Source organism: Balaenoptera acutorostrata, chromosome 5 (assembly GCF_949987535.1).
Source record: "Balaenoptera acutorostrata chromosome 5, mBalAcu1.1, whole genome shotgun sequence".
Lineage (NCBI taxonomy): Eukaryota > Metazoa > Chordata > Mammalia > Artiodactyla > Balaenopteridae > Balaenoptera > Balaenoptera acutorostrata.
This window is the reverse complement of record NC_080068.1, coordinates 59,891,790-59,963,878: the sequence shown is the minus strand read 5'-3', so window position 1 is coordinate 59,963,878 and position 72,089 is coordinate 59,891,790.

Here is a 72,089-nt window from a genome sequence, read left to right as displayed (position 1 = left end):
TTCACCATGATTTTGCACAAACTGCTTCATGAAAATGCTACTGCGATATTACAATATCCTGTGGTGTTTTGATTTTTTTCACATTTCATATGATGGAAAATAATAATTATAAAGTCATTATCTTTTTCCAGAACAGTAGTTTGGAGGAACAGGTGCATGTCATCTCAGTCTCAGTCTGGAGCTCATTTCAATAAACTCAGACTGGCTGCATTTTTAAGATGGCACTATTAGTTGTCTCATTTGTTACAACCATTCTTTGCAGTTCTCACATCTGTCAAAGTCCATACAGATAGCCCCCTAGAGGAAGCAGATGTTACAAAGTTATAATTTAGATGTTTGTTTTGACTTTTAGACAAAATCTGGACAACAAATATCCTGCTCTGTTAAGCAGCATTATCAAATGAAAATTGTTGATGAATTTTTTTATTAGTTTGTCACTGCTTTTGAAACGATTATCTCAGTAATTAGTACTGGGGAAAACAATATTCTCAGAATGCTTAGCCCTTAAATAGGTAAGGAAAAAGGGAGGGAAGGAGGGATGGAGAAAGGGAGGGAGTAGGGGAGGGAGAGATGGAGGGAAATGATGGATAAATAGATATTAATAGATACGATAAATTTAGATACATATTGATATATCTGAAAGCCAAGTGTGATTTTGTAATTATACTTGAAATTTTATGACAAATGCTAAATTTTACGATAAATGCTAACTGAATATCCAAAAATGTTTGATTTATCCAGAAAACATTACTCCAGGCATAACACTGTATTCAAAATAAATATATTACTGATTAGTGAAAAAAGAAGCTATGGATAGACTTTTGTGGAATGTAAAATTAGGTTTTTGGTATTGATTTTAGTTTGAATTTTATTTTGTTTATACATCTTGTGTAAGCATACATATATTGTTTCTGAAGAATTAATGGCAGATTAATTTAAGAGAGCCTATTAATTTTCATACTGTAACATTTTCATTTCAACGCTTATATATTAATTTACAAAGCACCCACACAAAATAAATGAACCAAATGTAATTTTCAGTTTGGTATCTTAGTAGATGCATTTTCTGCTTAATCCTTGGTAAATATCCTATCATGATGATGACGATGATGACAAAACCAAGAGAATATGAAACACGATAAATAAACATAGATCAGGACATACTCTTCAGTACACAGAGCTTTTTTCTAAAGCAATTTTGATGTATCAATTTTCAAAGGCAAATTTTTCCCTGTTTTAAAATTCCAAAATATAAATTTATTCTGCTTACATAATATTAGCCTATTATGAATTTAATGAAACTATTAGAGCTATGCCAAATTGTTTGTATATTCTCCTCTCTTTCCTGAGTATAAAAAATTCTTAATTTTTTCCACTAAATTTGTAGACACTAGCATGATTTCTTTCTATAGTGACTGAAATCTTCATTTGATATTACTTAATTATTTCAAACTAGGTTAAAAGCTTTTTTACCAGATAAAAATGAGAAAATTTCATCCACCTTATATTCACTTATGAAGTGAATATAAAACTTTATAGAATTATTTGCAATTGCATAAATTACCCAAAAGAATAAATATTTAAAAGTATTTCATATTTCTATGATACAAACTTAAACTAGATATTAATTCCCATGTATGTTATGCCCAACAACACCAAATTACTTTGGAAACTTGCTTTAAAGCAAGAATGATGCTCTAATAACAAAATTGCAGGATGCTGTCAATGTTTGTTCATGCTTTTCTTTGAGTGTCCCAAATAATTAATATGATTATGATACAATTATGATACATAAAATAGTGGCTTATATTAAGGTAATTCAAAATAAGATTCGAAAAATCTTTTATGTGAGAAAAGATCTAAAGCATTGTATTGAACCCACAATAAGAATACAAGAATGTAGTAAGAAAACAGTCTTCTTCTATTTGCCTAAATATATCGTGCCCAATATTTACAAGTCCCCAGACTGGATTAGTGCCTTTATAAGGAGATGAAGAAAACAAAGCTCTCTCTCTCTTCCAAATGAGGATACAATAAGAAGGCTCCCATCTGTACACCAGTAAGAGCCCTCACCAGGAACCCAACCATGTTGGCACACTCATCTCGGACTTCCCAGCCTCCAGAATTGTGAGAAACAAATTTCTGTTGTTTAAGCCACCCAGTCTACGGTGTTTTGTTAATGCAGGCTGAACTAAGACATATTCCATATCCTATATCATGAAAGTAAAGAAAATTGGGGCAAATAGTGCACATAAATTTAAATACATTGGAATATGCTCTTATCTATACCACAGATCTTACATATGTGGGAGTCAAAATAAATCATTTCTTAACGTTGATTATTAATATAAATTTATTTTATTTCATCATAATCTATGTAATATCAGAAATTGATCGTAAAAGTATTAAATTACTAGAGAGAAAAAATATATAGGAATAAAATATAATTTATATAGAAATGGTGAAAATTAAATATTAAGCCAAAATACAAAGAAAAAGCCAGTAATGGATAGAAATTATATATATATATATAAAATCACCTCTATGGATGAACTGGATTTATATAAAAAGGTAAAATGCAAAGTAAAATTTTAAAATCCTAAGTATATATTCTATTTTATCTTTCAAGAGGCATAAACCTATGGCTAATGAAGACATTTGAAAATGTTAAAAATATATAAGAAAAACTCCTCAAAAACCAGGTTTAGCTGTAGCACAGCTGTAGCAGTAGTATTTTATAAAGAGAGCACATGATTGATGTAATAGACTAAAGGGCCATTTTATATTGGTAATGTATACATGTCACATCAGACATCTATTTTTATGAGACAAAAAATATAACACTGAAATACATTACAACAAATATATTGCCAAATATTTCTGGGTTTTTTCTGTTTTCTTAAGTGAAATTTATTATACATAGGTCACTGAGGCTTGCCATATGTACTGTTACATTTGTCACAGTTTGTTGGATGAAGCATGAGTACCTGACCTAAAAGTTAGACTATGAGTATTTTGATGAAAATGATCTCCTTATGTTCCATGACAAATGACTAAACCAATCACTTTCTTTCTAGAGACATGTGGACGTGCCAGCTAAAGGTAAATATTTCAGTTCTGCATTTGTACGCAGTGAGGGAAGAGCAATGACTACGGTAGTCTGTTTTTCAAGAAGAATAACATAATAGGGTAGCCTGCATTTGTTCCTGTGTCTGAATAAGTCACTAGGCTCCAGGCAACTTGGTGTCACATATCGCAAGTGGTGATAAGAAAGGTAAATAAATAATGAATAACCATGTAGCAATTATAAAGGATAGATCACAGAGCTTACATAAAATTGGGTATAAAATGTCTTCATATTTTTCCTCATTATATTCCATAATACAATATTTGGTAAAGATATGCCTTAGGTAATTGTTTGTATTCTAACCTGAAATACATTTATACCAATAAGCCTAGGGGAAAAAAGCATATCAAATAAAAAATTTCAAAGAAATACAAGTGACTATTTGTTTATACAAACAAGTACACAGACTGAATATTACTACATTGTAGTCAGTTAAACATATGACTGTTATAATAAATACATGTGACTTATGTATTATATTTTCATGTATTCATTAACAGTGTATATGTCAGCAATCTGGAGGAGAAACATACAACAAAAGAGAAATATTTTAGGTAATAATTTGAAAATATAAAAACTGCATCCAATTTTTTACATTATTTTTAAGTAAGAAAATAGGAAAATGAAAGAAAATGTTGTAGGTATAAAATATGACAATGTCAACCCTACCCAGAATTTCTGAGTAAAGTATATGACAGAATAACCACCTAAGTACCTCAGCAGGATGTCTGACTCATAATAGACACACATTACGTATTGCATCCCTCCCTTCGGATTTCAAGTTTTCATTTTCCTTATGTTCTTAGACATTCTAGGGGTAACAAACTGAAATTCCTTCAGAGAGCAGGCAAGCTATGTACGTGAGAAAAGTCAGATGGTTGCAAGAAGATACGGAGTGGTGAGGATTGTGATAAGTGGAATGCTTACGTCACTGCTGCTTTACACTTACCATTGTATATGTATAACCTCATGAAAATTAGCAAATCTGTATTTTTACTTAAGCTCCCCCAATTTTTAATCTTGTTTCAACAAATTAATCTTACTTTCAACACTGTGAAGGACAAATAAATCTCATTTGTGGAAGAAAATCAGTTTGCAGCATCTGATTTTGGTAATGTAATAGGTTGATCATGGTTATCGTCATGTTCTATGATCTGCTTATATTACAAATATAGAAGGGAAGTTTTCGTGGTTATTATGCTAACTTAGGGCTGGCTGATTAAAGAATAATGCTTATTGACAATGAAGGACACAAGAATAGTCAATATTACATAATGGAAATTCAGGATAATATGATTCTATTATAAATACCTGTTACAATAGTGATAATATAATTGATTTTTTTGGTGTTTATTTTCCATACCTGCAAGTGAAGGAGTTTGACTAGAAGATATATAAGACCCATTTCAATATTCAAGTTCTATGGTGAAAAATAAAGCATTGAAATTGCTTCTCAAACTCAAACCTTTATATTAGCAAAACAATTAGAACCAATTGATAGGGTTTCTAGCAGGGATAACTAAGAAACAAACTCCCTTAAGATCACAATTTATTACTTATTTTTGTATTTTTGCAATCAAATATTGGCCTCTTGAAAAGCTGATGTGTTCTATGCCTTTAAAAATATTTAACTTGATAAGCTTTAAAGTGAAATTTTGCATTGCGATGAAAAAATCTATATACAAATTTGTGGAGATTATATCTGTGTGCATCATTCTGAGTAAAGATAAGAGTGAAGTATGTAGGAAGAAAAAAATATTCTGTAGAGGACATTAATTTTTCTACTGAAATATTATCCATGTTCATCCCAGCTGACAGCATTGTACCATGCAAGGTAATTAATACATGAGAGAAAAAATAGAACTAAAAAAATTCTGCCTAATTTTTCCAAGTATTTTTTAAATAACAACACCCAAAACAAATAAAAATATAAAAAAATTTCTTGCTCTTTGGCAAGTATCTTATAGTAAAGAAAAAAGTTGTATCTTTAAATTAAAATGGTATTGCATGTCAATGGGAAACCGTCTATCCCTGAGCATGTATCTACCAAAGACGGCATAATGATTAATGATAGAAAATACTAGATGAATGGGCATCATAAAAGATGCCAAAACTTTGATTCTTTTACCACTTACATATTTTATCTTACACAGTCTCTTGATGTAGTTATACATTATTAATGCAGAAAACTGTTATTTCATTCATGAATAATTTAGGAAGCACCAAATGTAAGATGAAAAGTTGAGAAAGAAAAGACGCCACTTTCTCTGATCTAAGTTGTTCAGAACACAAAAACAAATGTTACTCTCAACAATGTATTCAACAGTTAGCTTTATAGGTTTTGATGCTAGTCTGTGATTTAAAAAACTGAGAAAAGCTCTGGATTTACTGCTTAGGAGGGTTTACATCTTGTTTTTCCCCTTTGAATTTTCTTGTCATGTAAATTAACATCTATGACACAGTGAATAACATGCCACTCTGTATTAGGAATGGTTCCTATGGACAAGGTTATTTACATAAATCAGTATCATAATAGCTTAGTATATATTACCAAAGAGCTCTCTTAATTTTCCAGTTGTATTTTGGTAATGTGTGTTGCATGAAGATGCTATATGTGAGAATTCTCTGTTGACACACTTTTTTTAGTGTATGATTAAATCCTTATTTTTTTTTTTTTTTGCTTTCAATTGTTTTTATTTTTTTAACATCTTTATTGGAGTATAATTGCTTTACAATGGTGGGTTGGTTAGTTTCTGCTGTATAACAAAGTGAATCAGCTATATGTATACATATATCCCCATATACCCTCCCTGTTGTGTCTCCCTCCCACCCTCCCTATCCCACCCCTCTAGGTGGTCACAAAGCACCGAGCTGATCTCCCTGTGCTATGAGGCTGCTTCCCACTATTTTACATTTGGTAGTGTATATATGTCCATGCCACTCTCTCACTTTGTCCCAGCTTACCCTTCCCCCTCCCTCTGTCCTCAAGTCCATTCTCTACGTCTGCGTCTTTATTCCTGTCCTGCCCCTAGATTCTTCAAAATCATTGTTTTTCTTTTTTTAGATTCCATATATATGTGTTAGTATACGGTATTTGTTTTTCTCTTTCTGACTTACTTCACTCTGTATGACAGACTCTAGGTCCATCCACCTCACAACAAATAACTCAGTTTCGTTCCTCTTTATAGCTGAGTAATATTCCATTGTATTTCTTGGTGGCTGCAGCAGGAGCCTTAGCATTTCATGCCCGTTTCTGGTGTCTGTAATGATAGCCATGGCTCTCGCCTGTCTCTGAAGCTCATTTAGGCAGTGCTCTGAATCTCCTCTCCTCGTGCACCCTGAAACAATGGTCTCTTGCCTCTTAGGCAGGTCCAGACTCTTCCCGAACTGCCTCTCAGGTAGCTCTGAGGCACTAGCCCCCTTCAGGCTGTGTTCACGCAGCCAACCCCAGTCCTCTCCCTGGGATCTAACCTCCGAAGCCCGAGCCTCAGCTCCCAGCCCCCGCCTGCCCTGGCGGGTGAGCAGACAAGCCTCTCAGCTGGTGAGTGCTGGTCGGCACCAATCCTCTCTGCGGGAATCTCTCCGCTTTGCCCTCTGCACCCCTGTTACCGCGCTTTCTTCTGTGGCTCCCACGCTTCCCCCCCCCCTCCGCAACCTTACCCCCGTCTCCGCCAGTGAAGGGGCTTCATAGTGTTTGGAAAGTTTTCCTCCTTCACAGCTCCCTCCCCGAGGTGTAGGACCCATCCCTATGCTTTTGTCTCTGTTTTTTTCTTTTTTCTTTTAACCTGCCCAGGTACGTGGGGAGTTTCTTGCCTTTCGGGAAGTCTGAGGTCTTCTGCCAGCGGTGCTGTAGGTGTTCTGTAGGAGCTGTTCCAAATGTAGATGAATTTTTGATGTACTTGTGTTGAGGAAGGTGATCTCCATGTCTTACTCCTCCACCATCTTGAAGGTCCTCCAACTATGATTATGTCTTAATGCATTTAACGTAGGGCTAATTAGTTAAGATTAATGTGTGGCTCAAAACAAAGAAGGGCACAAAAAATTATGCCTTCTTTTTTCATGTATCCCATTGAAAAGATGATCTGACTGATATGACTAAAAAAGGGTTTTATATTAAATTATTAATTATTTAATTAGCGTAACTTTAATGATATACTTCTTAAAAGCATCAAAATATCATGAAACTTAAACTTCCAACTCTTGTAATAGTGGGCTAGTGCTTAAGACCAACCTCTCTGCTAAGGACATCAAAAATATGAATAAAATTAAATAAAATATTCATTAGAATATATTACGTGAAATGTTAACAACATAGTAAGGGGTTGCAGGGCTAAAGTCTAGGAAAAGGAGAGACACCATAGATATATGTCTATTATGAAGCAGTTTTTTTATTGAGGGTATTTTTCAATTCTGAAAAAATCCATCTAGAAAATCGAGCTTCAGATTGTGTAGTAGTGAGAAGCAGGGAACAACATTAGAGTGCAGGGCCTTCTAAAGAGGAGAGTCTAATGTATTCCCATTTTAATCTGGGATCCCACATGGCTACACCTTCAGACTGAGGATGAAACAGAAGTAAAACTGTACTCTTGGGGACATTCCACCTGGTTCAATGCCACCTGGGCAATACAGGCTACCTCAGGCCTAAAATATGGACTAAGATTGTCCTTGTCTCTAGTGTTCCCTGACATTGGGGTGTCTGGTGCAAAAGTAAATAAAGTATATTTGCAGGAAATTAACATCATGCTATGTCTAAAATTGTTCATACAAATGAAGTTTTAAATTCTATATCTACATTCTCAATGAAAACCAGTCACACAAGATTTAAACTGTCATGCCTGAGAAGCACAGAAACAATATATAATAGAAAACAATTCAGAAAGATGTGAGATTTTGGAATGATCAGATACTGATCCATTATATATTTTTTTAAAAAGATAAGTTTGAAAATATCTCTGGGAAAAAGAGATTATTAAGTCACATATTGAATTTGAAAAAGAAGCAGAGAACTTCTAGTACTAAAAAAATCCAGTAACAAAAATCAAATACTGTACTCAACTCCTGAGTTTGATAAAAGACTAGACACAACTGAGTAGAGAAAGTGAACTACTCTGAGGTCAGAATAAATTTTCCAGAGTCTTACCTGGAGTAATAATAAAGAGAGAAAATACAGAGGAGGGGGTAAAATACATGAAGTAAGAACATCTAAATATTTGTTTAATCTGAGACCCACTAGGGAAAGAGAGAAAACAGAATAGCAGTATTTGAAGAGTTAATGGATAAGATTTTTTTTCAAAACAATGAAAAATACCAATCAGAAAATTCTACAATCCCAAAGAATTTTGAGGGAAATAAATGAAAAGAAATCCCTACTAGATACTTCATCATGAAACTGCAGAAACCAAAAATTCAGGAAATTTTAAGGACTGCCAGATAAAATGCAAAACCTCCTTTAAAGGAATGAAAGACTAATTTCCTCAAAACCAAATTTTCTGCCTAAGATAAAGGAATCATCAATGCAGCAGAAAATTGACTGTATTCCATTATTCTACAATTTACATTCAGAAAATTAAAGACATAGAGTAAACCATGGTCACTCTGTCCAATAAATTTCATAACTGTGATGAACTTGGGAAATTTCTAGGAAAAAATATAAATTACTAAACCTAAACCTAAACCAAAACAATTACCAACCTATTTACCCTTTCCTTTTCTTTTCAGGTCTTCCTGTACTTCTATTCTTTTATCTAGGATCATTTTTCCCTCTGAAGAATGTGCTGTAATACTCTTTTTAGTAGCCCTTTTAATGCAAGAATTTCCAAGGATCAATTATTTCATGTTTGTTGTAAAAATTTCTACATTTAGCTTATATTTTTGAAGGATAATTTCATTGAATATAGCATTCCAGGTTGGCAATTGTTACTGTTGCTGTTTCTTCATTTAAAGATATACTAGTAATATCTCCTCATCCCATTTTTTGTTGTTGTTGAAAATATCGTCAGTTTTATTGTTGCTCCTTTGGAATAAATGTATGATTTACATTCACCCTTTAGCAAAATCAAATATTCATGACCTGTAGCCATTTTAGGCTTTTCAGTGTCTCCCATTAGGATTAGAATGAACTTTTCCACCCAGAGCTTTTTGTAAGCTACCAAAGATACCCTCTGACTCATAATTAGCCTTTGTGTGTTCCCAAATGGCCCTCATTATCCCTCTGCAGTGTATCAATTTCAACTTAGCAATAACCAGCAAACTTTGCTGTTACTCTAAGAACTGCTTCCTCAACCCCATCTTTTTTGAATCATCACCCCTCCAAGGGTGTTCCTCCTTATCAGTATCTTTTCTACTGAGATCAGCAACAAGGCTGTGCTCAACATACCATTCACCATGATATCATTTTCATGGCAGTGAGTGAGCCAGTCCCAAGGCCCCATCATATCACCTGACTTCTCAGATCAAACATGGTACCATATTTTTAGGTCCTCTGAGAAACAGACAACCAGACGGATTTAGTTGTACACAAGATTTACTTGTCAAATTCCTATAAAAGAAAAATGGAGAGTGGGGTGGAGCAAAGGTATGTATTGGGAACATTCAGAACACATTATAGGTCTGACATTAGTAAAAGTAAATGTGGAAGAAAGGAAAATTGTGTGCTGAGTCTCAGACTGAGGTGCAGACCTCAGTTTGTTTTGGCTAGATTGATGAGGAGTCCTTAAGGAAAGATACCCCTTGCAAGAGTTCCACCTTTCACAGATCAGGGCCTCCATCAGTATCCCCACCATGCTCAAACACTGGCTGGGAGCAGCCCAGAGTGAAAACGGTAGCTGTGTAGTGTATGTAGTAGTAAGTATATCTTGTGGAATGGTAACAGAGGCTATCGGTCAAATATTTTCTTCACAGCAGTAGACTTGAAAGGTACATTTTCATGGCCACCACAACTAGACAATGCAGTAAATGCTAAAATAATGTAGTGACTCTGTATTCTTTTATGTCCTTCTCTCTATTGTTAATTTTACGTCTACTAGGTAATTAATATTCCTTAGACTCATATTGCAAACTCTTTCATACAGTGCACATTAGTTGATGTATCTCTTCGTTCTTTCAGTTTCTGGAGGTTGATATTTTGGCCTGGGCTCCCTCAGGGTTCTTGTCAGTGCCTGTTTAGTTTAGTAGTCAGCCAAGGATCTGGGCTGAGTTTATTTTCATATTTTATAACTCAGTACTTCCTTGCTTCTGATGGTCACCTCTCCCCTAAATCTTCACCTGACCTGTCAGCCCAGAGCTCTGTGCTTTGACATCTTAAGCTACAAAAGTCTCAATTTGATGCTGCCTAAGATTAGTTCAGGTTGAGAAACTGAATTCATTATAAAAACAGTAAATTCACAAAACTCATCTGGTGCACTTTTGTCGTTCAGATGTAGACTCCTGGCTTTCTGGTTGCTTGTTTGCAAAACTCCCAAGTGTTTCTGCCATGCATTCATACTTTGGTAGTCAGCAGAGATTTGGGCAAAGTTAATACTCAGAATTGGGGTTTTACCCTTTCTACAGTTCTCTTACTATCAATATCACACTCTCCACCCCAACTCCTGCTAATTTTCCAGCTTTTTTGACAGCATTGAAAACTTTCTGCAAATTTGAGCCAGTAAAGTTGTGGGCTTTGGCACTATTACTAAGGGAGTAGGAAAGTACCATCAGCCAATAAAGGAAAAAAAACAACAACAAAACCCCAACAATTCTCACTTCATGCTTATATTGCAGCTGTACCTTAGCAAGGGTAAATTTTCTTCTACTACTGCTTGTTTGTGGTTTTCCAATGCTTTTTACATTTTCAGTTTTTCAATAATTTTTCAAGATTTTATATCTGCAACATGTGAGAAGTTTCAACTGATTATGTCCTAGACCACAACTGGTAGCCCAATTGGGAGAAAACATGAATAGCTGACAGTATAAAAAGCTCAAATACATAACAGTAACGAAAAGATAACCAAGCAAATAGAGAGCTGAGTATAATAAGTAAGCAAATACTTAGCAGACTAGGAAAACTCAATGAGCACTGGTCTATAAAATAATTGATTAGTATCACAAATGATGAAAAAATACAAATCAAAATAATTTTAAGCTTTATCACACTCATTACTTTTAAGGGAAAAACCCTAAAACATCTGCCAGTTTTAGAGTTTGCAATGATATAGAGAAAAACTGCTGTCAGGGTCTAATGGAGAAGAATGACAGGATCTGTTTCTGGACAGTAGTTATCTCTAGTGAAAATTGAAGGTAAGGGAGATGTAAATAGAGGTCCTCTACAATTCCTAAAGTTTCTAGTATTAAATTTTGAAAAAAAATATGAGAAGCCAATAGAGAAAAATATTTTTTGGATCTTTTTTGTAGTTTTATTTACTGTGTTTTTGTTGTAAAATAGGTTTCATGGTTGATCTAAAAGTTTATTACCATAATTCCTGGGAAGAACTGGGAAGCTGACTCCAGCTGTGATTCCACAGAAAAGAGTTAAATAATATAATCAGACCAGACTGTACTACAGAGTGATAGGTAAGTTCATGTTTATGTCAGAATATAATACCAAATGGCCACATTGGTCATGGTGCAGTTTCAAAATTTTTAGTACTCCTTCTTTAGATGAGCTAATTTCTGTCATAGGTAAGTGGATTCCATTCAGGAATCCTCTATTCCTTTTGTAGACCTTTAAGGAAGCACTCATGCTTAAGAGGATCATCATCACTCACTCAGATGTTGATATCAGCATTAATTAAGGGATAGTTTGTATTTGCCTTATAGTATGCAAATTTAGCCATAAGTCAGCCTTGTAATGAAACTGAAAATCTGAATATATGCCATCTAAAATAACTATTATACTAGTGTGTCAAGTTGAGAACAGAGCACTAATAAAAACCAACTCTAGTTACCCACACTAAACTCCATCTAACATTTTTTTGGCTGCTTCCACTTCCTGACTTTCTGATTATCATCTTTATGAGGACTTGACCTACTAAGTAAACTACCTGACTCAATTCCCTGTCTCTGAGTTTATTTTGGGGAGTACCCAAATTAAAACACCACTTTATGGTTTAGTTAATGGTTTCTGGACTCCCTTCTTCCAAGAATTAATTCTGGCCTAGTTCCTTTTAGACCCTAACTTCAAGCCAGAGAAAATGATCAGTGTTCTTATACAAGAAAGTTCCAGTACTCATAGCTTCAGTGTAAATTTCCAACTTTTAATCTTGATGATTTGATTTACTGATCTCATTTCAGTCTTTTTTTTTTTTCTAACTTCACAGTGTTTTAATTACATTTTGACTTATTTCTTCATGTTTCTCAATGTTTCTCTCTCTTTTTCATTATATCTCTATGAAAAAATCTGTCCAAATGACCCTGCCTTTTAAGTAAATCTTACAATTTATTTCAACTCAATAGTTCAACTGAACCAATTAACCCCATCGAGTTAAAAAGCAACAAAAAAACATGGTGGAATATCACCCTCTAGGAGAAGTTCCTTCTTCTCTCAGCTTGGTATAGATTCTTTTTTTTTTTTTTTTTTTTTGGCCATGACACACAGCATGTGGGATCTTAGTTTCCCAACCAGGGACCAAACCCATGCCCCCTGCATTGGAAACACAGAGTCTTAACCACTGGACCGCCAGGGAAGTCCCTAGATTCTTAAATCTTATGGTAAGTCAGTAGAAATTTAGTTTTAGTTTTTAATATTTAAGTGGCTACCTCTTGTCAAAATAATTGTTAATAATTTTGAGATAAACCTTGAACCACTTCCACAATATGAAAATTAACTGCAAAACTGTTACACGTTTAACAACATGCTTTTACTTTTATGTATTCCAAATTATGTTTGTTTCTCCTAATATTTTAATGATGAAATATTAAGATCCCATATCACTACTAATTTCTACAGGAGTGCTCCCAATACAATAGCATTTAAAACCAAAAATGTCATAGTGATGAGAAGGAAAAAGAAGTCATATGTAATGTATTTGATAATTCCCAAGTCAAACTTAAACATTAAAAGAGATTAAGTTGATTATAATAAATTGGCAATATTAAAAGTGTGTGCTCCATAAAAGTGAGATGAATAATTATCTTATAAAAAAGGAAGAGAATGTAGAGATGTAGAGAAGTAGAAGTATTATTACATCTTTATTTAGTCGTGTACAGTCTGATCATTGTGGAAGAAATTGACATTTTATGTGTTATATAATTCTCAAATTTTCTAGAAAGTATTTTTGTAACCTTTTATTTTTATATAAATTCAAACTTATAAGATTATGAGAATTGCCTGTATGCCCTTTAACTATATTCACCAATAAATTCCATTTCCCCAGCTTTTTGTCTTATCAATCCTCTCTCTGTCTCTATATATCTCACTGTGTTCACAATTTGAATTTTCCTAATGAATATTAAGTCTAGCATCTTTTCATGTGTTTACCAGCAATACACACATCTTCTCTGTAAAGCATTTGCTCAAATGTTTTACCCATTATTTATTGTGTTGTTCGCTTTCTTATTATTGAGTTTTGATATATCTTGATATATTCTTGATACAAGTCCTTTATCAGATATGTGATTTGCCAATATTTTCTCCCAGTCTGTTTCTTGTCTTTTCATTCTTCTATCACTGTCTTTGGAGTCACATGATTTTTTAAATTCTAATGATATGTTGTATTTTAGGTATAATGTCTTAGAAATCTTTGCTTACCTTAAGGACATAAAGATTTTTTTCCTATGTTTTCTTCTAAAAGTTTTACAAATAGTATATGTGAATGTCTTTTTATTTTTTCATCATGAATTTGCTGCATATCATGAAAAGATAATGCAATATTTCTCTAATATACAATTTGACTAATAGTATTCTAATGAGTGATATTTATTTCAAAAAGTTGTGCACCTTGAATTAAAAGAAGTTAATAAATGTAAAACTTTAACAGTGCAGCCTGGTTCATAATTGGCACAAAGTAGCACGCTACGCAATTAAATGTGTTAATATAACTAAATTGCTTTAATAAAAGTGTGATACGTAGTAAGTATATAATATAAAGATATTAGGAGACTGTAAACACATATCAACATATAATAATCCTTATAAAATTTTAAAAAATATTATCCTTCTTTCATATTTGTGAATTCAGGATCTGTTTGATGATATTGGCATTTATAAATCTTTTAACAAATAAAAAGCTCACAGTAGAAACATCATTGGTCAGTTTAGTAATATAGAAAAACAGACAGTAAAATCATTGGTACCATAGCAAAACAAGAAAATTGCTGATTATAAATTATTTTTTTAAATCTATGTAAAGAGCACTCTAATATTCCCAGTCTATATATATTTGGATGACTAAAATATCTACATTTTCTATGTTTCCTACCTTGCTTTTATTTAATAGTTGATTATACTTTGCTACAAAAATGTACTCATAAGGATGAATCACCTGAGGCTTTGAATAATGGAATAACTATAGCATTAAAGTGATGCTAAAACTGTCTTAAGTTAGAAATTAATTGACTGCTTTATAGACTTTATATCTAAATTGTCAGTGTTTTTATTATATATTCATTCCATTCACATTAGAATAATATTAAAAATAAGAAGTGGACTTAGTTAAAATTTTTGAGGGGATTTTCAAAAGTAACTTTTTAAATTAAGTGTTTTAAACTATCTGGAGGCCTAGTGTAGCTTTCTCTGTTTATATTATATAGCCAAATGACCAATTCATTCACTCACAGTAACACTTTCAATGTGTGTGCATGTGCGTATTTTCACATTAAAAATATAGATAGATTTTGAAGTATTCTCTGATAGGTGTGGATGCCAAATTTACCACCAGTGACACAAATTTGGAGTCATAAAATATAAAGTATTTTCATTATATATTTGGTTTCCATTATATTCCACCACATTTCTCAATTTTACTTTTAAAAATTATTTACTTATTATGCGAGAATTCTCACGATGAATCACAAATACCCACATATAAGAGATATAATGCCTTTCTGTTTTATATGCATGCAGCACGCATGCGTGCACACACACATATACACACACACACAACCTGATGACTGATACCTCTATATACAGTTCTAGAAAACTCTTGTCTTGTAGGATAAGGATTTTTTAACAAAAAAAAGTGATAACTTATTTTGGATCTTTGATTAGAAAAAAGAAAATTAGCGAGAACTTTAGAAAAATGTGAACCAAGTCTCCTTGTTTTTAAAATATATTCATTGCTGTACTTACAGTATAGTTTATATATATATAAACACATATACATACACATATGTCAATATAAATAAGAGAGAGAGGGAGTGAGAGAGAAAAGAGGAAGAAAGAGAACAAATTATAAATTAATTAAGTAAATATACATCATTTAGGAAATCTGTGTATAATGGTTATTCAAAAATTATTTTTATAACTTTTCAAAAATATGACTTTTTCACACTAAAATATTTTGCAATTGAGAGTAATTCAGTGCTATATTTTAAAAAGAATAATATAAATATTTCATAAAACTTTTCATGTTTTTATAAATTAAATAATAATTATCATACATAACTTCTTCATAAAATTCTAGAGCAAAGCAAGGAACCAAATCTATATGCTTGCAAATAAAAAATGACATGTATATCCTATAATCAATGAAAATTTTAAGCAATTAAATTGCCTTTTTATAACCTTCATATGCTCAATCCCCTGATTAACCTTTTTTCTATCTCTAGTGTTAGCTGATTTTAGATTTATATATCTTTTGATGTGCTTATTACCCTATACCAAATGTTCTCTGACTATTTATGAATGTTAATGCTCTACGTTAGATCAGGAGGTGTTTTAAGTCAGATTTACTTTTCATTTATTCTCCCTTGTGTCTCTACATTGGTTACTGCAAGGATCAGACTAAAGTTTTAAATTAAAAAACAAAGTGACAGCAAACTATGAGATATTGATTAAATTACTGAAGTGGTCTATTGAAAGCACATCATCCATAATTAGCTACATAAATTTAATTCACTCTGTATTTTCCTATTTATGTTTTTCTATGCTTGTTTACAGTGAAAACAGTAAAAAGTCATATAGCTATGCATAAAAGAAACTTGGAATCCAGAATTAATTGAGACTTGATACTTGATTTGTACCTCAATCCACTATTTGTTATAGGGAAAAGGGATGATTTTGTTGTAAAAGAAGGAAGACTATTACTATAAGTTTTACTGATTTATTTTGTAAGGGATTAGTATAATTTGCTGCTTTCTCCCTGGTAGATCTGTCTACCCTTAAAAGCCCTAACATCAAACCAACAATATTCTTGGAAGAAATTAGCCACTGATGTAATCACATTCAGGAAGAACTTCTTTCTCTGGAATCTTATTGTATTGTTCCGTCCCTAGCTCTCAAATGTAATTAAAATTATGTTTTTTGTAATTTACCAGATATTTCTGTGTGGCAACAGGAACACTGTCTTGCTTCTGTTTACTATACTCTTTCCAGAGATAAAGCCCAATTACATTTAATGTATGTTTGAGATTAAATCTATCAATTATATTTTTTCCCCCATTTGACCTCCTTCTTATGTATTTATTTATTATTCTACTCTGCTCTTTCGTAGAATTTTATCCAATACCATCTTTTGCTTGGTATTTATATATTTCTTTACAATTATTTTAGTATTTGACCTAAAACTCACTTGCTGCATTTTGATATCTTCATTTCCCAGAAAATGCAACAACCTTGGAACACTTCAACCACATACAACACCCTTTTGACTTACATGCTATTTCACGTTATGTTTTAATTATTTCTTTTTTTTTTTTTTTTCTGCTGTGTATTTAATACTGGAACTACCCAGCCAGGCAAAAAAGATTCAAGACGTAGGTAGAGTAACTCACTTGCTTACATTTCTTTCTCCAAATGAAAAGAAATTTGAAACCCTGTAAGGATCAGCATGAACTAACAAAACACGTGTAACAATGTTGGTGCCATTGTGCAGCTCACACAAATGGAAGTGGCAAAACTTACCAATGATTTTGCCAATACCAACATCCAACAGAGCCAACTCTGTTAACAGTTTTTTTTTTTTTTACAAGAGATAAATAGACTGACACCAAGCATTGTACATGGATGACCACAACAAAAGCAACAATGATTGCAGTTACCAAACATGAAACACACTCATACTATGTCATAATATTGACATTCAGTCCAGTAATCCTCCACTGTAACAGCTCCTTTACTTTGCAGTGAAAATTGATTTGTATATTCTTTGCCTCTGAGTCCTTGTGGGATTTTTTTTTAATTAATTCAGACAGAAAGTCACAAAAATTATACTCATCCCCATCAGTTCACTCAGTCCCATGTAATTAATTTTTTTTTCATCTTGATCTTTTGTTAGCACTTTTATGAGTTCATCAGTTTTTCATTAGAGTTCTGAAAATGCTTATTCATTCAGTTCAGCAGTACAGTCAGTTACCAGAAACCTGTACTTGTCAGAGTCTTTTCCATGAATTTCTTGAAGATGAAACCCTTTTATAGGAACATATTTGCAAAATCATCAGAGTACACCCAGAACTGTCTGTAAATGACAAAAGACTTAAAAATGACCACGGTTAAAGATTTGATGAAAGTTCATAATAATGCAGTTGACAAGAAAATTAGTTATTTCTGAGATATACATTTTAAAGTAATAACTAGGATTATTACTTATAACATTATACCAGAACATATAAGATTTTTAGAAATTTCATGTAATGTCTGAAACATTTATATTGACATATTTCCATACATATTTCCATACAAATACAAATATAAGATTTTTAGAAATTTCATGCAATGTCTGAAACATTTATATTAACATATTTCCATACAAATAACCCAATGAAAGTTTAGTATTAGTTGTTTTGTTTGTTTTTTTATACTGCAGGTTCTTATTAGGCATCAATTTTATACACATCAGTGTATACATGTCAATCCCAATCGCCCAATTCAGCACACCACCATCCCCACCTCACTGCAGTTTTCCCCCCTTGGTGTCCATAAGTCCATTCTCTACATCTGTGTCTCAACTTCTGCCCTGCAAACTGGCTCATCTGTACCATTTTTCTAGGTTCCACATACATGCATTAATATACGATATTTGTTTTTCTCTTTCTGACTTACTTCACTCTGTATGACAGTCTCTAGATCCATCCACGTCTCAACAAATGACTCAATTTTGTTCCTTTTTATGGCTGAGTAATATTCCATTGTATATATGTACCACAACTTCTTTATCCATTCGTCTGTTGATGGGCATTTAGGTTGCTTCCATGACCTGGCTATTGTAAATAGTGCTGCAATGAACATTCGGGTGCATGTGTCTTTTTGAATTACGGTTTTCTCTGGGTATATGCCCAGTAGTGGGATTGCTGGGTCATATGGTAATTCTATTTTTAGTTTTTTAAGGAACCTCCATATTGTTCTCCATAGTGGCTGTATCAATTTACATTTCCACCAACAGTGCAAGAGGGTTCCCTTTTCTGCACACCCTCTCCAGCATTTGTTGTTTGTAGATTTTCTGATGATGCCCATTCTAACTGGTGTGAGGTGATACCTCATTGTAGTTTTGATTTGCATTTCTCTAATAATTAGTGATGTTGAGCATCTTTTCATGTGCTTCGTGGCCGTCTGTATGTCTTCTTTGGAGAAATGTCTATTTAGGTCTTCTGCCCATTTTTGGATTGGGGTGTTTGTTTCTTTGATATTGAGCTGAATGAGCTGTTTATATATTTTGGAGATTAATCCTTTGTCCGTTGATGCATTTGCAAATATTTTCTCCCATTCTGAGGGTTGTCTTTTCGTCTTGTTTATGGTTTCCTTTGCTGTGCAAAAGCTTTGAAGTTTCATTAGGTCCCACTTGTTTATTTTTGTTTTTATTTCCATTACTCTAGGAGGTGGATCAAAAAAGATTTTGCTGTGATTTATGTCAAAGAGTGTTCTTCCTATGTTTTCCTCTAAGAGTTTTACAGTGTCCAGTCTTATATTTAGGTCTCTAATCCATTTTGAGTTTATTTTTGTGTATGGTGTTAGGGAGTATTCTAATTTCATTCTTTTACATGTAGCTGTCCAGTTTTCCCAGCACCACTTATTGAAGAGACTGTCTTTTCTCCATTGTATATCTTTGCCTCCTTTGTCATAGATTAGTTGACCATAGGTGCGTGGGTTAATCTCTGGGCTTTCTATCTTGTTCCATTGATCTATGTTTCTGTTTTTGTGCCAGTACCATATTGTCTTGATTACTGTAGCTTTGTAGTATAGTCTGAAGTCAGGGAGTCTGATTCCTCCAGCTCCATTTTTTTGCCTCAAGACTGCTCTGGCTATTCGGGGTCTTTTGTGTCTCCATACAAATTTTAAGATGATTTGTTCTAGCTCCGTAAAAAATGCCATTGGTAATTTGATAGGGATTGCATTGAATCTGTAGATTGCTTTGGGTAGTATACTCATTTTCACAATGTTGATTCTTCCAATCCAAGAACATGGTATATCTCTCCATCTGTTGGTATCATCTTTAATTTCTTTCATCAGTGTCTTAGTTTTCTGCATACAGGTCTTTTGTCTCCCTAGGTAGGTTTATTCCTAGGTATTTTATTCTTTTGGTTGCAATGGTAAATGGGAGTGTTTCCATAATTTCTCTTTCAGATTTTTCATTATTAGTGTATAGGAATGCAAGAGATTTCTGTGCATTAATTTTGTATCCTGCAACTTTACCATATTCATTAATTAGCTCTAGCAGTTTTCTGGTGGCAGTTTTAGGATTCTCTATGTATAGTATCATGTCATCTGCAAACAGTGACAGTTTTACTTCTTCTTTTCCAATTTGTATTCCTTTTATTTCTTTTTCTTCTCTGATTGCCATGGCTAGGACTTCCAGAACTATGTTGAATAATAGTGGTGAGAGTGGACATCCTTGTCTCGTTCCTGATCTTAGAAGAAATGCTTTCAGTTTTTCACCATTGAGAATGATGTTTGCTGTGGGTTTGTCATATATGGCCTTTATTATGTTGAGGTAGGTTCCCTCTATGCCCACTTTCTGGAGAGTTTTTATCAGAAATGGGTGTTGAATTTTGTCAAAAGCTTTTTCTGCATCTATTGAGATGATCATATGGTTTTTATTCTTCAATTTGTTAATATGGTGTATCACATTGATTGATTTGCGTATATTGAAGAATCCTTGCATCCCTGGGATAAATCCCACTTGATCGTGGTGTATGATCCTTTTAATGTGTTGTTGGATTCTGTTTGCTAGTATTTTGTTGAGGATTTTGGCATCTATATTCATCAGTGATATTGGTCTGTAATTTTCTTTTTTTGTAGTGTCTTTGTCTGGTTTTGGTATCAGGGTGATGGTGGCCTCATAGAATGAGTTTGGGAGTGTTCCTTCCTCTGCAATTTTTTGGAAGAGTTTGAGAAGGATGGGTGTTAGCTCTTCTCTAAATGTTTGATAGAATTCACCTGTGAAGCCATCTGGTCCTGGACTTTTGTTTGTTGGAAGATTTTTAATCACAGTTTCAATTTCATTACTTGTGATTGGTCTGTTCATATTTTCTGTTTCTTCCTGATTCAGTCTTGGAAGGTTATACCTTTCTAAGAATTTGTCCATTTCTTCCAGGTTGTCCATTTTATTGGCATAAAGTTGCTTGTAGTAGTCTCTTAGGATGCTTTGTATTTCGGCAGTGTCTGTTGTAACTTCTCCTTTTTCATTTCTGATTTTATTGATTTGAGTCCTCTCCCTCTTTCTTGATGAGTCTGGCTAATGGCTTATCAATTTCGTTTATCTTCTCAAAGAACCAACTTTTAGTTTTATTGATCTTTGCTATTGTTTTCTTTGTTTCTATTTCATTTATTTCCGCTCTGATCTTTATGATTTCTTTCCTTCTGCTAACTTTGGGTTTTGTTTGTTCTTCTTTCTCTAGTTTCTTTAGGTGTAAGGTTAGATTGTTTACTTGAGATTTTTCTTGTTTCTTTAGGTAGGCTTGTATAGCTATAAAATTCCCTCTTAGAACCGCTTTTGCTGCATCCCATAGGTTTTGGGTCGTCGTGTTTTCATTGTCATTTGTCTCTAGGTATTTTTTGATTTCCTCTTTGATTTCTTCAGTGATCTCTTGGTTATTTAGTAACGTATTGTTTAGCCTCCATGTGTTTGTCTTTTTTACGTTTTTTTCCCTGTAATTCATTTCTAATCTCATAGCGTTGTGGTCAGAAAAGATGCTTGATATGATTTCAATTTTCTTAAATTTACTGAGGCTTGATTTGTGACCCAAGATGTGATCTATCCTGGAGAATGTTCCGTGCGCACTTGAGAAGAACGTGTAATCTGCTGTTTTTGGATGGAATGTCCTATATATATCAATTAAATCTATCTGGTCTATTGTGTCATTTAAAGCTTCTGTTTCCTTATTTATTTTCATTTTGGATGATCTGTCCATTGGTGTAAGTGAGGTGTTAAAGTCCCCCACTATTATTGTGTTACTGTCGATTTCCTCTTTTATAGCTGTTAGCAGTTGCCTTATGTATTGAGGTGCTCCTATGTTGGGTGCATATATATTTATAATTGTTATATCTTCTTCTTGGATTGATCCCTGGATCATTATGTAGTGTCCTTCCTTGTCTCTTGTAACATTCTTTATTTTAAAGTCTATTTTATCTGATATGAGTATAGCTACTCCAGCTTTCTTTTGATTTCCATTTGCATGGAATATCTTTTTCCATCCCCTCACTTTCAGTCTGTATGTGTCCCTAGGTCTAAAGTGGGTCTCTTGTAGACAGCATATATATGGGTCTTGTTTTTGTATCCATTCAGCCGGTCTATGTCTTTTGGTTGGGGCATTTAATCCATTCACGTTTAAGGTAATTATCGATATGTATGTTCCTATGACCATTTTCTTAATTGTTTTGGGTTTGTTTTTGTAGGTCCTTTTCTTCTCTTGTGTTTCCCACTTAGAGAAGTTCCTTTAGCATTTGTTGTAGAGCTGGTTTGGAGGTGCTGAATTCTCGTAGCTTTTGCTTGTCTGTAAAGCTTTTGATTTCTCCATCAAATCTAAATGAGATCCTTGCCGGGTAGAGTAATCTTGGTTGTAGGTTCTTCCCTTTCATCACTTTAAGTATATCATGCCACTCCCTTCTGGCTTGCAGAGTTTCTGCTGAGAAATCAGCTGTTAACCTTATGGGAGTTCCCTTGTATGTTATTTGTCGTTTTTCCCTTGCTGCTTTCAATAATTTTTCTTTGTCTTTAATTTTTGCCACTTTGATTACTATGTGTCTCGGCATGTTTCTCCTTGGGTTTATTCTGTATGGGACTCTTTGCGCTTCCTGGACTTGGGTGGCTATTTCCTTTCCCATGTTAGGGAAGTTTTCGACTATAATCTCTTCAAATATTTTCTCTGGTCCTTTCTCTCTCTCTTCTCCTTCTGGGACCCCTATAATGCGAATGTTGTTGCGTTTAATGTTGTCCCAGAGGTCTCTTAGGCTGTCTTCACTTCTTTTCATTCTTTTTTCTTTAGTCTGTTCTGCAGCAGTGAATTCCACCATTCTGTCTTCCAGGTCACTTATCCGTTCTTCTGCCTCAGTTATTCTGCTATTGATTCCTTCTAGTGTAGTTTTCATTTCAGTTATTGTATTGGTCATCTCTGTTTGTTTGTTCTTTAATTCTTCTAGGTCTTTGTTAATCATTTCTTGCATCTTCTCAATCTTTGCCTCCATTCTTATTCCGAGGTCCTGGATCATCTTCACTATCATTATTCTGAATTCTTTTTCTGGAAGGTTGCCTATCTCCACTTCATTTAGTTGTTTTTCTGGGGTTTTTTCTTGTTCCTTCATCTGGTACATAGCCCTCTGCCTTTTCATCTTCTCTGTCTTTCTGTAACTGTGGTTTTTGGTCCACAGGCTGCAGGATTGTAGTTTTTCTTGCTTCTGTTGTCTGCCCTCTGGTGGTTGAGGCTATCTAAGAGGCTTGATGGGAGGCTCTGGTGGTGGGTAGAGCTGACTGTTGCTGTGGCGGTCAGAGCTCAGTAAAAGCTTAATCCACTTGACTGTTGATGGGTGGGGCTGGGTTCCCTCCCTGTTGCTGTGGCGGTCAGAGCTCAGTAAAACCTTAATCCACTTGACTGTTGATGGGTGGGGCTGGGTTCCCTCCCTGTTGGTTGTTTTGCCTGAGGCAACACAACACTGGAGCCTACCCGTGCTCTTTGGTGGGGTTAATGGCAGACTCTGGGAGGGCTCACGCCAAGGAGAACTTCCCAGAACCTCTGCTGCCAGTGTCCTTATCCCAACGGTGAAACAGAGCCACCACTCGCCTCTGCAGGAGACCCCCCAACACCAGCAGGTAGGTCTGGTTCAGTCTCTCCCAGGGTCACTGCTCCTTCCCCTGGGTCCTGATGAACACATTACTATGTGTGTGCCCTCCAAGAGTGGGGTCTCTGTTTCCCCCAGTCCTGTCAAAGTCCTGCAATCAATTCCCACTAGGGTTCAAAGTCTGATTCTCTAGGAATTCCTCCTCCCGTTGCCGAACCCCCAGGTTGGGAAGCCTGACGTGGGGCTCAGAACCTTCACTCCAGTGGGTGGACTTCTGTGGTATAAGTGTTCGCCAGTCTGTGACTCACCCACCCAGCAGTTATGGGATTTGATTTTACTCTGATTGCGCCCCTCCTACCGGCTCACTGTGGCTTCTCCTCTGTCCTTGGACGTGGGGTATCCTCCTTGGTGAAGTCCAGGGTCTTCCTGTCGATGATTTTCCAGCAGCCAGTTGTGATTCTGGTGCTCTCGCAAGAGGGAGTGAGAGCACGTCCTTCTACTCCGCCATCTTGGTTAATCCTCTGTTTTAATTATTTCTACATGTTAAACTCACCAGACATTATTGTTACTTTACAATATTTATTTACATTTACGCAGATATGTGATGCAGTTTGCTCCTGAAGAATTATCTTTATCTGCGATATATTTACTTTCCTCCTATTTCATCATATATTACTCTAAACTATCTTGTGCTTATTGATATCACACACGATTATGGACTCACTAAATGGACTGTTTGTATCCTGCTTCCAACTATTTACTAGCCATTTGACCTTGCATAATATACTTAGAGTATCTATGCCATGATTCTCATCTGTGTAATGAGTCTTATAATAATAGTATATGTACCACCTATCTTGTAATTAGTTAATATACTTAATGAACTTAAAACAACACCACATTAAGTATTATGCTTGTGTTAATCATTTTTAACACCTTCAATGATGCAGTTCCTGCTAAGGACAAGAGTATTTAACAAGATACCCATTTCTCAATCTTCATCTTCTTGGCAGCATTTATCATAATGTCTGCTGCATCATTTTTAATACACATGCTTTTAAGTTTTTCTGACCCATTTTCTCTTCCTCTGGTTGCTACTTCCATACTTCCTTTACAGAACTATTGTCTCTTCCCCAACACTGATTGAATTCCTGAAGTTTCTGTCTTCATCTCTCTTCTCAATACATTGCCTAAGAAATATATTTGCTTAAGCAATTATATTTATGCCCACATGTTTAATTACCACCTGCATACAAATAATTCACTAAATCATTTATATTTCCCAGATATTTCACCTCTATTCCAAATATATATATCTCAAGTGCCTATTTGTCTTATCTTTTTTGAGCCCTCTAAAGCATATCAAACATCAAAGAGTCCTCTTCCCCCACAAATAAACTTAACTTTCCTCCAGTTATCTCAGCAACACCATGATTAACAATCCAGTTGCGTGATACTAGAAATTTGATGACATCTTACCCTCAACTTCCCATTTCTAACTTATCACCAAGTCCTCTCAATAGAACCTTCTGAATATGTCTCAAATAATGCAGATTTCTCTGGATCCCTGAACATTTCTCTATCCCAAGAGAAATTTGTATTCCCCAAACTTATCTACACTGATAGCTTCCAGATACTAATTATTGTCCCCATCAACCTAAAGTCCACACAGAGGCGAAATTCATTAACTTAGATATCCACATAACTGCTATAATTAATATTTTAATTATTTACTATTGTTCTGTTAATAAAGAATAAAAAGAACCTTAACATGCCTTTATATTCTGGTACCTACCTCTACCCATCTTCACCTTGCAACAAACACACCTCTTTTTCCTCATCATTCTAACCATATTAACAAGATAATTCCTATAGGGCACCATGCTCATCCTATCATAGAGTCCTTGCACATGTTGCTCTGCTCTGTGCGGAAATCTCTTCTCCTTTTGCCAAGTTTGAGCCCACTCACCTTTAAGATTCAAATTATTTTATTTCATTTGGAAAGTCTTTCCATACATACTTGACTAGGTCAAATTATCCTACTGTAAAACTTCTTGTCACCATGTATCTTTTCATTGCACTAATCACAGTTTGAAGTGTCAATTTATTTGCATGGCTATCTATTTTCATATCTTTCTATGTACTTCATGCAGACATGGAAGACATTTGTTTTGCCCATCCTTGGGTCTTCATTGCTTTATATTAAAAAAGGCTGATAATATTTATTAGACACTGAATATGTATTTTTTGGCCAACTTAAGAGATTTAGATTGGGATCCACGTTATAAGCAAGAGAGAAGACAAGGTTGAATATATCACCACAGAGCAGAAGGCAAAGAACATACTGACATTTAATAAACTACTGGAAGACGATGGCTCCACAAAGGATATTTGATAAGGGATAATAAAGAAAGGAAAATGTGAAAAAACAGAGTGATTATGTCAATAAAGTAGAGGATTTTTAAGAATCAGTAAGTATAATATGCAGTGGTCCTGAGAAATTAAGAGAAGTACAGAACACTTTCAATGGAATTAGCAATATAAAAATAATTGGCTATCTTAACCAGAGTGTTATCCAATGTTATTGTATAAATAACAGTATATGAGTTTTATTACTAAGTAGGAGATAATAAGGGAAATGTAGGCTCCATTTAAGAATATGAGCTGTGAAGAAATATCATGTAAGAGCTTAATGAAGACAAGAAGTTTAGCAGGGCTATCTGAGATGTTCTGTTTTTATATTAAATAAAAGAAAGATAAGTAGAGATGAGATGGAAGTTAAAAGAAGAGGAGTGATTCAGGAAGCCTAAACCTTGAGGAGAGAAGAGAAAACACAAGCTAAACACAATTAAGGAACACATATGAAAACAAAAACAGGTGCTTTTTTAACCAAAACAAAAACAACAAAAATTATATGATGGTAGAGGGGGACATCACTGAAAATTAAGATGCATGTATATGTTAAGAAAAGGAATTGAAGAAATTTTGTTTACTGCTATTGATTTCCTGTAAATTAGCAAGAAAATTTCTCTGCTGATAATAAAAACAGAATAAGGTGAGAATGAGGTTGAAATTTTATGATAAAGTTAAAAATTTGGATTAGCAAATGAGGGGGAATTTTAGTAGAAGTTAAATAGTGATGCAAAATCTTAATTGAATACTGAAGACTCAAAAGAAATTAAAAAAACAGTAATTTGCAGTGTCTCACACACACACACAAATATTATATATACATATATATACATATGTATTTATATATATAAGTATTTTCCGCTTGTTTACCTACTTATGAATTTATTTAGTTATATAGGTTTATTGTTGATTTGTACTTTTTTAGTAGTTACACTGAGAATAGTGTTTATAGGAACATAAAAGGCCATATTTCAATCCAGAGCTGAAGTGTTTTATGGCAGGAAAAATAAGTCTTTAATGGCAAAATGGAAAGAAGGTAACGGAATGTGAGTGGAATAAAAGGTAATTAAAGCAGCTGTATGGTTAATTTGTTAGTTGTGCAGGACATGGCCTCTATCACCTCTTTTCCAGCTCAGGCTCTTCTTTTTCTCCAGAATCCTCTTTTATTCCCCCCATCTCATTTCCCTTTCTTCTTCACTATACTGTTCTCACTAAAAGAGAAAGATGACAAGAGGGAGAGAGAGAGAGAGAGAGGAAAGAGAGAAACAGAGATACAGTTAGAGACAGAAACACCCACCCCCACAGTCCCTTGCCTCTTGTTTATAGAAAAGCTTTAGCATCCTGGGCCTTCCCCAAGTTCCAAAGAACATATCTAATCAGAGAAATGAGAAAATGCATAAACAAATAAAAACAGTCAAGCAAGACAAAATAATAATAGTTTAGCCATAAAACAAATTCAAGGGCCTTCATTTCCTCCTCAAGGACTGTAGATAATATTCTGAACCACATCCTTGAGTTGTTTAGCAGATAGTAAAACCGCCACCAGGTGGAAGAAGTTAACTGCATGCTGACCATCAGCACTCCAGACCCGCTGGAACTAGAAGACTTACGACTGAGATTCCTGAAACATCACCCTGTTACTTCACCATCACCCAATCAGAAGGATGTCCACAAGCTGACCACTTACCCTATAACCCTCTGCTTAATGTTGCCTTTAAAAACCCTTCCCTGAAAGTTGGACAGCCACATGTAAATCAATGAAGTTAGAACACACCCTCACACCATACACTAAAATAAACTCATAATGGCTTAAAGACATAAATATAAGAGATGACACCATAAAATTCCTATAAGAGAATATAGGCAAAACATTCTCTGACATAAATTATAGCAATGCTTTCTTAGGTCAGTCTACCAAGGCAATAGAAATAAAAGCAAAAACAAACGGGACCTAAGCAAACATATAAGGTTTTGCACAGCAAAGGAAACCATAAACAAAACAAAAAGACAACTTAAGGACAGGGAGAAAATATTTGCAAATGATGCAACTGACAAGGGATTAATTTCCAATATATATGAACAGCTCATACAACTCAATAACAAAAAAACCAAACAACCCTATCAAAAAATGGGCAGAACACCTAAAAAGACGTTTCTCCAAAGAAGACATACAGATGGCCAATAGGCAAAGGAAAAGATGCTCAACATCACTAATTATTAGAGGAATGCAAATCAAAACTACAATGAGCTACCACCTCACACCAGTGAGAACGGCTATCATTAAAGGTCTACAAATAACAAATGCTGGAGAAGGTGTGAAGAAAAGGGAATCCTCTTGCACCATTGGTGGGAATGTAAATTGGTGCAGCCACTATGGGAAACAGTATGGAGGTTGCTCAAAAACAAAAAATAGAGTTGCCGTATGATCCAGCAATCCCACTCCTGGGCATGTATCTGGACAAAACTAGAATTCGAAAAGATGCATGCACCCCTATGTTCATAGCAGCACTGTTTGTAAAAGCCAAGACATGGAAACAACCTAGATGTCCATCAACAAATGAATGGATAAAGAAGATAAGGTATATATATATGTATATATATATATATAATATATATATATACATACACAAGGGAATATTATTTAGCCATAAAAAAGAATGAAATAATGCCATTTGCAGCTTCATGGATGAACCTAGAGATTATCATACTAAACGAAGTAAGTCAGAAAAAGAAACACAAATACCATATGATATAACATATGTGGAATCTAAACTATGACACAACTGAACTTATCTATGAAACAGAAACAGACTCACACACTTAGAAAACAGACTTATGGTTGCCAAGGGGTGGGGAGAAGGGTTGGATTGGGAGTTTGGGACTAGCAGATGCAAACTTATATACAGAATGGATTATCAACAAGTTTAGTTCCCTGTGCTATCCCTATTGTATAGCACAGGGAACTAAATTCAGTATCCTATAATAAACCATAACAGAAAAGAATATGAAAAAGAATATATACATATGTATGTATCTATATAACTGAATCACTTTGCTATACACCAGAAACTAACACAACATTGTAAATCAACTACACTTCAATTAAAAAAAACAAAAAACAAAAAACTTCCCTGAAAGCCATCAGGGAGTTCGGGTCTTTTAAACATGAGCTGCCCATTCTCCTTGCTTGGCCCCACACTGGGCACCTTGTAATAAGTACTGTACTATCTTTCATCACAACCCACTGTCAGTAGATTGACTTTACTGTGCACTGCGTGAGTGGACCTAGGTTTGGTTCAGTAACAAAATAAAGAGTAATAATGAAGAAAGCATGATAGTTACTGGCAGGAAGAGATTAAGAGCACAACATACATTTCTCCTGTCATTTACAACTCCATGTCCAACTCTTCATCTCGGTTTAAATATCCTCCCAATGCTATTCAACTGACCAGCCTGCTTTTAGTTTAGGATTGAGATTCTGGTCTATTCCACCATATTGAGAGCCTCCATATCCACTTTTTAAGTCTTAGCTAATATGCTGTAGCATGTAACTCTATGGGTCAGGCAGGGTCATTGGAGAGAATTAATAATCAAAAGTTTGCCTTTTATCGTTATGATAAAGGGTTACTCAGCATTGATCTTTTCCAAAAAATAATACTGTTGATTAAACTAACCTTTCTTTTAAAATCTCAGCTGTCTGATTGTTTGGTGTTTTGTTTTGTTTTCCCCATGTTTGCTGTTGATTTTGTTGTTTATATTATTGGAGGTTGGTTAGTTGGTCAAACTTGATTATACAGACCAAACTTAAACAGAGGTTAAAAAGATATTTAAAAAATAAAAAAATGAGGGTAAAGACTTCCCTGGTGGTGCAGTGGTTAAGAATCCTCCTGCCAATGCAGGGGACACAGGTTAGAGCCCTGGTCCGGGAAGATGCCACATGCTGTGGAGCAACTAAGCCCATGTGCCACAACTACTGAGCCTGTGCTCTAGAGCCTGCGAGTCACAACTACTGAGCCTGTGCACCACAACTACTGAAGCCCATGCACCTAGAGCCTGTGCTCCACAACTACTGAAGCCCACGCACCTAGAGCCTGTGCTCCAAAACAATGGAAGCCACCGTAATGAGAAGCCCGTGCACTGCAACGAAGAGTAGACCTTGCTCACCGCAACTAGAGAAAGCCTGCACGCAGCAACGAAGACCCAATGCAGCCAAAAATAAATAAATAAGTAAACAAACAAATAAATTTATTTTAAAAAAATGAGTGTAGAGTGGAGCAATATCTTCTAAAATGTTAAATGAGAAAGCTTCAGAAGTAAATATTGTTCAATTTATTAAATTAATTGTCACAGCAATTTGATCATATATTTTAATACTATAGAGCATCTATAAGTTATCCAAATCAACCTTTTGTTATGTTATAACAGAACAGCTGATCTCACGATTATTTGGGGAACTTTTTCAGGGACAAGCTTTGTTATATTAGGTAACTAGATTTCAATAACACTCAAGAAAGACAGGAATAAGAAAAAAACTATGAAGTAGAAAATAAAATAACTAATCATTTCCCAAAGATGACACAAACAGACAGGAGGATTATTATAAAAACTAAAATAAAAATTTGATGAAGCTCATTAACTTTATAGGGCAACCTGTCTTACAGAGGCAGCATATATGTATTTGTAAGAAAGAGACAGTAAGTCATATATCAACAATGCTTGGTAAGTAGTATGTAATATGTGTGTAGCTTTCTAGGTAGATACAAAGGAAGTGATATACATCTCCATTTAATTGTAATGCTGTTTTCTTTTTTTACAGCAGTTGAGCTACTGAGTAATACCACTCCTACTTAAAATAATGTGTAATAACTGGCTTAGTTCAGTGGCATTTCAAAGTATTATACTGTGTTCACATTATGGTACCTTAATGAATGAAATACTGATAATCAGGAAAACCATAGTCACTTTGTTTCAAATTGGCAATAATTCATGAGGAATCAAGAGAATAAAGCTGTCACATTTTATAGTAATTAAAACGGTCTATATTGACATGAGAGGAAATTAGTATACGAGTCATATGCTTTATACAACATGTGCAATTTTTTCTGTAACTCTTTAATAAAATAAGGAACAGATATAAATGGAATATTTTTCTCTGCTCTAGAGAAATCAATAGGCATAAAACATTCATACCCTCAAGGGCATTTCTATCTAACTGTATAAGCAAGATATAAGCCAATATTATTTTTAATTAAAAGGAATATATGACTCTAGGAAATGGTGGAAGAAATATCACAGCACAGTATACATGTAGTTTATCATTGATGAATTATGATCTTTTTTATGCAACCTTTAAATGACAGGAGGTCTAACCACTGGTGGAGATGTATCAGGAAGGTTTAAAGGAACAGGTGGGATTTGTTCACAAAAAAGCCCAAAGACAGAAGGTTCACAATGCATTTCAAATTATTAAATAAATCAACTGCATGGTGTTTAAGGAAGTAGTGGGCAATGAAACCAGACATTTGGTTTATGGCTTTCCTTTGTGTTAGCATGTTAATCACTTCTAGACTTCATATCTTCCTAGATACGTTTTTTGATTCTATACTGCTTCAAAATTCAGCTATGGCAGCATTACATTTTTTTCCTAAAATATCCTGCTTAATATAATATGCTGTAAAAGAAAATCAAAGCCAACTGTAGATTACTCATTAATTTGGTATTTATGAACTGTCATTTTAATAGATACTATAAGTTTACAAATAGTATGACTCCATAAATTAGAAGTGTGCACATGTTAGAATGGGAACACAAGGGAGTAGTATATCAACTCTGAATCAATGGAGGTTTCAAAGATGTGCTACCCTATGATTAGAGCACTGAAAAATAAGTATATATTTACCAAGCAAGAGATATTAACAAGGATATATTCACAGCATTGGTCAGTGACTGAAAATGGAGAGAGAATTAGAGGGTGTCCAAAGATAACCGCATTATTTATTTTGAGATTAGGAGAGATACAGTGTCATTGAGCATAAAATAGTTTTAAGGTAAGGAAGTTAGTTTTGAAAATAATTTCCGTCTACTTATGCTTTATTTTAAATGACAATGAAACATAAAGATACATGAAATCCCACACTCAAACCCAAAATAATGAAAAATCTATATGTTGTCAAATGATATTATCTTGACTTTATATTGAAAATATGTTTTAGATGAGCATAAATATATGCAAATATAACTACTATCTATTAGCTGAGTTTGCTTATATGTTAAGGTTTGGGCAAAATAAAAATTCAGATCTTGAAAAATAACTCTGGAACTGACCCGGATATAGAAACACAGAAATCAGTGTGAGGCAGATCAAAAAGAAGTCAGCTTTATTTCTAAAACTCATTATAAATGTTGTCTTCACCCTTTGGCCTATTTAGCATCTCTATTTTTACACCAGACATAGATTTACCCACTCTGATACAAGCAGAATTAAAATATTGTTGACTAACTCTACGGGCCCCTTAAAGAATGGCCATAAAACCACAAAAAGACAGTCTGAGTAGGGAGGCGACCTAAAAGAAAACCTAGAAAGGGTTATGACATATCTACCTGATTCCTTCCCGCAAATTCACTCCTCATATAATTCACTCTTCTGCATGTGGAGAAGAAAGAGTGAGAGGATGGGACATGAGATAGTGGAGTAAATCTATTAATCTTTTACATGAAAATATAAGTATGGGACCATTGTTTTCTTTTGCATTATACAAATAAAATTTTAAAAGGATAGTAAAACTTAAAACAGAATATAAGAGAATTGTTTGCAGCTGAACCTTTGCACACGCTGTTATTTCTGAGATTCTATTCACTTACCCCCTTTCAGTTGACAGATCTCCAACAAACATCATTTTCTAAGGGAAGATTTCCTAGACAACTCCCACCCTACATCCTGCACACAAACACATTTAAAAACTTGATTCTCTTTTTTCTACTTTTGCACATCATAAATCAATGTCAGCTGGTAATTATATGTACATTTAAAGTTTTTGTTTTAATTTTAAAAATTGTACAATTTTAAAGGTTACTTTCCATTTACACTTATTATAAAATATTGGCAATATTCCCCATGTTACAGAATACATCCTTAAGCCTATCTTACAATACTTTGTGCCCCCCACTCCCCCACCCCTATATAGCCCCTCCTCCCTCTCCCTACTGGTAATCACCACTTTGTTCTCTGTCTCTGTGGGTCTGCTTCTTTTTGTTATAGTCACTAGTTGTATTTTTTTTAGATTCTGCATATAAGTTATACCATACAGTATTTGTCTTTCTCTGACTTATTCCACTTAGCATAATGTTCTCCAAGTCCATCGACCTTGCTGCAAATGGCAAAATATCATTCTTTTTTATGGCTGAGTAGTGTTCCATTATATATATATAATATATATATATACTGTATATATAAAACATCTTCTTTATCCATTCATCTGTTGATAGACACAGGCTGCTTCCATATGTTGGCAATTGTAACTAATGATGCTATGAACATTAGGATGCATGTATCTTTTCAAATTAGTATTTTTTTTTCAGATATATACCCAGGAGTGGAATTGCTAGGTCATATGGTAGCTCTACTTTTAGTTTTTTGAGAAACCTCCACACTGTTTAACACAGTGGCTGCACCAATTTACATTTCTACCAACAGTGTACGAGAGTTCCCTTTTCTCCACATCCTTGCCAACTTTTGTCATTTGTGTTCTTTTGGATGATAGCCATTCTGGCAGGTGTGAGGTGATATCTCACTGTGGTTTTGACTTGCATTTCCCTGATGATTAGCAATGTTGAGCATCTTTTCATGTGCCTATTGGCCATCTGCATTTCCTCTTTGGAAAAATGTCTATTCAGTTCTTCCGCCCATTTTTTAATTGGGTTGTTTTTTTTTGATATTGAGTTGTATGAGCTATTTATGCATGTTGGATATTAATCTCTTATTGGTCATATCATTTGCAAATATTTTCTCCCGTTTAGTAGGTTATCTGTTTGTTTTGTTGATGGTTTCCTTTACTGTGCAAAAGCTTTTGAGTTTAATTAGGTCCCATTTGTTTATTTTTGCTTTTATTTCCTTTATTCGAGGAGATGGATCCAAAAAACATTGCTATGATTTATGTCAAAGAATGTTCTATGTTTTCCTCTAGGGGTTTCATAGTATCAAGTCTTATATTTAGGTCTTTTTTTTAAATTAATTAATTAATTAATTTATTTATTTTTGGCTGTGTTGGTTCTTCATTGCTGCCTGTGGGCTTTCTCTAGTTGTGGTGAGTGGGGGCTACTCTTCGTTGCAGTGCGCAGGCTTCTCATCATGGTGGCTTCTCTTGTTGCAGAGCACAGGCTCCAGACTCAAAGGTTTCAGTAGTTGTGGCATGAGGGCTCAGTAGTTGTGGCTCTAGAGGGCAAGCTCATTAGTTGTGGTGCACAGGCTTAGTTTCTCCGTGGCATGTGGGATCTTCCTGGACCAGGGATCAAACCCGTGTCTCCTGCATTGGCAAGCAGATTCTTAACCACTGTGCCACCAAGGAAGTCCCTCATGTTTAGGTCTTTAAAATCCATTCTGAGTTTATTTTTGTATATGGTGTTAGAGAATGTTCTAATTTCATTCTTTTACATGAAGCTGTCCAGTTTTCCCAGAATCAGTTATTGAAGAGACTTTTTCCTCCACTGTATATTCTTGTCTCCGTTGCCATAGATTAATTGACCAGAAGTGCATGGGTTTACTTCTGGGCTTTCTATCCTGTTCCATTCATCTATATGTCTGTTTTTGTGCCAGTACCATACTGTTTTATTACTGTAGTTTTGTAGTATAGTCAAAGTCAGGGAGTGTGATTCCTCCAGCTCTGTTCTTCTTTCCCAAGATTGTTTTGGTTATTCAGGGTCTTTTGTGTTTCCATATAAATTTAAAATTGTTTTGTTCTAGTTCTATGAAAAATGCCATTGGTAATTTGATAGGGATTGCATTGACTCTGTAGATTGCCTTGGGTAGTATGGTCATTTTAACAATATTGATTCTTCCAATCCAAGAACACAGTATATCTTTCCATCTGTTTGTGTCATCTTCAACTTCTTTCATCAGTGTCTTATAGTTTTCAGAGTACAGGTCTTTTGCCTCCTTAGGTAGGTTTATTCCACGTATTTTTTTCTTTTTGATGTGATGGTAAATGGGATTGTTTCCTTAATTTCCTCTCTATTACTTCATTATTAGTGTATAGATAATTTTGTTTTAATTAATGCCCATCATTCACTCTAAACTCCAGGAAAGAAGAAACTGAGTGTCTTATTTCACACCCATTGAAATACAAAAACTAATAGATTGCCTGATAAAGAGAAGTTCTAAGGTAAAAAATTAAAGATATATGTTAGTGAAATACAATATTAAACTCAACGTCCATAAGTTAGGACAACTTATAGATAACTGCAAAATATATTTTTAGGTCAAAATTGGTAAAATATTACCAGCCACTCACAATGAAAAAAAAAGTAAGTGACCTTTACATGCGAAATATAGGTGAATCTAAGGCACAATGTTGAGTGAAAGTAATATGTAAAAGGACACCTACTATATGATTCTATTTATATGAAATTCAAAAAAGACTCAAACCTAACTTATGGTGATATTGGTCAAAATAGAGATTACTACGGAGGTAATTGCTACAAGGGGACTTGAGGAAATCTGTGCTGATAAAAATTTTATTTCTCTTAGGTCACACATATGTTAAATATTCAACAAGCTGTACACATAAAATTTGGGTACATATTGCCTATAATTTATAACATAATTAACTTAATTGTAAAGAATGAAAAATTACCTTAGATAAACATATGTTTCCAAATGATTTTAGAATCAACACTTCAATTTCCACAAAAGCATCGAATTTTAATTCATACCATATTGAAGCTAGGGATAATATTTATACAGATTGTCATATTTTACAATATTTGGCAGAATTGACATTTATAAATATATAATAAAGTGTGATGAGTCTTCTACTCAATGCACTTGATACTTTTCTCTATTTACGTTTTCTTTAGTTTGCTAAATAAGTCTGATATATTCTGTCTAGAAATCTTGCACATGTTCTATTTATAAGTAGTTTTATGTTTTTGATACTATTGTAATTGGCACTTTTTCTCAAAATCTTATGTTGTAATTACTCACTGTTGTTGGATATCTGTTATTTTTATATTGATCCTGTGTGTTATGAATTTAATTATTTTATTATTGGATATTCTACATATAAAATCACACCATTCAGAAACACAAATTACTTATTTCTGTTATTTAAACTTTTTATTTTCTTTTATCTTATTTTATTGGCAATGTACTTCATCCCAATGTTACACTGAGTTTGTGATAGTATAAAAGCTTTTCTTGTTTCCAATTTCAGTGGAAAAGAAATATTTGACCATTAATCATTATATATGTTGTAGAGCTTTGTAGATGTTCTTTATTAGATTAAGAAACTTCATTTTATAGTTTTCTAAGAGTTTTTAATCATTAAATAAATGTTTTATGCTTTTTCTGCCTCTATTTAATAATCATAAGATGTGTGTTGATGCGTTGGATTTTTGAATGTTAAAACAATCTTTATTTCTGGACAAATACAACTTGCATGCAGACTAATATGTGTGTGTGTGTGTGTGTGTGTGTGTGTGTGTGTGTATGTATTTTATATCTATATCTATCTATATATATGACTATTATTAGGTGAAAATAAATTTAGAATTCTTAAGTCTTCCACATGGAAAGATCCTTATCATATGAAACATCCTTCTTTATTTTTCATAATATTTCTTGATTTAGAGTCTACTTTTCTCTGGTGTAAAAAAAGTTACAGCAGGGACTTCCCTGGTGGTCCAGTGGTTAAGACTTTGCCTTCCAATGCAGTGGGTGCAGGTTCGATCCCTGGTCGGGGAGCTAAGATCCCACATGCCTCAGGGCCAAAAAAAACAAAACAGAAAACAGAAACAATATTGTAACATATTCAATAAAGACTTTAAAATGGTCCACATCAAAAGATCTTTAAAAAAAAGTTACAGCAGCTTCTTTACCTAGTGTTTATATGGCATATATTTTGTTCTTTCACTTGTAAAATTTTGCATCCTTATTTTTATTCATGTCTTTTTAAAGGAATATGCAGTCTTTCTTTTCACCTTCTAGTCTCAAATATTGATTCCTTAATGGAATTGTTTGGTCTCTTTTACAATACAATGCAATTGCTGATACATTTAGATTTATAAATCATCTTGTCACTTATGTTCTATTTGTTCCACTGTTTTCCATTTCTTTGACTCTCCATTTTAGTCATCTACTAAATTAATCATGTTTGTATTATTTTACACATACCTCATTAACTTGTTAATTCTATATTATTTTGCCATTATTTTTGTGATTATCTCGATATTTCTATATGTATCCTTGTATATTCTAATTAAAATTATTATTTTACCACCTACTGGTCAATGCAAGAAATTGAAATATTACCTCTTATTTACTTTGCTCTCTGATATTGCTGCTCAATGTTTTATTTCTATGTATATTTAAATTTCTCAAGATATTATGACTACTGGTTTAGACTCCATATTAATTTAGATTAATCCCATATGTAACCTTTGTATTTCTAATCATTTCTTCTTGTATCAACATGGACTAATTTTCATTTGACCTAAAGCAATTTATTTTATGATTTCCACTGCAAAGTTATGCTAGTGACACATTTTCTTACTTTGTTTTTATGAAAATGTGTTTATTTCCCCCTTTAATTTGAAGGGAAATTTTGCTGGATTTAGAGTTCTATGTTGGCATTATTCTTTTTTTAGCATTTTGATGCATAATTTGATAGGTTTCTATTATTTCTGGCTTCCATTGTTTTTACCAGTAAGTCAACTACCACCTTTAATTGCTTTTTGCTTTCTAGCTACATAAAGAATATTGCTTACTCTGATATTTCATCAATTTTCATATAAAATCCAGATGTATTACCTTTAAACTTGACTCACTTTGTAAAGCTTCAAGAATCTGGGTATAATATCTTTTGTCAATTTTGGAAAATTTTCACCATTATTTTTTAAGATACTGTTTCTACCTATTCTCTTGTCTCCTTTGCAGACTCCAGTTACATTTGTTAAGCATTTCAACAAATCATATATGTCTTCTATACTCTTTGCTATGAACTGAAGTGGGTCCCCTGAAAATTCATATGTTGAAGACCTAACTTTCCGTGTGATTATATTTTGAGGTTGAGCCATTGGGAGGTAATTGAATTTAGATGAGTCCATGATGCTGGGGCCTTCATGAAAGAATTAGTGTCCTTATAAGAAGAGATGCCAGAGAGCTTGCTCCTCTCTCTCTCTCCTCCATGTGAGGGCCAGATGGCAAGTGTCCATGTACAAGTCAAGAAGAGACCCTCACTGGGCAACCAAATCATTCAGCACCTTATCTTGGACTTCGCAGACTCCAGAACTATGAGAAATAAAGTCCTGTTGTTTAAGTCACCAGTCTATGGTATTTTGTTATGGCAGCCTCAGCTAACACACTGACCCTTTCTAAAAAATTTTACTGCCTTTCTTCCTCAGTACTTCTGTATGATTATTTTCTTCTGGCTTATTTTCTATTTTATGAATTACTTCTTATAATTTGACTTTTTAGTTTTGTTTATTGATTTTTCATTTTCACAATGCACTTTGACTCTTTTTTTATAGTTTCAAGTTATCTTGTAAACCCCTCTTCTACTATCTAAATTCTTGAAAACAGTAATCACTTATTTTAAAGCACACATCTTACTCATAATCTCCTCTATATCTCATTCTACTGCTTTATATTCTTGAATTGTTATCAATGTTTTATCTTTCTGAAAACCTAATTATTTTTATTGAATGCTGGATATGTTCTTTTCTAAGAAAAACTTTAGGAACAATTTATGACTCTGAGGTTATCTTCTTCCAGAGAGAAGTTAATATTGCCTTTAGGAGGAAGTTATATTATGACTAGATCATCTTAAATCAGTTTGGATTGAGCTCTCATTTGAGTTTGTTTTTTCTGTAGGTGAGGACTTGTCTATTTCTGGTCCATGCCTACTGCTATGTTACAGGCTTTAGAAGCATCTCAAAGAAGAGGCTGGGATATTTAAACAGGCTACTCCTAATTGATGGTTCTAAACTCCAATTTCACTGCTGCCCCATGTAACTCAGGATAGCACAACTTATAAGATTCTCATTAATAGCTTTCTTCTCAGATTCCTATGATTTCAGTTGCAGCTTTTTGGATTGGTTATTGCCTCAAGAGGAAAACCATGCCAAAAATGGAACTCATCTCTCTGGGTTTACATCTCTCTGGGATCTTGATCAACAGTCCAATTGTTTGGTAACTCTGGATAACATTTTGTTTCATACAATCTAGTCCACCATAGCTGGAAGTGGAATTCTTCTTTATAATGATAAAGGAAAAAATATTACTCTTTCTGAAAGTGTCCTAATATAGCAAACATGTATATTTAAATATATGAAAACAATAAACATCGCATGATGATTTTTTTCTCACTTGCAGATCAAAAAAGGTCTAATAGTAGATTCATATGTATGATATAGGAAAACCAACACAGGAGCAATAATAACAATAAAACATACGATGGAATATTAATTGCCATATACTGAGTTTCTACACTTGTGTTACTGCCTAAATCTGGAATATGTGTCTCTTTCAAATTTTTGTACTGTGGACTTCTGCATATTTCTGAGATGATCATAAATGTCACCATGTTTTGTGTTTCCTACAATACTCCCTTCTGGAAAGTTAACTCTTCCATGTGTGTTCCCAAAGTACTACTTAGCACATGCCTCTAATACTGCATTAATCACACTGGATTTGAGCTATCTAACTGTAGTCCCTTTTTTCTGCTAGATTATGATTCCTCTAGAATAAGAATTGTATCTTACCCATCAGAATAACACAAATTTATCACAGTGAAAAATCAGGTGCTAAATATAATCACTGATTCTTAATGCAGGATCCAGAGACAACAGTCAAAAAGTCCATAAGTAGAGAACAGAGAGCCCATGATGTTGGGTGGAAAAATTAATTACACTTTATTTTACTAAAGTCTAAGCGAAATTTAGTATTTTCTTTGGCTATAAATTTAGGCAACAAACAACACTAGTATGAGCAGTATCTATGACTATTATTACCAAAAAAATCCAAGATAGTTTCAAGCAAATTAAAATTTTTATGGAGATCTTGAAATATGATTTAAGGTCCCTGCTTTGCAATAATGGTAATTATTAGTAAATTACTAGATATTTTTATTTACTACACTAATAGAGAAGCGATAGATAATAGATCAATAAATCAATAGAAAATAGAGACAGGACTATTTCAATATAATGTTTATAATTCTATCTAATTCATTTTAGGTATTTAAAAACATCTTTCTGAGAAGATGGTCCATAGACTTCACAGGAATGACAAAAGAGTCCATGGCAAAAATGTTTAAGCACTCCTGGGAAACCTATTTGTTTGAAGGGAGACTATCAGAAATACATTATTAGTTTTAGAAAGTAATTTGCTTTCTTTTATACTAAAAGTTAAATTTTGTCGCTTTAAAAATTCTATTTTAGTACAGGTAGCTTATTTTAGTAAAGTAAAAATTAACTTTAGCATCCCAATACTTGGTGCTTTGAAAACAGAAAATTTAGGCAATGACATTCAATTTTTAAAGCATGATATAATTATGCCTTCAAAATGACAACCTTAAGCAGAGAAAGTCCCAGAAAATTTCATGTGTACATTTATTTCTGTTTGCCTAATTTCTAAGAAAGGCTTTCTCTCTTATATATATACTATTTTTGAAAATAGAAAAGAACTCACATAACAGGCAGCGCGCTCTCTCTCTCTCTCTCTGACTTGTTTTCTCTCTCTCTCTGTAAAGAGATATAAAAATGTTGGTCAAACATTTGAACATTCCTCAGATCTTATGGCCTTAATTGAAGAAAATATCTAACTGCACATGAATTATTGCATATTAATTATGAGAAATTATATTCAATTAAACTGTGAACTGAAAAAAAGATTTACTAATAACATCATGATGAATCTATTTTCTTAATCTACTTTGTGCTTTCCAATTAGATCATAACCATGCAAATGCAAAAACTTAAATAAAAATAGCATCATTTACTTGTAAAGTTGAAATGTTTCCTATTCATTATTTATTTGATAAAAGCATAAATGCATTCCCAGTTCAATAACAATACTTACAGAAATTTCAAAGTTTCACATAAAATATGAATAAAATTGTGACTTAAAAATAACACACTGAATTACACATATTTTAATCAGAGCACAATCTAGTGTATTAAAATTAAGTCACACAGAAAGTATAATCTGAAAATAATCAAGAAAAAGACACTTCAGAAAACAATTTTCTTTCAACTTTAATATACCAATTTTTTAAAAAAGGAAAGGAAGAAAGAAAAGACAGAAAAGAAAGAGAGAGGGGATGGGAGGGAGGAAAGGAGGAAGGGCGGTAAGAAGGGAGACAAAGCAAAAGCAAAAATCAGGAGCAGAATGGAAAAATTATATAGCTACTTTCTTAATTATTTACAGTGTATTATAACTTTACAATCTTGAATTTCACTGCTCAATAGCCTGTATCTGTTGAAGTCCTTTACCATAAGATATACTTTACTGCAGAAGAGAGTCCTGTCCTACAATCAAGTTTCATTTATTAGTGGGTTTTCATTTATTAGTGGGTTAATAAAGGAGCTTGTATTAGCATTTTCTGCTCCTTGGAGGTATTCCTAAGAACTAAGGCATAACACCCTTGACACATGTCTTATAATGATGATGAAAATGTCTCAAAAAAGACAAGAAATCTGATTCCTGTGTAGAAAATATTTCCCAAGGAAATTAGGATTTCAATGCATACTATGCTTATATGTAAAGCCAAAGGCTGAATTGTTGCACGTGAAGTCCATTTTTTCTATTATAATATCTTATCTACAAATTGAATATGGTCAGGTGTCACATAAATTTTGAATAAGAAGCTAGAACGTTAGTTTTATCAAAGTCCCATCTGATTATAATGCAGAAAAGTTTTAAGCAGAGACCTTTGTGGGTCCTGCTTCCACTAATAGAGATATGGATAAATTATAAGCCCCTTTGCTGCAGAATCTATAAGTTATACAGTAGTCACTTCTATAACACAAGTATTGGAATAAAAATGCGATTTCATAACTTGGGCATTTTTTTTAGTATACCAAGTTTATTATACCGTGTGACAAAATTCATGAAAAATTAACAGTCTAATCAATTTGTTAATTAATTGTTAAAAGCTAAAAAAAACTCCCCAATCCCCTGACAGATAAGGTTGCTGATGCAACATATGCATAACTACTCCCTTACAAACACACTCATATCCATTGCTGTCTTTCCCCTATAAGTGGAAATCCTTGGGGCTGAACTGGGGGCCTGGGAAGGGTTTATCTTCCCAAAGGATAAAAGAAAAAAGACTAAGAATAAAGACAATTTGAGTCTTTCAGATCTATTCTGGCCAGAAGTGTGAATGTAAGACCTAGAGATACAGAAGGCTCCAACAACATGAGAATAAAGCCATAATGCTAATGACTGAAGGAACTGGTTCCTTGATAGCAAGCAATGTTGAGCTGCAACACCAGGTCCAAACTCTCTTATCCCTTAACTTCTTGTCATGTAATATAAATAAACCCATTATCTGATTTTGGTCCTGCTTAGTGGACTATATTCTTAAAATATGCTTTAAAAATCTACTTATTACTCTATCATATAATAAATCTTCATATCATTCTTCATGGAGATCTCCATTCTTCATGGAGATCTTCTGAATTCCATAATCATGTAAACATAATTCATGTAAATATAATTCTTCAATATTCCTGGAATACTGAAGAATTATATTTACTATAATCATGCAACACTGAAGTCCAAATTATACTAGGTAACAACAGTGCTAATAATAAATACTTTAAATGAAAACCCATATACATTTTTAATGTAACACTTCATGCCATTTCAAGTGTCAGCAGTATCCATTAATATATTGTCAACTTTTATAAATAAAAATATTTCTAATTCATATATATTGCCATTTATTCCTTTGAATTATACCATTATCTCATTACCATTATATACACTTTATTATTTTGTAACAAATAAACATTATAAATGTTAAAAATTTAAGTACCTAGAACAAATATGCTTTTTTTAAGTACCTATTTAAGAAAACATTATATATATCTATATCTATATTTATATCTATCTATCTATCTATCTATATATATATAATTTGCTTAGCATTCTTAAAATATAAAAAATATATTCAATTTAATGTCTGGTCTTTCATGAAATTTTCAGTTAATTTAAAGATTGACCAGTAGTTACAAATGAATACTATTCTTCATTTTGCTCCTAGACACTTTAGTCAACCTGCAGGCATGTTGGGATCAATCAATTGCAGCAGTTGTGTTCATTCATCTTTGTCCTGCCATTCAACCCATGGCAGCAAGGAGCACACTGTGTAATTGAATTTGGTTGAAATCTAATACAAGGGCAAACTCTGACACAGTAGCTATAATCAGTTTGATTCAAAAATTTGAGCACAGATTTCTGTTTGCTGTTTTCAGTGAAAGGAATAGGATTATCTATTCCATAACAGTACCATAAAGGAGAGCTTTGGGGAAAAGGTACACAGTACGCTTCAGGACACACCAAGTGTTCATGGATTCTCAGTTAAAAAATTATAGATGGTTAGAGAAAGGAGAGTACCATGTACAATAAAATTTTTATAGAAAATAAGAGAATACAGCCTAAGGTTTAGAAATTTTTTCAGGATACGTAAGATGATGTCTTAAAGTTTTCTATAAGTATAGTCATGTATTCATGAAAAGTTATGTGATGCAATAAAGTCTTCTATTTTAGAGATTTGGAGAATCTGAGATTTATGTCTATACCTATATACTGTACCTATAAATCTATTGCCATATCAATATTTATATATAATTGTGTTTGCAGCAGAGTTCTGTCTCTGGTTGTGTTTTTTTAAGCTTGAAATGTAATCAAAGCTAGTCTTATATGAATGAGAATAATCACCTGGAATTATTTGTTTTCATATTTGAGGACAGTAACAAGTTTTTTCCATTCCATTTCCAATCCAGGCTTAAAGTATATACTTTTGAGTCTATATAATCCACATTTTACTCAATAAATTGTTAGATCTTATTTGCTGGTTTACATTTAATTTTTCATTTTCAATATTTGAATGTCATTTCTTATATCACTCTAATTTTCTTACTCAAATATAACTGCATATGTTTTGATCTCAAAGTGATGAAGATGACAGTTAGAGATAAAAGATACTCAGACAAGTATTTCTTATGAAAGAGTTTCAATGGAAAATGATCATTTCTAACTGGGTCTTCTCCCATAACTAACTTGATAAAATAAAATAAACCTAAAGATGAACAATTTTTTGAAGAATAGCCACTGTAATTATCTATTAACCTTTCTGTCCTGTATCATAAAAAAGAATCAAATTAGTTTTCTTACGAAAGGTAAAAAAATTATGTTAAATTAATCATCAAAATTTATTGAGTGTATAGTAAAAGTTCCTTAATCTGTGATAAAAAATAACTTCAAAAGTCCCTCCCAATTCTAACATTCTTTGAGCCTGTGAATATATAACTATGTAAATTAAGCCACTTACTACTCATTGATTTCCCTTACCCAAAATTTTATGCTTTATTTAAAAAAAAATTTCATGATATATTCAACTGACTAAATCATCTTTATCTATATCAAACAGCATTTTTATTCCAGTCATTCGGTTTTCTCTGAAGTACAAATAAAAAGTAAGGCTTACAAGAATGTAATTATATTTTTCTTCCTTCTATGAAACGCTATTAAATATGAGTTGTGTTTTCTTTTTTTCCCTATGTTCTGTGGGATAGGAAAGGAGGGTTTGATGGAGGGTAAAAAATGAGGAAGGAAATATATACCTAGACATTTGTACTAGCTCTTCACCTTTTATAAGCCTACAATGAAAGTACTGCTTACATTAAGAATTTTTGTTTTTGTTGTTGTGTTTGTTTTATTATGTTTTATTTTTTACTTTGATCTGACTATGAGGTCCTCCTTTTCATAAAACCAACCAACAAACAAAAAAGATTCTTTAGAATCACTTCAAGAGAACGGTGTATTTTCAATAGGAAGTATATATCAACTTTAAAGTCATATTAGTGTGCAAAGTATTTTTCTGGGCCAAAACATATTAAATTAGAAAACATGAGATGTCATTGTTCCCAGAAAATAAGTGTAATGACAACTCTCCATTCATAATGAGTTTATTTGTAAAATAATTTACTAAATTATTCCATTAGTTGTGAAAATGCTTCACTATGAATTAACTGATTTTTCTAACTTTGGCTCATAATATCAAAGGAATCAATATTGGTTAATTTTGGTCAAGTTGTTAGTGAATTACTTTGATTTAGAAATGACTATATGGTTAAACTGTTAGAAATTTAGTATAGTATACAGTATAGTATACTGAATTTTGTATAGTATAATTGAGTATGTATCAAATATATTTTATTGAAAGATTAACAAAAACTTTACTAATAAAATATTCTTATTACTCTTTGTACTAGTTAAAATAAACTGATTAAAATACATTTTATAGACCTACCAGAGGAAGGATAATAATGTAATATGTAGATAGTAATGTTATTTATCAGCCACAAAAGTGAAAGCATTGTGTGAGAGGAACACTTATGGAATTGTCCCAGTTTGTAGTTTTAAAATAAAAAACAAGTAGAATGATAGATAAATTTCAAGAAGTTATAAATCCAAGAGTTTAGAACTACAATAATCTTTGATATAAAATATAAAAGATTCATTCAACTTTATTTGTGGTTAAGTACCACATGGTGCTCCATAATGAGTGGAAGGGGCAAAGCTTCACATATTTACCTTTATTAGGAAGTGGTAGGTTGGTGAAAGCGAAGGATAGCAGATGATAACTATTAATCCTAAACATTATTTGAGGATAAAAGTAGGAATGGCACTGAAGCCTTTTTAAAATTTATTTACCTTGAGAAGATTCAGAAAATGTATTTTCTTATTTTTTATTTAAAAAAACACTATTTTTGTGATCTGCAACTTTATACTACTAATAAACATTTGGATATACTGGAAATGTCAGTCAGTCAATTTAAATTCAAATGACTCTAAGGTTTCAGAAAATTAAACTCAGGAATAAGTATAGATTAGTTTCTTCCAAATGATCCATTTTCTGTCTCTTTGCATAGAAATAGGCAGCATCAATGTAGTACTTTTTAGTGCCTTGTTACATGGACTCCTTGAAGGATTTAGTTGGTATTAGATTAGACATATGGCTTTCTGTATAAATAAAGGTGTTTGCCAAACTAATCAAATGGGAGCAAGTTCAGTATGCTGGGAGTCTTTAAAATTATGTTTGAAGGAGTTAACCATTAAAATATTTATTTTTTGTCCTTAATCTTTCATCAAGGTTATTGGCTCTTTATAATTAATATTTGCTTTTCATTCATTAATAGCACACATGTCTTATAATAATATAAGGACAACATTTTATAATATTTTGGAAAATTATCAGAAATAGTACTATCTTAATTTAAGATTAAGAAAGAAGATCCTTGTTTTTGGTCCCATCCTGCTATTTGTCATCAGTTTCTCTTTCTGTCTCTTCCTCCATGTAGTCTAGTATCCTCATGCAACCCAAGTGACATTTTATCTGGCCTGTATCTCCTCCAGCAAATTATATTGCTCTTATGTTTTAAATACTAGAGGAAACTACCAATCTGATAAACACATATTCAGATATAGTTAGTTACTATTTAATAAAGTATCCTTCAATGTATAGGAGTTTGCAAGGTTAAGAATTTTCCATTACAAGACAACAGCAATCACATCACTGTGATAACTATGAAAGTACTGAAATATTTCCAATCTATGTGATCAAAAGTTCCACTTTAGGGCTTCCCTGGTGGCGCAGTGGTTGGGAACCCGCCTGCCAATGCAGGTGACACAGGTTCGAGCCCTGGTCTGGGAGGATCCTGCATGCCTTGGAGCAACTAAGCCCGTGAACCACAGGTGCTGAGCCTGTGCTCTGGAGCCTGCGAGCCACAACTACTGAGCCCATGTGCCACAAATACTGAAGCCCATGCACCTAGAGCCCGTGCTCCACAACAGGAGAGGCCACCGCAGTGAGAAGACCGCATACTGCACCAAGGAGTAGCTCCCCCTCGCCGCAACTACAGAAAAACCCACGTACAGCAACAAAGACCAAATGCACCAAAAATAAATATTAAAAAAAAAAGTTCCACTTTAAAGCGAAAATTAAATTCAAAGTAAGCAGAAGAAATGAAACAATGAAGATCAGAGTGGAAATCCATAACTTAAAACACAAAAACAAGAGAATAAAAGTCAGTTTTTAAAGATCAATAACATCAATGAACCAGGTAGATTATCCAGGTGGATCAAGAAAAGAGGAAAGATGCAAGTTTCCAGTAACAGAAACAAAGAGGTGTCATGATTATAGATATTAAGAATTAAAAATACAATAAAAGAATATTACTAGTAATATTATGCCAACATATTTGATAACTAAAAGGAAGTGGACAAACTGCTCAAAAGATACAGAATGCCAAAGCACAGTCAAGAAGAAACAGACAGAAAAACTGCTCCTACATACATTTAGGAAATTTAATCTTTAGTTAAAACATGCCCTTAACGGAAACCTTAGGCCAGATGGTTTCACTAGTGAATTCTACCACACTTTTAAGGAAGTGATGATACCAATTCTATACAACTTCTTCTAGAAATAAAACAGTAGAGAATTCTCTTAACTTACTTTATAAGTCCTGTATTACAAAATCAACAGAGATAATATAAGAAAACAAAAACACAGATTAATCCCTCTTGTAGACACACAGGAAAAATTCTTAATAAAATTGTAGCAAATATATGAAAACATAAATTTTTAGCAAATCAAATCTAGGAATATATAAAAAGATAATCAATCATGACAAAATGGAATTCATTTCACAGAGCTATAAGGTTGCTTTAACGTTTGAAAATCAACCAATTCAATTCACCATATTAATAGACAAAGAAAGTAAAACTATATGGTCATCTCAATAAATATATAAACAAGAGATAAAATTTAGTGGCTGAAAAAAAAAGCTTTGTAAATTCATAACAAAATGGAAACAGATAAATGGCATCTCTATATTTCTGACTGATAAATAGTTAATAGTAAAAAGCAATGTTTTTCCCTGAAGATCAAGAACAGATCAGGGATATCCATTCTCACCATTTCTATTCCTCTTTATATTGGATGTAATAACCATTTTTACAGAGAAAGAAAAATAAACAAATAAAATATCAATTAGACAGGTATAAGTAAAATAGTTTTTATTTGTAGACAACTGAAGGCCTATAGGAAAAATTCTAAGGGCTCTACAAAAGAATTACTGGAACTAATAAGTGAGTTTATAAGCAAGGTCAAAAGATACAAGGTAAATCTAAATTATCAATGATATTTCTACATACTACATTAAACATTTGGAATTGAAATAAACATTTTAAATAGCATCAAAAAAGTGATATATTTAGATGTAAACTTTACAAAATATGTGCATAGGATGCTGCTGAGAAATTCTAAAATAAATTAAAGAAAAAAATACATGAAGAAATATACTATGTTCATTGAACAGAAGACTCAATATTGTTAAAGAAGTCAATTCTTACCATATTGATGTATGGACTGAATTAAATCCCAATAAAAAAGGAGATGGCTTTGTTTGGTATAAATTCACAATGTAATTCTAAAATATATATGTACCTGGAAATGTCTTAAAATAGCTAAAGTAATTCCAAAAAGAAACAAACAAACAAACAACTTGGAGGATTTACCCTATCTGATTTCCAGATTTACTATGAAATCATAGTTACCAAGACTGTTTTCCTGGGACTTCCCTTGTGGCGTGGTGGTTAAGAATCCACCTGCCAATGCAGGGGACACGGGTTCAAGCCCTGGTCCGGGAAGATCCTACATGCCGCAGAGCAGCTAAGCCTGTGCACCACAACTACTGAGCCTGTGCTCTAGAGCCCGTGAGCCACAATTACTGAGCCTGCGTGTCACAACTACTGAAGCCCGTACACCTAGAACCTATGCTCCACAACAAGAGAAGCCACCACAATGAGAAGCCTGCACATCGCAATAAAGAGTAGCCCCCACTCGCCACAAATAGAGAAAGCCCGCGCGCAGCAACGAAAACCAAACACAGCCAAAAAAAAAAAAAAAAAAAAAAGACCATTTTCCTCATATCAGGCTAGAAACATAAAAATTAGAACAGAACAAAGTCCAAAAACACGACTTCTGGTGATGGACATAACATTGGCGATGGACTGATTTTCAACAAAAAACCAAGTGATGCAAACTGAAAGAGATGCTTTCAACAAAAGTTGCTGAAACAATGGGTATGCATATAAAAAAAATCCTTAACACTTAAAAACATATAAAAAGTGTCTCAGTATGTTTCATAGACCTATGTAAGAATACTACTTCTTTAGGAACAAAAATAGGATAAAACTGTGTGACCTTGGCTTTGGTCAAGATTTCTTAAACAGCATACAAAAAAATGCTGTATAAAAATTTATTTTCATCAAATGGACTTCATAAAAATTAAAACTTTTGCTCTTCGAAGATACTGTTAAGAAAATCAAAAGACAAGCTACATGTTTGAAGAAGCTATTTGCATGTCATATAACTGATAAAGGACTTGTATCCAGAATAAGTAAAGAGCTTCTAAAACTTAATAATAAGACAAATAACCCAATTAAAATGGGCACAAGCTTTACAGGCATTTAACCAAAAAAGATACCCCAATGGCAAGTAAATACATAAAAAAATGTTGAACATCATCAATCAATACTGAATTAAAATTGAAACCATAATGTGGTGTCACTAAGTACACAAAATGGATACAAGTTTAAATGCTGAAAATATCAAGTATTTGCAAGGTTGCAGAGCAAATATAAAGTTCACACAGTGCTGACAACAATGAAAAATAAATAAATATACAGCCGCCTTGAAATAGTTTGGCACTTTCTTAGAAGGTTAAACCTACACGTATCAGACGACCCAGCTGTCCCACTCCTAGGTATTAACTAAGTATAATAAAAATATTCAATACAAAGATTTGTACTCAACTGTTCCTGTTGACAAAATTTATTAATGATAGCCTTAGTTAGAAGCAACAAAAGGATACATTAACTGGAATACTGATTGACGAGTTAATTTGGTATGTCTATACAATAAATATTGCTCAAGATTAAAAAGAAGAAATTATTATTATCACAGCAACATAGACAAATCTCGAAAGCATTATTCTTAGTGAAAATGTCTGATACGGAAGACTGCATACTGTATCATTCCATTTGTAACAAATTATATAAAAGGCAAAACTATATTAACAGAAAGCAATTGATTGGTTTCCAGTTGCTAGGCCAGGGGACAGTAATGATAATATTCTGTATCATGATTATGGTAGTGGTTATGCAACTGTATATATCTCTCTAAAATCTTGGAACTGATCACTTAATAGAAGTAAATATTCTGTGTGCAATAATGCTATTTGAAAACAAATGAAAAATGTTCATAAATTAAACTTCATAATTCAAATGAAGATATTGTTAGAACTGATGAAAAAACAAAACTCAACTATATGATATCTGCAAAAAATGTGCTTTAAATTTAAAGATAAAATGAATCCTGTGTGGATCATATAAAGAATAAGAATGAGAAGAAAGGCATGATTATATAAATATCAGATTAAATAGTCTTCAAGACATGGGGTATTAAAGAGATTGAGAGCAACATTTAATAATGATAACAGGTAATTCATTGGGAAGATATAAGCTTCACATGTAGGTTAATATAAGAGCTCAAAAATATATGGCAAAACTTGACAGATATAAAGGGAGAAAAAGCCAATTCCAAAATCATAGCTGGAGATTTTATCATCCCTCCTCAGCAGTTAAAAGAACAATTATACAAACATGTGCAAACATCTATTTAATTTGAACAATATTACCAATCCCTTTGAATTAACTGATATTTATAGGACACTAAACATTCTTTTCTGATGTACGTAATATGTTCTCCCCATGCTGGGCCGTAAAACCAATTTTAATAAATTTGAAAGGACCAAAATCATATGGAGTAAACTGACCACAGTGGAATTAAATTAGATAACAATAAGCATACAGGAAAAATCCACATATTTGAAAATTTTTAATATAATTCTAAACAATCAAAGGCTAAATAAATATATATTCCATTTTTTAGGTTGAGTAGTTTCTAATGTATAAATTATGCAATATTTAAATATAATTAGCTGTCATGCGTTTTATAATGAAATATTTTTTAAAAGATGAAGAAGTGAGTTGAATTACTAACTTTCTTATTCCTATACTTGGCAAAAACTATAAAGTAAAATCCAGGCACATTTTATCACTATCAATGTAAATGGAACAACATGGTGATATAATATTCAAAACACATTGGCCAAACTATGAAATACATTTTCTGGCACACTGTAGCAAAATGCTGAAACCTATTCCTAAAAGCAATGTTGAGAAATAAGTTTACATAGATTAAAGATCATTTCAAGAAAATCAAACTGGGAATCTGGAGGAAATAAACTGAAAATATAATTGAACAGTTTAAGTAAAAATCCTCAATTATAATCCAGTTCAAAAGATCTTACATATTACTGCAGCATCTCAACCACATACTGAATAGTCACCAGGTACTGTCATATTCCAAAATAATTTCCATTTAGGATAATAATGTACAGTACTAGTAATAGAACACTGATGTCACTGATAGAGAAAGGGAAGGAGAGAGGAAAGAGGAGGGGAGGAGAAAGAGACATGGTGTATTACTCTGGTTTCTCCAGAGAAACAGAACCAACAGGATGTGTGTTTATGTGTGTATGTACATACATATACACATACATGTATACATATACACACATATAATATGTACATATATATGTGTGCACATATGTATATACATATCTGTATCTAAATCTATGTCTCTGAGATTATTTTAAGGAATTGGCTCAAGTGATTTTGGAAAACGACAAGTCTGAAATCTGTAGGGCACTTGGTACGGAAAAGTTGATGTTGCAGTTTAGAATCCAAAGGCAATTTGGAGGCAGAATTTCTTCTTCCTTGGAAAGCCTCATTCTTTTCTTTGAAGGCCTTCAACTGACTGCATGAGGTCAACTTATACTATGGAGGATTAATCTGCTTTACTCAAAGTCAGCTGATCTAAATGCTAATCATCTAAAAAATCATCTAAAAGACCATCTAAAAACAGATGGTCTTTTAGACCAGTCTAGATGGTCTTTGACACATAAATTAACCATCACACACGGGAGAGAAATTTGGTTAAGAGAAAAATAAAACCCAATTGAAGAACAGAATAAAATATTATTTAATTGTTTTTTTATGCTGGAATAACAATAAAATGTGCATCTTTTAAAATGTTAAATAATGATGCATTTTATTAAATATGGTACATTAAAATAGAAAGTTATAGCTAACAAATGGATTTTAAAAAACAGCACTACTTATTTAACAATATCAATAACAAGGGAGAGTAATTTCCATGTTGAAAACCAAATTACAGGCAGGGAGGACAGACTTGAGATCATCATAGACAATACAGAGAAAATATAACTAAAATTTAAATAAGAAAGGAAACAAAATCTATAGAAGAACCATAAAGACAAATCAACAACACATACATTTCTCTCAGGACTTGAGAACCTAAATAAATAGAACAGAAAGTTTATACTAAACTAAAATGGAAAAACATTTCCCTCCATTGGAAATTCCAATGAGAGAACTATTTCAAGTCAAAGGGTATATCTCACAATAAGGAAGTAGTGAAAAAATTGATATTAAAATATACCCTCACTATACTTCTGTTGGTCAAAAATAAAGACTTCTTTTTTTTGGCTTCCAAAGAAGTGGGGGGAAAAAAGGCAGCTCAACTAAAGTGGAGAAAACCCAGACTTTTCTTTTGATGTTTTACAACTGCTTTTAAAGCCAAATAAAGTTAAAGCAATATCCACAGTCTTGAGTGCGAAAGATTATATAATCTTGCATCATACTTTCAGTCATATGTCCATTTCTATGGTCAACAGCCACTTATTGCCAAAAAATTAGAGTTCCTGGTAACTTGAATATGTATTAAATTTCTCTGGGGGAAAAATCTAGTGTCAAACGTAGGTAAGAAAGTAATCAAACAAACCAAAATAATAATAATAATTGAGGGTGAGTATCAGTTTCTATTCCAATATATTAATGACTTTGTTTATAATTATAGAAAAAGAATAAAAGATAAAATACTTTTAAGTATTAATACAGTAACAGATTTGAAAATCTGGATTTATGGGAGAAGGGATATCTGAGAAAAGAGAAGAAGATAACCAACCATTTTTCACAGAGGCAAGAATATTTATAAAGTCTATAAGCATAATATTTTATAGCACTTTAACCTTGAAACATTTATTCAGGAACAAGCTCTTTTTATGTTGGAGAATTTAGCATTAATACCATTTGATGATTTTCTATTTTCTTATAATATTTATATATTGCTGATTTTAAAATAAGCATATTTATTTTAAAATCAGTTATTTTTTATAAAAAATCAAACAATATTTTCCATTCTGTTATCATATATTAATGAAAGTATTATGTAAATAGTGGAAAAGACCAAATGGATGATGGTAGAGTAAGAAATGCCACAAATCACGCTCTCCATGGAAACAATAATTCAGCAAGCAAGAATCATCAGAATCAACTATTAATTTTAGAATCGTGGAGTCCAGTCAAACACTTGCAGCATTAAGGGACTGCTTAACAAAGAAAGAATCTGGTAAAATTTCATTACTTTCAGCATTTAGTGTAGCAGCCACCACCTTCCAGGCCCCAGGTAGGTAGCCATGGGGGCTTTGGCCTGCATTTCTGGTACAGTTTGCTGGTTCTGGGTTGGACAATAAGGACCTTATCCTCCAAGGATCAGGGTTGTGTGTTTTGAAATGCCTAGTGGTTCACCAAGGGGCCAGTGCAGGGAATAGCCATTGTTTCTGTCCCCTCTGTCTTAAGTAGCTTTCCTGATGGTACCTGTTAGAGGGAATTTAAAGAGATAGACCACTTCCTCCCCACCCCCCACCCCTTTCCTTATGTTAGGTCACTGGCTGACTATAGAGGTAAGAAGAGAGACCACTGGCCATACAGAACATGGAAAATAGTCCTTGCCAAAGTAATTTGGAAAAGTCACTGAAAAAATGGAATACTGCAACTCTCTATTGGTAACATAAGCAATCACTGGGAAAGAGGGAGAATCTGATTTCCAGAGTTATCACATTATATTATTCAAAATGTCCAGTTCTCAACAACAACAAAAACAATTACAAATCACAGAAAAAAACAGGAAACTACAGCCCATTCACAGGTAGAACATAATTAATAGAAAATATCCAAGAGGAAGCCCACATATTGGACATCCTAGACAAGAACTATAAATTAACTCTCTTTTTAAATATGCTCAGAGGATTGTTGGAAACCATTAACAAATAAAGGAAGGCAAAAGAATGGTGTACAAATAAGTAGAGAATATCAATGATGAAAATAGAAATTATATAAAGCAAACAGAAATTTGGACCTGAAAATACAATAGCTGTAATGAAATTTTCATTTAGAGGGGTTCAGCAGCTGACTTGAGCAGGTAGAAGAAAGAATCAGTAACCTAGAAGATATGACAATTGAAATCACATAATCTGGGACTTCCCTGGTGGTGCAGTGGTTAACAATCTGCCTGCCAATGCAGGGGACATGGGTTCGAGCCCTGGTCCTGGAAGCGCCCACATGCCGCAAAGAAACTAAGCCCGTGCACCACAACTACTGAGACTGTGCTTTAGAGCCTGCGAGCCACAACTACTGAGGTCGCGTGCCACAACTACTGGAGCCCACGTGCCCAGAGCCTGTGCTCCGCAACAAGAGAAGCCACTGCAATGAGAAGCCCGCGCATCACAACGAAGCATAGCCCCCGCTCGCCGCAACTAGAGAAAGCCTGCACACAGCAACAAAGACCCAACACAGCCAAAAATAAATTAAAAAAAAAAAAAGGTAAATTAAGAAAAAAAAAAAGAAATCACATAATCTGAGGAGCAGAAAGTAAAAGAAGGAAGTAAAATGAATAGAGCTTAAGGTACCTGTGGAACACCATACACACCAACACACTCATTATGGAAGTTTTATAAGGAGAAGAGACAAATAAAGTAGCAGAAAAAATATTTAAATAAATAATGCCCCAAAACTGCCTAAACTTGATGAAAATCATTAATTTACATACTTAAGATCAAGGAACTTCAAGGAGGATCAGCTTAAAGGCAACCACCCTGCAACATATTATAATCAACCTGTTAAAAGCAAAAGACAAAAAGAAAATCTTGAAAGCATTAAGACAAAAGTGACTCATCAAGTGCAAGAAATTCTCAATAATATTAACAACTAACTTTTCATTATAAACCATAAAGCCCAGGAGGCAGGAATATACATTTACAGTGCTGAAAGTAAAAACCAAGAATTCTATATTCAACAAAAGTATCCTACAAAAATGAAAAAAAAAATTAAGACATTCCCAGATATACAAAAGCTAATAGAGTTTGATGCTATTGGACATGCCCAACAAGAAATGTTAAATTGAGTCCTTTAGGATGAACAAAGAGGATACTAAGTGGTAGCTCAAAGCCATTTGAAGAAATAATCCTTACACAGGTAAATATAAAAACTAGTATTATTGTAATTTTGGCTTATAACACCTTTTGCATTTCCTATATGCTTTAAAATACATAAAATAATAATTATTGATTTACATTAATGGGAATGCATTGTACAAAAGCAATTTGTAACAACAACAACATAAATGGGGAGAAAAGGGCTGGGCAGAAGCACAGTTAATACATTCTATTAAAGTTAAGATTTTATTATTTCAAACTAGATTGGCATAAATTTAGGATGTTAACTGTAATCCCCATGGTAACCACCAAGAAATAAAAAGTATACAGAAAAAGAAACAAAGATGGAATCAAAACAGTACAATAGGAAAAACTGAAGCACAAAGATAGAAGAATTGGAGAAACTGAGGAACAAACCACATAAAGATAAATATAGAGAAAACAAATAACAAAATAGCAGAAGTAATTCCTGCATTATCAGTAATTACTTTAAATGTAAATAGATTAAACTTACTATTAAAAGACAGAGACTGGAAGAAGAGATTGAAAATAATGATCAAAATTTATGCTGCTTACCAGACACTCATTTTAGGCTCAAAGACACAAACAGATATAAAGTGAAAAGATGAAAATGATATTCCACGAAAATAACCAAAAGAGAGCTGGGGTGGATATACTAATATCAGACAAAACAGACTTTACATCAAAAAATGTTACAAGAGACAAAAAAGAACATTTAATACTGAAAAAGTATCAATTAATCAAGAAGATATAACCACTATAAACATAAACACACAAAACAACAGAGTCCTAAAATATATGAAACAAACCTGACAGGACTGAAGGGAGAAATAACTCATTTTTAAATAATAATTGGGAGTCTAAAATACTTCACCTTCAATAGTGGATATACATCTTGGCTTAAGCTCAATAAGAAAATAGAGGACTTGAATAACATTATAAACCAATTAGACCTAAAAGGACTATACAGAGCACTCTACCCAACAGAATATATATTTTTCTTAAGTCCACATGCAACATTCCAGGATGGACCATATATTAGGCTAAAAAAGCAATTGTCAATAAACTTCAAAAGATTGATCACACAAAGTATCTTTTCTGGCCACAATGGAATACAGAAGGAATAATGGAAGAAAAACTGGAAACTCCACAAATACCTGGAAAATTAACAAAATATTCTTAAGCAACCAATTGGTCAAAGAAAAAATCACAAGGAAAATTAGAAAATACTTTGAGATAAATGAAGGCAAAAACTCAACATTTGAAAACTTATGGGATGCAGCCAAAGCAGCATTAGAGGGAATTTTATACTGGCAAATGGCAAATGCTTATATTAAAAAAATAAGAAAGGCCTCAAATCAACAACCTAATTTTAAACCATAATGAATCAGAAGAAGAGCAAACTAAAGCCAAAGTAGCATAAGGAAGGAATAATAAAGATTACAAAAGAGATAAATGTAACTGAGATAAGAAAACAGTAGAGAGAAATGACAAAACCAAAACTTGGTTCTTTTAAACTATAACAAAATTTCTCTGCAGAATGACTAAGAAAAAAAAAAGAACAAATAATTAAACTCAGAAATAAAAGTACTGACATTAATACCAACCTCATAGAAATTAAAAGGATTATAAGAGAATTATATGAATAATTGTACACCACAAAATTAGACAATCTACATGAAGTAAACAAATTCTTAGAAACACACAAATAGCAAAACTGACTAAAGATGAAATAACAAGACCTATAACAAGTAAAGACCTATACAGTAACAAACCTATAACAAGAACAGAGATTGAATCCATAGTCAAACACCTCTAAACAAGGAAAAGTCCAGGACCAGATGGACTCACTGGTGAATTCTACTAATCATTTAAAGAAGAATTAGCACCAATCCTACTCCAACCCTTTCAAAAATCAGAAGAGGAGAGAAAACTTCCTAACGCATTCTAATAGTCCAGCATTACTCTTATACCAAAGTTATACAAAGATACCACAAGTAAACTGGAGGTCAATATCCCTTATGACTATAGACCAAAAAATCCTCAACAAAATACTAGCAAACTTAATCTAATAGCACATTAAAAAATTATACAGGGCTTCCCTGGTGGCGCAGTGGTTGAGAATCTGCCTGCCAATGCAGGGGACACGGGTTCGAGCCCTGGTCTGGGAAGATCCCACATGCCACGGAGCAACTGGGCCCGTGAGCCACAATTACTGAGCCTGCACGTCTGGAGCCTGTGCTCCGCAACAAGAGAGGCCGCGATGGTGAGAGGCCCGCGCACTGCGATGAAGAGTGGTCCCCACTTGCCACAACTAGAGAAAGCCCTCACACAGAAACTAAGACCCAACACAGTCATAAATAAATAAATAAATAAATAAATAAAAGAACGTGAATTTCTTTAAAAAAAAAAAAAATTATACAACATGACCAACTCAGATTTACCCCAGGGATTCAAGGGTGGTTCAACGTAAGAAAATCAGTGTAATACATCACATCTATTGAACACATTTTTTAAAGCCCAAAATTATCTCAATGGATGTAGAGAAAAACATTTGGCAAAATCCAATACCCATTATTATAAAAACGTTCAGCAAACTGGGTATACAAGGGAATTCCTGAGCATGATATAGACATTCTTCAAAGACCCAGAGTAAACATCACGCTCAAATGTGAATGACTGAAATCTTTGCCCATGGGATCAGGAACAAGACAAGGATTCTCACTTTCACTACTATCCAACACCATACTGGAAGTTCTAGCCAGGGCAATTAGGCAAGGGAAAATTGTTATCCAAGTTGAAAAAAAAGAAATAAAACTATATCTATTTGTAGATGACATGATTTCATATGTAGAAAATCCCAAAGAATACACACACACACACACCCTACTACAGCTAATAAACAAATTCAAAGTTACAGAGTACAACATTGATACACTAAAATCAGTTGTGATTTTATATGCTAGTAATGAACAATCTGAAAAGGAAATAAAGAAGACAATTCCATTTAAAATAGCATCCAAAAGACTAAAATACCTGGAATAAATTAGCCAAGGAGATTAAAGACTTGTACAATGAAAACTACAAAATATGCTGAAGTTATTAATGAAGATAATTAAATTAAAAGGTATCCCATAAGCAGTGACTGAAAGATATAATATTAAGATGGCAATACTCTCCCATGCAATCTACAGATTCATTGTAATCACTGTAAAAACTGAAATTGCCTTTTGTTTTTTCAGAAATGAAAAAGCCTATCTTTAAATTTACATGGAATTGCTAAGGGGTACAAATAGCCAAAGCAATATTGAAAATGAAAAAAACAAAGTTGGAGGACTCACATTTCCTGATTTTAAATCTTGCTACAAAGCTACAGTAATCAAAATAGTGCTGTATTGACATAAGGATAGACATATAAAGCAGCAGAATAGAATTGGGAATCCAGAAAAAAACCAAACCTTTATGGCCAATTGATTTTTGACAAAGGTGCCAAGACCATTCTATGGGGAAAAAATAATCTCTCGAACAAATGATTCTAGGACAGCTGGATAACCAAAAGAATGAACCTGAATGCCTACCTCACTCCATACACAAAAATTAGCTCAAAATGTACCAACAACCTAAATATAAGAGGTAAAATTTTAAAACTATTAGAATAAAACATAGGGATAAATCTCATGACCTCAGATTTGGCAGTGGATTCTTTGATTTGACACCAAAAGCATGATCAACAAAATAAAAAATAGATAAACTGGACTTCATCAAAATTAAAAACTTTTGCACATCAAAGAACAATATCAAGAAAGTGAACAAATAAACTGCAGAATGGAAGAAAATGCTAGCAAATCATGTATCTCATTAATATCCAGAATATATAAGAACCCTTACAACTCAACAAAAAAAGAACAAACAACTGATTAAAACATGGGCAAAGGGCTTGAATAAACTTTCCTCCAAAGAAGATATACAAATGGCCAACAAGCACATGAAATGCAAATCCAAACTACAAGATGATGCTACTTCACAACCACTATGATATCTTGAAAGTAAGTACCGGCAAGGATATGGATAAATAGGAACATTTGTAAGTTGTTAACAGGAATGTAAAATCACGCAGCCACTGTGGAAAACAGTTCAGCAGTTCCTCAAACTGTTGAATATAGAATTACTATATGACCCTGCAATTCCACTCTTAAGTATACAGCCAAGAAATATGAAAATATATGTCCACACAGAATCTTGCCAGTGAATATTTATAACAACATTATTCATAATTCAGTGGATGGGGCTGGGGTGGGTTGGGGAGTGACTACTTAGTAGATAAGGGATAGTCTTCTGGAGTAATGAAAAAGTTTCAAAACTAGAAAGAGGTGGCATTTACACAGTATTGTGAATGCACTAAACCTCACTGACTTGTACATCTTAAAATGGCTAAATATATGATTATGTTCATTTTACCTTGATAAATTAAAATGGACCTTTGCAGCACACACACACACACACACACACACACACACAGATACACACACATTCACATGTAAAATGAATGAAGTAACAAATATCCAACAGTCATTTTCTGGGTGAGAATAATCTGTCAAAAATCCTTTGGTTTCCTTGAAAATACACTGGAATGTATTAATCACAACAAGAACCTATGTCCAGTATCATGAAAGCTAATACGCACATCCCATGGGTGTAGCTTGCACTACAACAATCACTTTAAAAAAAAAAAAAAAAAATTCTTAGTGATACAAAGAAACTTCCAAAAAGAAGGCATGAGGGAGAGAAAGGGGAGGGGAGAAAGGGAGCCAGAGAGAGAAAGATTGAGATTGAGATTTAATTTATTGGTGAATATTAAAAGAAAATCAGATGTTTTGAACACGGAAAGTGTGTTCATGGTGTCTAGAATGCTCTTGAATATAGAACATCAAAGTTCCAGCTCTTCTTAAAATTGGGGGCCCCTTTTCTATTATGTTTCCTGATATACAAGATTTAAGTTGTATTAGTTTTGATTCACTGTGACTGAAAGAGCTAAAAAAAAATCCTTGTTATTAAATTCAATGCCTAACATTCAGTTTTGCTTTTCTTTATTAAATACATTTGGAGCACCTATTCCGAGCTAAGCATATGGTAGGGTCTAGAGATAGAGTGCTAATCAAAAAGAGCAGGTATCTCGAAGAAATGATGGTAGTGGGAAAGCAAACAATGGATAAGTAAATAAATACTTTTCGGAGAATATTAAGATTTATGAAGAAAATAAAATAGGGTGATAAGCAAATGAGAGGATGGTGAGAGAAAATCTTCTGATAAAATGATGTTTGAGAATGTAGAGAGCAAAAGAATTTCAGACAAGTGGATGTCAGACAACTTTAGAGTACTTAAGCAACTGGAGGAAACTTTTTAAAATTAAAGCACCTTAAACAAGAAGAATGCTATAAGATGAGGCCAGAGAGGTATACAGGACAAACTTATAACACCTTAATACTGACAGTGTTGAAAATTACATAAACCCTGTGACAATGGAAAATCTTCCCACCTGTTTGTGTTCAAAGAACCTGCTTTCGGCAAACAAACGCCCTTCCCCATGTGACTTAGATAAAACAGAAGACAAGGCCGGACACAGACTTCCAAATTCTCATTCTTAACCTTATAAATAGCGGAACTATTCGTATGCACTGATCAATCAGAACAATATGCCCATTAATCTGACTTGATGAAACCACATCAAGGTCTTCTCTTTCCAAGTCCTTGAACTTTGACATACTTTCAGCCTCAATCAATCCCTCCAGAGAACAGGCTGACCTCAGGGTAAAACACTTGCTAATCTACTGTCTGATCACCCCTCCTCCAACCATTCATTGGTTTTCCAGACTAACTTTTTTTAGCCTTCAATTATAAAGGAAAAATATTTTTATGCTTGACCTCTGAGACATTTGCAGATCCTTTAAGACACCCATTATACTCAGGTTAAGATGAAGGGTTGTAAAATTTAAGGGGCTTCAGCCTAACACCCTACCTAGTCTGTGTTAATTAATGCAGTTTTTTGTTTTTTTTTTAAAGAGCCTGAGTATGGTGACTAAGAAATAAGACTTTGAAATTCACCTTGGAAGAAATAGAAAAAGGTGTTTATCTTGCTGAAAGTTAAACTGCTTCAACCACAAGAGATAGAGCTCTTCAGAATTTATCACTTGGTGTATATTGCCACTTTCTCTATAAGTTTATTAATATAATTTCATGGATGCGTAACAAAAAAATCAAAATCTAACAGTTAAGTATCTAAGAATTGATACATACTCTCAATAAATATTCAGAGTTCTGACTTTTCAAATTTACAATAGAACATGAAATCTATCTGTGCTACTTATAATACATTTCTATTTTATTCATGGTATTTTAAAATTATTTTTGAAAGCTATACCAAATAAAGTTATCATTGTACTTCTTCAGTTCAAACAGGTTTAGAATGATACTTTACAGAGTGAAGTAACAGATAATTATCATGGCGGTGGTTTAAGAGCATATCAAATGGTTTCCCTTTAAATGTTTTAATACACATAAAATCAAAGCCATATATTATATCTCTTTATAGTTATTATAAATATATTATTTATGTGATTTATATATATATGAATTATATAATATATATACATATATATATAATTATGTAAATATAATACAACTACATTCAAAGCTCTATAAATATGATTTGGGGTATTTTGGGTTTTTTTAAATATCTAGCTAAGTTAAAGATATAAAGAAACAACCAAAACAAGTTTACCAATCCTTTGTTTTTTGTTACATCAGTGAGTGTGATGAGATATTAATACTGAATTGCTTTCATTATGGCAATATATTTGTCAGTTGCAATAGGAAGACCACACACAGATAAAGAAGAACCTTTATCTTTGGCCAAAAATCCAGGTCTGATGTTACATTATTGTTGTTGTTGTAAATATTACACTCATTTGAAAAATAAATGGAAGTGGACCAAATGTAGACTTGTTTTAATTCAAAACTCTCATATTAGATCATTAAAATATACATACATATATATGTGTATCTATGTGTATATACATGTTAAGTGTGTGTGTGTATATATATATACACTTTTCAGTGGCTTAAGCCTGGTGGAATAAGAGAAGCCACACAAAAATCAGAGACACCCCCTTAAAATCATGCTCTCTGGAAATGGCTGAGCTTCTTTGTGGCTTTAAACAACAATAAAAAAATAAATGAAGAAATGTCTTCTACAAATGGTATGACCCACTGCAGACCTAGTAACAAATTTTGAATGTTTCAAACCATATCATGTAGGATTTGGCAACATGAAACAATAAATGTAATGGTTTTCTTGGCATCCAATTTCTGTTTTCTGCGTTGTGTACCTGCAGACACATCAAAGAAAAATTGCTCTAATGTGAGATTCATTTAGGAAAAACAAAACAAAACAACCATTCAGGTCTTTAAAAGTTTTGAAGCTTCTTTGTCATGCAAAAATAATAGCAAAAAACAACTTTGACTTGCCTTGAACAAAAAGCACCTGTAATATTTGGCAATATAAGTGGTCTAATTACTTATTTTAAAAGAAAGATAATTGTGATCCATTTCAGCATGCATTGACATTAAATAAAACCATTATTTCTGGATAAAATCTGCCAAGAAAGCTAAAACTTCTGTCGAAGATTTAACTCTCCAACTTTTGAAAATGATTTGTTTTAAAGGAAGTGAGAAAACTATGCATTTGTATATCCCAGAGTTTATGGCATTCAGAGAGTAAATTCTGACACATAACATGATTTTCAGGTAGAAGTTTGATTTCCTAAAAAAAAGTAAGGACCATTCTCAGATATTTTGACAGAAATGTTGTTTGTTTGGGGGTATATTTGTTGATGCAAATATATGCATCAACAAATGTTCATACAAAATGTTGATGCAATATTCAGTGCATGGCAATGAAGACAGCATTATGGATGCAGCCCAAGAATCACTGGCTTTATGACCAAAGAGCTATTCTGAAAGAAAACAGTAGAGATCATGAAGTTGCCAACCTTTGGACACATGTTTCTGGTGCTGGTATGACAAAAGTTGTTTGTCATATTTAAAAAATCATTTTTTAAAAATGAAGAACTCCCTGATCCTTAAGAACCTAAAATATCTATAAGAACTCAAAGTAAATCTCAATACATATGGGTAATTATAATGTATACTTCTATTATTTATAAACTCATATAAATTCTTTATATAGATGCAGTTATTGACTTGAGATATAAATAGAAATCATGTGATAGTCAACAATTTTTGTTTTATTTGACACAAATTGGTTTTTGCCTAAAAAAATAAGTCACAAATTTTTAATTCTGTTTAGTGTTGATTACTTTCATTCAGGGTGGGTTTGTAGCTCTTTTCATAAAATAATCAGCTACCTATTGTACATGACATAATTTTAGTTCTTATTAAAGTAATTGTTGTCATTTATAGTTGTTTGGGAGAGAATTTTCTCCTAATTAAAAAAGAAATCAATCCTTTAAGAAAGTGAAATGCATAGAAAAATGGTAATAAATAATTCAATGTTAAGAAACAACTGATGTAACATGGAGGTAGAAAAAGTTAAATTTTGATTTTATATAGGGAAATTTTCTCGGATAGTTGTTTCTGTGAATTTTTCAGAAGGTTGATTCATAATTTTGACTTGATTTTCATAGTGTCTGTGGTATAATAAAAGCTACTGAACTCAAGAGAGTATCACTCAAGCAGTTAAGTTTTAACCTTTCATTATTTATACTCATATTGTTTTACAACTTTGATAAGTTTTTTTAAAGATTTTTTTGATGTGGACCATATTTAAAGTCTTTACTGAATTTGTTATAATATTGCTTCTGTTTTATGTTTTGGTTTTTTGGCCGCAGGGCATGTGGGAACTTAGCTCCCCCACCAGGGATCGAACCCGTGCCACCTGCATTGGAAGGTGAAGTCTTAACCAGTGGACCACAAGGGAAGTCCCGCTAAGGTTTTTTAAAAAAATAATCCTTCACTAAACTGTTTTGTATTTAAATTTATCAACAGCACTCTATTAGTGCAGATGCTCTGACTAAAAGGCAAAGTCCAACAGAACAACAACTTGCCAATATGTCTAAATTGTTAAAAAAAAAAAAAAAGAAGAGAAAGTTCTTTAATCAAAATGCAATTTTAGACCACTGTACCCTATTTGTTTAACAAGTTTACCCTTTGGTCTAATTTATTTTTAGGATTCATTCAATGCTTCTGTTGAGCTGGTCTTGCATTTGAGTTTTAAACATCAATTCTCTACTTTACAATGCAGAAAATAAATCAATGGTCTCTTCATTAAGTATTAAAAGCATAAAGTACTGACCTATTTATATCAAGTATTATAGAATAAATGTGTACAGTTTCAACACTGGATTAATTTTGCAAACTGTAATTACATTGATTTTTACATTGCAGTTAAAAAGATTAAGAATTAAAATTGTCTAATCCTTTTAACTGTCAATCTTCTTTTTTGGTTGACAGATTAATCAGTCTGACAGAAGACAACTTACTTATTTTAGAAAATGACTAATTCTCTTTTGGCTTTCACTCAATTCTACTTTTTATTATCTGCCCTAGCCAATTAAAACATACGATGGTTAAAATGTTTCTGATAACAATGTCAGATTAGATAGGTCTTAAAAGTCTTTCTTGTCAATAAAATCATTTACATACATTGGCAGCTACATGGAAGAAACTAAATCAGTGATTGATCTGTCAAATATGAATAATTTCCAAATTTCTTATACCTTTGATACTTTTACCAACATAATAGCCTATTCTTTTCTTCTGGGAGAAGTTTGTTTTACATTAACACACACAAACACACACAGAAGAGGAGGGTTGATCTATCTGAAAGTCTTAGAGCATTTTTTCACAGTATATTTGATCACTTAGAAAACAGTTAAATGTTCTGAAATATTTCATATCTCTTCAAAATACTAGAATGCAAACAGATCTATTTTACATTTGTTTTTTTGGAACAAAAACTGCAAGTATTCCAGGTGTTCCTTGACCTGTGGTTGCACAATTCCAATCTCAGTTCCTCTGTCTTTATATCTTCTCTTCTCTGTCTGCATTCTATGTGTCTCTTATAGGAACACTTGTCCTTCAATTTATGGCCCATCAATATACAGAGCAATATATCATCTTGGCATTCTTGGCAAAATACATCTACAAAGACCATTTTTCCATATAAGGTTACATTCATAGGTTTGGAAATATGGTCAAATCCTTAGTGGAGCCACTTAACCGACCACAATACAACCACTGCCCCCCTCAAATTCATATCCCACATACAAAATAAATGTACCCCATCTAACACCCGCAAAGTCTCGATGCATTACAATACCAATTCTAAGTCCAAACTCTCAGCTAAATAAAATCAGCTTTAAAAGTCCCATATTTCATCATCTAAATCAGGTATGGGTGAGATAGAATATGATCTATTCTGGGACTAAATTAATTTCTAGCTATGGACTTTGGAAATTAGGGGGAAAAATCCTTATCTATTTCTAAAATACACTGGTGGGACAAGCACAGTTAGACATTTCCATTCCAAAAGACAAAAACTGAAAGGAGTAAAGTGGTTGCTGGTCCCAAGAAAATTTGAAATCCACCAGGACAAAGTCCATTAGATTTCAACGCCTGAGAATAAATCCTCTGTAACTTGATGTTCTGACTTTCAGGCCTGAAGCAGCTCTGCCTTCTACTCTGCCCACAGCAGCCCCACCCACTCTGTACAGTGTAAGGAGGCTGTTGCCTCCACAGTCGGTCTTCCTTTCTTGAAGGGAAGAACATGGTTTCAGCCATGCAGCTCTTTTAATCCTTTCCTGCCTTTAGAATTTTAGAAGTCCGACAGCCTTCTCTTGTTTCGTCCTGTCTTTGTCCCTTTCAGTCCAAGGAGGCAGTGTTTCTTATAATATAGAATTCTCCAAAACCTTCTGATTCTCCTGTGTCCATGCCATTAGATAAGAAAGACTTCTACATATTTTTCTTTATTAAACCCATCTCTATTCCTGGCTTCTGTTGAGATGGTTAAGTAGATCCATGAGTCACACACACAATCACTTCAGCAAAAGCTTTTGTAGCCACTTTTGGCTCTTCTCCAGAGTGTGCTTTTCCAACAGTGTATTTCCTAATTTCAGCATTCCTTGCAGTCTGAATAGGCCAAGAACTTCCCAAATCATCAAGTGCTGGTTCCTTTTTGCGTAATAGTTTCATATTCAATTTATCTCTTTCCTCTCACATTTTATAATGAGTAGCAAGAAGAAACCAGGTCACACCTCCAATACTTGGCTTGGAAATCTCCTCAACTAAATACACAAATTCATGTCCTACAAGTTCTACTTTCTACACAACCACAGAACAAATTTCTTCCAATATTTCTGCCACTTATAACAAGGGTGCCTCTTTTCCTCCACTTTCCAGTTACATGTTCCTTATTTCCTTCAGAGCTCTTTCCAGAAATGCCTTTAAAATTCATATTTCTACCAACGTTCTGTTCAAGACAATCTAGCTTTTGCTTTCATGAGCCTCAAAATTATTGCAGCCTCTACTCATCTAATTTCTAATCCACTTCCCATATTTTTAGTTATTTGTCACAGCAGCACCCCATTTCCAGTCACCAAAAAGTGGTGATTGTTTTAGTTTCCCAGGACTTCCTTAAATACCACAAACGTGGTAGCTTAAAAATAACAGAAACTCATTCCTTCACACTTCTGGAGGCCAGAAGTCTGAAACTACTATGTCACCAGTTTTGTGCTCCTTCAGGAGACTCTAAGAGAGAGTATCTCCTTGCTTCTTCCAGTTTCTGGTGCCTCCAAGTGTTTCTTGTTGCATGCCTTCATAACTCCAATTTCTGCCTCCATCTTCATATGGCCTTCTCTTCTTCATGCATATCTCTATTCTGTGTGTCTCTCATAAGGGCACTTATTTTATTTAGGGTTCACTGGAATAATCCAAGGTGATCTCATCTCAAAATCCTTAATCTTCAAATACTTTTTTCCTCCCAATAGAGTCACATTTATAGGCTCTGGAATGTGAACATATATTTTGGGAAGCTACCATTCAACCCAATACAGGGACAGTAATAGTGTCCTCATTCTACCTCTTATTAGGTATATGGTAGTGAGAAAGTTCCATTACTTCTCCATGCCTCAGTTTTCTCATCTGAACATATGAAAAATATCACATGCCAAAAAAAAAACCACATGCCAGACTCACGGGTCATGCTCAAAAGGAAAAAAAGACTGGATTTCCCTTGAGAAGCATGAGAGCATTTTGAAAATACTGTAAACACCAAATAAATGAAAAACATATTGAATTAATGAAACTAGAACAAACAGACTGAAAAAGGATCAGTGTGACATAAAAATATTCATGTACATGCAAAATGTAAGTCTAATATTAAAAATTATGGTTAAGGAAAATAAGTGACTACATAACAGAAATTTAGTAACATAGAAAATCATAACATATATTATAACTAGAAATACGGAGACAAAAGTTTTGAGCTATATGGAGACAAAGTATTACAGAAATGGAGACGGTTTCCCAGTTATTTAATCCAACTAGCCCCACAAAGATATGAAAGAAGGAATAAGTATAAGAAATGGTTAAAGAAATAATTTTTGAAAGATGAGTTGAAAGATTATGTGAATCTGTAGCTTTAAAAAGACTATTGAGGGACTTCCCTGGTGGTGCAGTGGTTAAGAATCCACTTGCCAATGCAGGGGACATGGGTTCGAGCCCTGGTCCAGGAAGATCCCACATACCACGGAGCAACTAAACCCATGCACCACAACTACTGAGCCTGCACACTAGAGCCCACGAACCACAACTACTGAGCCCATGTGCCACAACTACTGAAGCCTGCACACTTAGAGCCCATGCTCCACAACAAGAGAAGCCACCGCAATGAGAAGCCTGCGCACCGCAACGTAGAGTAGCCCTTGCTCGCCGCAACCAGAGAAAGCCCGAGTGCAGCAACAAAGACCAAACGCAGCCAAAAATTAATTAATTAATTAATTAAAATAAATAAATAAATTAAAAGGCTATTGATAGATCAGGTAAAATTTAAAAAGATAACATCTTAGCTACAATATGTTGTTATTGCCTCTTGTTTATTTTGTATTTTTGTTATTGTATATTGCATTGTAGGTGATTCATGTGTTAAAACAGTACATTGGAAAACCAGCTAGAACAAATAGGTAACATACAAGATGACAAATAGAAAATTTATTTTAGACCATTTACAATACTAAACTTCAGAAGACACTTCAACAAACTTGAGATTTTGAGATAAAAAGATAAACAACTGTGACCTGAATAATACACACACAAATAATTGCCTCCAATGTACAAGGGCAAAGTGTGTGTGTGTGTGTGTGTGCACACACACATGTGTCTGTGTGTGTGTCTGTATATTTTCAGGAATAGAAGAGTTCAATAAGTATGCATCTATAAAACGTTACTTTAAAAAATGGCCAGGTAACTTAAGATTAATCAAAGTAAAAGAATTTTATATTCAACATGTTGTGGTTATAGGAATAAAACTAGTTTAGCCTAAAATTATGTCTAAATGACTTAATAAAGCTATAAACAATGTAGCATCATTAATAATATTAGCAATTATTTACAACAAATAATAATACAGTAGCAGTGATAATCTTACTCCAAAATTACATATTGGGCAATGTGAGATTATTAAAAAAATTATATGCTTGGAAAATTTTACCTTCACTAAGAATAATGATAATTTTCATTTTTCCCTCAAAATATTTTCTTCTAATAAACTACAGTGCCATTATCTCTCTTAAGACAGTTAACATTAACTATTATTAATTTTGCAATGCATTATGTCTTTAGTATCTTTTATTCTAGGATATTTTTCTCACTCAAACTTTTAACTTTCTTCTTGATTTGACATTTTTTTATTCAAGTCAGATTATTGTAGAAGGTGTCATATTATGAATTTGTTCAGATTGCTCACCCCAAAAAGAAATCAAAATAAAATTGCAATAAATTATGAAAAATATAAAATTCCACTAAGTATAAGAGCTTTCATATCAGACTGTGTCTTGAGTATCCTTTAAGTCATAGAAACTCACATAGATTCTGGCAAATATTTGCTTGGTAATACATGTTTAATATTTAATACATATTTAATGTTGACTGGCATATTTCAAAAATATAATAATAAATCCTAAATCTTGATTAAAATATCTAAGACAGAACTTCATATATATGTCACTTTTTTGTTTCAAATATATAATAGGATACAGGCAGACATACAATTAAAATCTGTGGTAGTGACAAACCACTATGTCAGTTAAAAATGTCAAAATCAATACAAACAAAGCATGAATGATATATTCAATGATACTGATTTAAATAAAAACCAGAATAAATTGTAGTATTTTTAAAATAATAATTTTCAAATGGTAAAATCATGAATTTTGGGCAAATATATAAAATTAACATGGGTCAATATTTAACTTATTAATTAAATAGGGAACCAATAAGATGCTGTGTCTGGTTCAAACACCATCTGAAAAGCTATGATTTTTACAGGCAATTTAACACAGAAATGGTAGGATAAGACTATTGTGTAAAATATAAAGGTGGTTATGTCCAACAGGCCCTAAATATTTGAGGTTATCTGATCCATCAAAAAGAAATTCTTTGCATCTCAACTGGATAAATGTCTACTAATTAACAAGTAAGTTCACTAACCACTAAGCCCTTAAAAAATAGAAAACAATGACATGAACTGAATAGAGTCCAAAGAGGCAATATGTGGGTGTCCTTTGCTTCTGTATGTTTTTTAAAGGATGTGGTGCCATCTTTTAAAAAAAAATTATTTCCAAAATGTGGATGACTTTTCTGACAAATTGAAATGTGCAAATATCAATTATCAGGGATTACCATAATCATATTATGGTTAACCTCAACATATTGAGGTTTACGTAAACCTCAGTATTATGTAATTGAGGTTATGTAAACCTCAATGTAACAAAATGTAAATTAACCCTGAAAAAAATTTGTAATTCTCATTAGATGAAAATGCAGATAAGTTAAAAATAAGTTGAAAGATAAAATAGTGATGTGAACAAATAATTTTCAAGAATTTTGAAAAAATTACAAAATAAACTATTAAATTATAACTTGAGTAAAAGAAAAATAAAGCAACAGTTACAAACTGAGATTATTACTGCATAAATTAAGTAATATTAAATAACTATTATTTATATATTAATATATACATATTATAAATTTTGATATTAATTTTAGAAAATTACTGTATAAATTAAGATAAAGGTACCTGCTATGACAGATAACTCTAATTTCCTTTTATAAATTATATGATAAGCTCTTCTGTCTTCCCTCCTGCTGGCCTGCTCATCTTATTACTATGGATTTTTTTCATTTTTTTTATAATTGAGTGTTCTCTATGTCACTATTAAAAACACCTGTGGGATTAGAATTGTGTCTCCATAAATTTTCTCAGTAAAGGAACTGCTTCAATAAGATGAAAGAGTGAAATTTAATGTTCAAAACCTAGAACACTGAAAAAAGAAAATAAAATACTTTGTATTTTACATTAAAATGCGTGAAATAAGCAAGTTACAAATATACAATTTTGTAACAGTTATTATGAAAGTATAATATATTTAAAATTAAACAAATAACATGCAAGCACATAAGTGGATGAGAAAAGTTAAGAATAATATTGTACCTATAGTAAGGCAGAGTTTTTTGCAATGTTTACTCAATTAATTTAAAGGTTATTCAAAGCATGTTCTTAGATTTTGCTTACATCATATAAATTGTAATGTGATTTTATTTAAAGGCTATAAGTAGATGATCCAAAATGATTTACATCTGTAAATCTCAACATATGAAAATTTTTTTTACTATTTTTTCAACTATTTGCCCTGTTCTTTTATTTCTCTTGATCCTCAACGTTTAATGGCTGTTATTGTCATATTACATAGGAAATAAGTTCCTTATTTTTGCTATGCAATTCTGACTTCAGGAAAACTAAATGAATTCTAGAAGACTAAAGTTGAAAATGTGACTATATTACAACTATACCAATTCTTCTGATTATTTTATATGCATATATTTTCAACTTTAATAAAAATAATTTCAATTCATTTATATGTAATTATTGAAATAAATATTAAAGTATATGTGGGTATTGCAAATCAT